Here is a 72,089-nt window from a genome sequence, read left to right on the forward strand (position 1 = left end):
ATAGAACAGAATGATGAAGTAAAAAAACTGTAGTTTGTAGCAAAATAATGCAGACAAAGATGAGGTTTGAGTTTGCCAATTCATATGTGAATTCATATTCAGGCCTGTACTGTGGTTATTATAATATCAGCTTCAAACAAATGTCACAATAGACCTATCCTGTGGTCCAGAAAATACTGAAAAGCAGTTGATGTTGGGTAAAGTTACAAGGTAATTTCCTATCTTGTATTTTATGAGTAAATATTATTCTATATCAACCCCTTTGTGACCAAGGATACTGTGTACTGTTATGAAAAAGGTAAAAGATAATTATCTTGATTAAAGATATATTAGATTTTGGGTTCATTGTTTATATAATTATTTCTCCTTTAGTTAACACACAAAATATGTATTGCTTTTATGTTATATGTTTCTAACTGTTACCATGTTTATATGTAGGACTATAAAAATAGAAAAAACACCCATGAAAAAAAATCACCAGTATTACTGACTAGCTGGAAAAAACACCAGTTTGTGTTCTGCTACATCCCCTCAGTACGACATTCCCATAGCGTAGGAGACACATGCAACCCTGTTGTGTATGTGGAACTCCAGGAGCACAAGTGGGCCTTTTGAATCGGGAATCTACAGCTTATGTTTTGTGTGGCTCCATAATATGATAACACAGTTTTGAGTATGGATTTTACACCTGTGCAAAGACAGATTCCCTATGGAATCTGCTGGTGATATATAAATAAATGTAATGTTACCATTTAGATTTCAAAAGAGGATATATATATACATGAAGAGGGGGCACTCAAAGAGGCTAGTAGAGTGGACACAGCATTTTGTGCCACTGGGAAAGTATGAAACTCTGATTTAATAATTAATATTTCATAATTCCACACTACACGAGTATATTCCGAATTGCTAAATTTACAGGGATGATAGCTATGCAAAAATAAACATTCTACAAATTTCTATGTGGTCTCATGTAGTATGTAGTATGCATGTAGTCCATCATATGCTTTTGCTTTTCTACTTATTCTCAGACCCTGCTCCCTGCATCCATGTGGTGTTCTCACCCCCAGTCCGCTCCAGTGCTGGCTCAGGGAGCGTTCAGGGGGGATTCTGACCCCCATGTGCAGAAAGCACTCCTATTAACTTCAAATGGGAACAAGTTAGAGGCATTGCACGGCGGCTTGATGGGCGCGTATTAAAATGCTTCAAAAGTTGGTGTGGCCGCATGGGACACTAGTGTCCTTTTAAACTTTTTTACATTTGAAGGCAAACTAACAAACCTTAACCTTTTGAACTTAAAAGGGGAAGTAAATGAATATGTGTGTTAGCTTTCTAAATATTAAATATTTTAATTGTCTCATCATAGTTCAACTTATAGTTTCAAAATTGCTCATTATTTTTAAATGTGTAAGTTGATAACTGTAAAGTAGCAAAGGTTTTCTTTTAAAAAATAAATGAGTGAAATGTAAATTGTTTTATGGGTCTCGATTTTTCTCATATTGTAGTGTATAGGGAAAGTGGCATTCTATAACTTATCTTCTTTTATTGTTAATGTAAACCAGAAGATACAAGTTACTATTAGGAGTAGGTTTATTGACTGTTAAAAGAGACATTTTACCATATTATTAATTTTTCAGTGCAGCTGGGACATCTCCTGCTGATATAGGGGTGCTCTGAGAGGACAAAGATGGTGTAACCGGGCATTTTCCTCCGGCAGTATTAATGCTGACATTGCATGAAGAAGCACTAACCAGTGTAACAGAGACCAGTAGAGCCCTGCAACTGATTACACAAGCTATGATGTGAAAAGCAGGTATTTCCAGACACTGTGCACTGATACACCAGTGCCAAAAAAAGTCCTACAAATTTGAGAAAAAGATATAAAATAGTAAAAAAGTGAAATTTAAACATAAAAAAAACTCAAACCCCTCTGTACCTGTTAGAAGAGACATGAAAAAACTTTAGAAACCCATTCACTGTCCACCAGCCCCACCTCCCAAAAAATGTATAGTGTAGCGTAAAAGGCAAAATAAAGCACTTGAACCACCACCAAAAAAACCCACCAAAACTATCTGAAGACAAAAGGTTACAAAACGAAACAAAAAAAAATGAAATGGTTTTTGGTCCATTTGCAGAAGTCTACTGTTGAAGCGATTGGTAGGGAAATTGCTTCAATGAAAAGAGGGAAAATTACCCTTGTGAATAGACCAGTTTGCATTTTAGAAACATATACTGTTGGATGATTTTAAAATCTGTGTGTGTTATTAAGATTGTAGCCCCAGTATTTAACAAAAAAGATAAGAGTTTGAAAGTTGAAATTCTGAATATGTTAAAAGTGCTTTTAACACAAATACAGGCACCATTGGCAGGAGCTTTATTTTTAAGCAAAGAAGTTGCTTATATAGTTCAAAAAACTATATATTTTTGGAGGCCATGGTCTGTAACTATGCTGTGGCCTTGACAGAGTTCTTTTCTAACTCCAGACAAACTTCTCTGGAATTCAACACTGTCATTCATGCTGTCATTGAACGGCGCAGCAAACCACACCAGGGGATTAATGTATACATTGTAGCGATGCACTACTACTATCGACATGGACATGGCCCAACACTAATTTCACCAAACTATTTAACAGTTCTGTTATACAAAAGAATGCAAGTATGTTTCTCTTATAAGTAAAGCCCTGCATTATTCCTATGACACTACCACTAACAGTCTCGGCGGTTTCGTTTTTCTACTTTTTTTAAATCTGCGACTGATTCTGTCTATAAATGTCTGAGCTAGACCTCAGTGTTTGCCATAGGATTCTAAATTCAGGATTCCTGCCAAGATCTTGTAGCACATGATTTTCTATAATATATGTACTAATATAAAGGTAAAAGATAATTATTTCAATAATATATAGATTTAGAGACACTCAGTAACATATTCTGGGCTAGGCTGGCTTGGCCTAGGATGGTAGGGGCAGGTTTACTTTTTTTTTGCAATAAGACCCTGTGATGTTGTGTATAGGTGGTTCCCTGAAGAAAGGGTTAACTGCTTACAAGAGTCTAAGCCCAGTACTCCAATCTAGTTACTGGGGCTTAAAACAAACACACCTTCACTTCCTCTCTTCCATTTGTGGATCTCATAGAGGCTGTGACAACAAGCCTGGGTTTATGTTGTTTGGAAGCCTTTTATTTTGCCCTTAAGTGGAGGTGAGGTTTTGTTATATGTGTGACCTGTATATTTTATGTCACTGTGAATGTAACGGTGTTGCATAATTTGTATGCTAAGAAGAGTTGGGAACTCCATACATAAAATATATATTTGGTTGGTGTTCCATCCAACAAGGTCCGCAGATCCCCCATTAGGAGCTGCTCAGTGGGCTAGTTACTTGGGAGATCTCTGATCTCCCCAACTTACCCATTCAGTCTATGGTGGGATGCGCCAGGATATGATGTCATATTTAGCATGAAGGCATTCTATATTTAGTAAATAGTATGTACTATTACATACATTTATAAAGGAATAAGCAGTGGTTACAAGTTGTTCCCAATTGGAAGGCCTCATCTTTCTGTGCTCTTCTTTTCTACTTCTAGTTATTCTTTTTGTTTAAAATTTTGTAGTTTACACAATGTTATACAATTGCATGATTATATAAAAGGACATTGCTAGAAAGGTTATTTTAAAATTTGCCATATAATTATGACACTAATTTGATGTGCTCCTAATGTTATTTTTTTTTAACCCCTATACTGGCCTTGTATGTTCATGAAAACGTGCATAGACGAAGCACACATGTAAGTGGTATCACATTTTTCAATATGATATTAAAATTAATTTTAAATATTGCATAGTCATATTTTGCATGACAAATCTATTGGTTTAGGGAACAATAAACTGTATTTTAAAACCCATAAATTCCCAGTGTGTACTGTACATTTTACATAATTTTGATTTATGCATTACCTTCACCCCACATATGTGAAAGCAAATTGTTATTTCATGTTTTCAAAAGCCAAGCAAAAACTTGTTTAAGGTGTTGTAATAAGTTAGCATATGAGTACAATGTGCTTTTCTAGCAGTGATCTTTCAGAATAATTTTTCTGTAATTTTTTTTAAATCATGAATTTAAATCCAAATGATAAATATTCACACAAAAATGAATAGAAAGGCATAATAATAAAAAATAATAGTGTTAAAATGATGAGACCAACTTGTATTGTAAATGTATCTCATAGGTAAGACACATTCATGGATAGCGACCTAAAACAGCTATTGATTGGTTTGTATGGCAGTGATTATATTGTGTAACAATCACAGTGATCATTGAAATCATAGAAATCCTTGCTTTAATTGTAAATACTTAGAGTTTTGGTGCACTGTTTATAACATTATCAACAAAATCTTTTTATTATTATTAATATATTATTATTATTATTATTATTATTATTATTATTCTGCAGCACTGGATGGTGGTGCAGAAATATGTAAATCAGATTAACATTGTCTGGACTGTCAAACATATGCTTGACAACTGAAGTTGTTAAAATGACATGAGATCATAGTCCCAAAAGGATATTTACTAAGCCATCACCTTTGCTGTTTCCCCCCATCTGTCTTTCTCCTTCTTTCCTTCTTTTTCCTCTCTCTCCCCTTCTGGGAGACGCATGCTGCTCTTAACTCCACCCTCCCCTCCTATGATGTAACTACTTTGTGTCTGTGAATGGTGCTGCCAACCGACCCCTGGATTCAATAAAACCATCCCTTCTCCAAAGGGTGAGCTCTCCATATATTTCTGGGTGGAAAGGAGAAAAAAAAAAGCACTTGAAGTCTACTTTCAATACCCATTCAAACCCTATGCTGCGTTTGACACACTCCCAGTAATGGAGTGAAAAAAAAGAAAGTTTCCTGACTGATTTCAACCAAATTTGGTGATTTTAAACCAAATTACAGAAAATTAAAAACCCTGTACGGGAAACTTTAATGAAAACAGATGTCAACAAAATGGTAAGTGTCAGATGCTGCTTTGTGATATTTTTTGCTTTGCATAAACCAATTGGTTTTGTTTATTATTCTTACAATTTCTGTCTTCACTTGGTTAACTCCTTGATGTTTTTTATGTGTAGATTCCAAGTGATTTGCCCCAGTTTAGCATAACTAATAACTCTGATGTAATAGTTTAATAAATCATCCCAAACTTTACAGCACAATGACTTAAGGATATCATGGGGTTGAAGAAAATCAACATTAATGCACTTAAATAGGAAAAAAATGTAATTTAAAGTAGCTCAGATTGTCAATTATGTACCTTGCATTTCCTAATGCTAATCCCGACATTAATAAATAATGTTTTATCAGTTTCTCAGGTGCAATTTCTCACTGGTATAGAATTCAGTATAGGTGAAGGGACTGATAAAGTTCTACTACTGTAATTCTGTGGCTTTTGTAGTTTTTCTGTGTACTTTGTTAAATGGCATTGAACATTTCATTTGTAGTTAATAATTAAAAAAAAAAAACATTTTAATGCAGCGTATAAAACTAAATTCAACAACAATAACTACAGTTTCATTTTAACTAGATATTTACTTTTAAGTGCAAATATTTCATAACTTTTTTTTAAATGGGCTTCATTTGAGCTGGTTTATTTATCCAAATAAAATCCAAACGTTACATTTTTTTGACCCAGGGTTATTGTCTAAGTAAACAAAGACCCTGTGAATAGTAACATTTATTTTTAAAAGTGCGGTGCAAATTTAATGTTGCAATTATATATATATATATATATATATATATATATATATATATATATTTAACACATATCAAATGATGGTAATATCAGATCTATGCTCATTCTATTTTTTATTGTTTTTCCTAATCTTTCTAACACTAGTATGTTGCTTAAATAAGTGATATTTATTTTATTTGTATTGCCACTTTGATATATATTATACAAACCAGAAGTTTTATACAGCTTTACTTAGCTAGTTAATATATTAACTCCATTATCATGGAATGGAGCTTCAAAGCGTAAATCAGACTTAATCAGTCACTTGGATGATGTTTGGATAGCTGGTTAATCAAACAATGATGATACCAATGGAGGTATTTCATTATCTACATACAATTGGCAATCGCCATTTAATGCAAATAGATCAATATATATATATATATATATATATATATAAATATATATATATATTTATATATATATATATATATATATATTTATATATATATATATATATATATATATATATATATATATATATATATATATATATATATATATATACTTAAACGCAAACTAATTGTGTTATTTAAAGGACCAGACATTTATAACTCTACGTTAGTGTATCAATCTGCAGCCATTAAAACAAATTTACAGGAATGCAGTTTACAGTAGCACATAACAAAAGTACTGACATATTAATTATGAGACTCCCCTGCTCTAAATGCACGGATGATACAGTCTTTAAACATAAACATCTTTATGCTTGTTACTGAAACCTCATTCTGTTAAATGTATAACACGTGACATTACAGTTAACCACAACAGAAGTGATTTACTCTATAGAATGAAGACCAAAAATAAAAACCTGTTATTAATTTTAAGAAAAATGTCATAGACAATCGCTGCTGTTGCCTAACACTATGTTATTTTACTTAAACATATTGTATATATATATACTAGTTTATAAAAATTCTTTTTTGTTTATGTTGTAAGAGCTCTGGGAAGTTCATTCTTCCCACTACCTACCTGTATTGGACTATTTGTATTTGTGAGTTCTTTTGGTTTTTTTTGACAATTAACAATTGATCCAGTGCTAAAAAACTGCATGGGCTGTTAAAGCATCTGTGTGTAGAATTTTGGTTATGCTGTGATTATGTTAAACATGCAGAGTTACAAGGTGATTTTAAAGAAGATCACTTGGTAAGATGTTGTGTTACTTGGTAAAGCTAAAGTGATCCCGGAAATGGCTGTGTTTTTCTGTATGTAAATGTCCCTCTTGCGTGTCTGAGAAAGTGTACAGTACTGGAAGACGCAGCGCAGAATTCAGACAGTTTCCATTCTCTTTAGAACTTGGCAACATTTCTTAAATCTTTAACATCCTATTTTCTAACCAAGGCATTGATCGTTTCAAATGGAAGCGGTGTGACAGTAATACAAGTGCATCATCGACCTCCCAAAAGGAAAAAAAAAACAAATCATCAAGCACATTGAGTCTAATTCTGTTGCGGGTTGCCTATTAACGAGGAGAAATGTAATACTTTTACACAGATCCTTTCTGCTTAATTAAAAGAATTAGGCACTACAAAAAAAATTCACTATTGTAAATTACACTTTGTTTTGCTATAGTTTAGTTTTTCTCGTAATCACATCCATTGTAATCATCATTTGAAAGTGTTGAAAATTTACTTTATGCTATAATTGGTGCACCTAGTTGTTACGCAGTAAAATTCCACCCAGGTCAAGAAAGAATAATCACATAAATATATGCATAGGAACGCAGTAGGTCAGAAGGGCCATGTTCTATTGAGCTTGCATTTGGTATTCATTTTACTGTAGATGAGCAGCTGTATCTTTATTTTAATTAAGAAAAGGGATTCAGAATATTATCTACATAACAGCTTCATTTCACAAATATACATGCATAAAACGCAGAAGATAATACTAGGGTTTGTTACGTTGCAAACGCATGGAAAAAATGCGCCATCGCATAAATTACAGAAGAGGAAGAATAAAAATAAAAGTTCTTAGAAAAAAAGAATATACTTTCACATGACCTTAAGGCCACTATTTAAAATTATTCTACCATCCTACTGTATACCATATATTGTTGAGAACTTCTATCTATCGTCAGTTTCTTGGGCCATGTCTTCCTTTGTTTATACAGGACTTATCTTCCAGGTGGTGAAGTTAGCAAGCTGAGCAGTTGTTATGTTTTTACTGCCAACTCATAGCAGTCTTCTTAACAAGAAATTTGTTTACAACATTCTGAAAAAAACCTTAATGACCTATGTATTCAATTGCCCATCTTTTCCCCTATCATTCTTCCTTATCCAAACTCCCTGGTTTATAATACTTAGAGTCTAGACAGTGTGAGTAAGCCAAACTGATTACTTAAGTGTAAATATCCATTATGCTTTAAAACAGGTTATATCCCCATAATGTTGACTATCTTTTGTTTTTTATCCATAAACAGCTAGTGAGACCGTTGACCGTCCGTGACCAATTATGTTGTAGGTTCTCATAAATTATGATAAAATAAAACATCAAATCATTATATATACGAAAAATAACAGTCCTGAACTTGAAAGGTTATTATTAGTTTCCTTTTTATTTCTAGAATGCCAGCAGATCGCATTGCGTTGAAATTTATATAACATTAACATTCGTAAGAAATATATATTGTTGCAACATACGTTAAATGAAATCAGGGCTATCCTGGATTTTAAGTAATGCTTAGATCATTAATGATAAACATGGTTTATCAGTTTGTGTAAGTTATACTTACATAATATTATACTTGAATATAAAAATAGAATGAGTCTTCAACCAAAATTAACCCCTTAATGACAAAGACTGTACATGGGCTCAAAATGCATTGTTTTCAATTGGTTTAGGGGCCGCCCATTGTCCTTAAGGGGTTAGTGGGTATGCGTTTTTTGTTGTTGATCAGGTGTATGTGTAGTCACATGCCCTATTTTCTACAAATATTTTGGTAGTAATATGTTTATTTTGCTAGCCAAAGAAATTGTACTTGCACCAGAAATAACTGACTGTTAACAATCTGTTTAATCCCAATTAGAAACTAAGATTAGTATCACCTGCAAGGTTAAAGAGTTAAGTAATTAAGTTCCAAGTGTAGTTTTTTCTACATCATGGACACCGGTATATCTGTTTCAGATAGCACTGACCCTTCTATATTTGCTCTAAGCATTGTTCAATGTAAAATGGTAAATAAAATGTCAACACAAGTGATTCCTACAAATTGGATGAGCAATATGTGCCTTGAGAACCTTCAAAGTGCTCTAATTTTATCTTAAGTGCCCTAGACAATCTTTCTAATCTTTGTATTGTTCCATTTATCTCAATGCACAAGCAGAGCAAGTAAGCAAATACTTGTAATATTATGCCCCTTGCACAAAATATAGTTATATAGAAAAGCAATAGTAATAGTAATCATTTAGTAAGCACAATTTACAGAATATCTTTCTTTAATTTTAGTTATCACGTGTTATATAAATTATAGAATTTAGTAGCCTGGTGGGGTGGGCAGCAATTCACTAGTAGATGAATATGAGAGAAGGAAAACGCCTGTGCTGTGAAATGCGACGTATTCATTTATCCGTAAGTAAACTATTCGGGATAACCAGAAATTCCCCAGTCTTTTGACATTTAATAACGATTTGATTGAGTACAACGGGGTTAATTCACTGTATTCCCAAAACATGAGCAGATCTATAGCTTCCTAAAATACCATACTAAATTCCATATTATGTAGGATAAAAATACTAAGGGATCTTAATATATATATTGGAGGAAAAAAGAGGTTAGATGTATGAGAAGCATTTAAATACTTAAGGAATATGTGATGGAGGTTTATTTCAGAGGAGGAATGTTCGACCAAAAGGCCAAAAACTAAAACTAGAGGGCCAGAGGCTTAGATGTAAAGCAAGGTAGTTTCCTTTTACTACTAGGGTGGAAGATAAAGGAACAGCCTCCCATCAGAAGTGGTAGAGGCTAATAGAGCGAGGGAATTTAAACATGCATGGACTATGGTATAACGCTTTCCTGAATCTAAGATGAGTCCAAGGATTGATTAAGTTCTGAGACTCTACATGAGGAAGAGTAAATGGGCTGGAATAAGACTGGAATAAGACTGGAATATTTCGAACCCTAATTATGTCCAATTAGATGCTATTCCTTTTAAAGACTGGACTAGCAGAACAAATTAAAATGCTTGTTTTATATATGTACCTAGTGTTATTTTTTTGTTTTCAGCATGTATAAAACTGCCTGGTTGGATTTTGTATATAAGACACAATTACAACTTCATTTCAACAGCACGGAGTAGCAATGGATTCTAGAACAACCAAGTAGTTTATATGACAGAGCATATTTACTTTTGAAAGTTCTTCGTTTTTTCTTGTGGCTATAAGTAATTGTTTTATCAGTGCAGGCACTAATTGTGACACATGTGACATCTGCACTGCGTTTTACAGATATGGATATGTACAAACTCCTTTAGATTTTGGATTAAATATACTGGAGACCGTATCCTGCTGCCGAACACATAATGGCCACAAGACCATTGCGAGGTCATTTTCTTTTTAACCCCTTTTTAACCCCATTGAAAACAATGCATTTTGAGCCCGTACATGTACGGGCTTTATCATTAAGGGGTTAAATGTTAGCGTAATTGATATTGTATATAAATAGCAACTGTGCTGGCATAAATGTATCATTTTGTAAATATGTACAAATGTAATTAAAATAATAACAATAGTAATAATAATAATAACAATAATAATAATAATATATGTAATTTTTGGTATTTGCACATAGAGTATAATAAATAAATGTTGTATTTAAGTCTGGGCAATCTATGAATGAAGTAGTTGCATTATCCACCATTTGGGTTAGTCAACATTTTAAATATGTAGAGCTCTGGAACTTATGTTTAAGATAGTGTCCTTTCCTCTGTGAAACCTTGCCCAGTTTTAACCCCTTAAGGACAATGGGCGGTCCCTAAACCCATTGAAAACAATGCATTTTGAGCCCGTACATGTACGGGCTTTGTCATTAAGGGGTTAATAAGATTTGGTGTGAATTGATCTTGGAAATAAGGGGCATTAAGGCACACTGGGAGAACTATGAGAGCTTCAAAGGCTTGTCGTATATGCAAAGTGAAAACAAGCAACATCAAATAGCATTCTAATGCCTAATATTAACCCCTTTAATGCATTATTAAGTAGATGTAAAGAAGCAGAAATATTTTTTTTAGATTTATTTTAGTTAAGTGATGTGTTACTCGTAATTTCATATATATATTTCAAATACTCAAATATTTTCAAAATTAAATTTCTACTTTTATATTCATCAAAGTGGTTGGAGTAAAAATAAAATGCACTGTAAAATGATGTGTTACAAACGGCACGTCTAACGTGTAGCATGTCAGTATGATGAATAGCTCATTTATACTGCAATTGTGTTTGACAGTGAACACATTTAAACATCCGCTTAACTAACTGCAGTGTAAAAATGACTATATACAAGGCTGTTTTTTTTTATCAAGTGAAGGCGCTCTGCTGTCCCAGGGGCCCTGCTATTCCCAGGGGCCCACAGCTGTCCTTCTCCTTCACTTGTGTCTTTTAATACTCAAGCACCAGCTACTGAAAAAGGATTGGAAGCCTATGAGACAAAATTTTAGGAAATAAAATAGATCTTCCTCTTTGGAATTCAAACTCGATTGAGCTCGAAAACTTATAGTTACATTTTCTTTCTGCTTTGAGATTGGAATGTAATAACATTAATGTCAATAGATTAGCAAGCTGCATTTTTAGAGAACATGTAAGGGTTAACGCTTCAATTCTATGGTCCTGCAAGATATCTCATTGTACAGCGCTGTGTAATATAACAACGCTATATAAAACAATTATAATAACAATATTGTTAATATCTACCATTAGATTTTGTTTTCAATATTGTATTGAGTCTGCTGTTTTTGCTATTGTTTGATATACTAAATGTTACTTATGCTCGCTAAATAATCGTACTAATACTCAAGACGCAAGCTAGTGGATATATTAAAGGTAAAAAAATTGTAACTATGTCTGTTAACCCTTTATTTATATTTTCTTCCAGCTAGACTGTAGACAATGATTTCTGTGAGTAGAAAGGCTTCCTAAATATTAAAATAATTTAAAATAATTTTAAGATTACATGTTTCTTAAATCTGTAAAGCTGAACGAAAACAACAAACAACGTTAATCTCCATACATAAATAATTGTATCTCTTAGGTTAAACGTTTCTATACAATAAGTTAGCATCAGTTTAGCTTACTGTGTCCTTAACTTTGCACTTATTTAGTATGGGTTTGAGTTGTGTATTTTAATGGCAAATTTTGCTTGTTTTTTTTTTTAACAATTGGAGACGTGTGGATCGATGACCAAAACATTTCAACTTACCTTTCGTTGTAAAAAAAATCATGCTGACTTTATGCCTTAGTGCTTTGAGAAATTAATCCCAATGTGCTGTCCTTTTCTTAATAGTCACAAATTATGCTAATATTAGATCTCTCTTGCTCTCTCTCTCTAATTTATATATATATATATATATATATATATATATATATATATATATATATTTATAATCAGAAATGTTTATTGTTATATTACTGAAAGCCCAGCTTATATCAAACATGCATTTATACCTGCTTATACCAGATTAAGAAACATTATTGGAAAACATTGGAAATTCCCTTTTTGGTAATGAACTGGTTAGGTTCCAGTTTCATACAGTTCTGGATCTTCTCTCTTATTTGTAGGATTAATGTGTGCGGTCAAAAAGATTAGTATGTTTTCCCAGTGAATAGGCATAACTTAGATGAGAATTATTTTGCAGAGACTACATTGACATATTGGTTCAAGCTGCTTAATTTTCGACAATCCAATAAAACAGTGGTTCACTATTATAATCGTTTCAGACTGCTTGACTTAGTATGAAACATTCAAATAATGTTTGCAGTCATCTTTAAATATATCCTTAATGTTTGATTTCTTTTTACAATCATCTTTTGCAGGAAATTGACTTTCCAAAGCCACATCTACAAGTAAAAATGCTCTTGGTTGATTTACATAGACCTGTTTCATTAACGTGTGCTGACACACAGATATTACACAAAATGTCAGTGTCATTTTAAAACAATATTATATACAGTTCATGTAGTTTATAAAATTCTAATCTAGATGGATTTTAAAATAAGATGGGTGGATAATAAAATAAGTAACCTTAACTATTGACTAACCTTAAAAGTTCTGTAGTGTTTGCACTATGACCTTATGATGTTAGTTTTTAACCCCTTAAGGACAATGGGTGGTCCCTAAACCCATTTAAAACAATGCATTTTGAGCCCGTACATGTATGGGCTTTGTCATTAAGGGGTTAAACTGGGATGAAACCATCTTGCAAAATGAATACATCTTACTACTGGGGGGGCTTAGAGATTGACATACCATAATTAGTTTTTTGTAATGTTTTTTGCACTGTCCTAGGTTGAAACCAGTATGTTTTTTTTCTGGCTAGTCTAATCTTGACAGTAAATTTGTTCAAACCCTGATGCCTTGACATATGTGGAAATATAACTGCATAGTGACCAAAGGACAGTGTAAAGATAACATGTATGGGACACAGCCTCTTAGATAACTCAATATATTTATTTATATATCTGTGTATCTATCTACCCCCCCCAAAAAAACAATCTTTTAAGTACAGGTAAATACAAAATGTATTTTGCTTTACTTGAACAATATTGAAATTTAGTTAATCCAACACTACTCTAAAATCATAATAATGCAAATAATTATATTTTGCTTTACTAATATTACAAGTACAATATTGCGCTAAAGAGGAAAAAATAATAATAAAAAACAACATTTTAAAAAGATGAATTTTAATTTCACTGATTTATTTTTTACTACGTGTTAACAGAACAGTGGTTTGAGAACCAACAGCATTCCATCACATGGGAAAAACCCTATAATGGATTTTATTAAAAAGGATCCTATATGACACATATGGAGCGGTAAATTCCAGAGAGAGAGCTAGTAAATGAAAAATAGAAATATGGTGCAAATCAAAAGACTATCATAGTGAAAAGGGTAACCTTTTTTAATACCTGAACTCATTTACTTTATAAACAAAATCAATGTCCTGTGTGTTAAAATTGTAAATTACCCTGTGGCTTTTTAGTTGATTTTTGAACTAATTTTCAGTTGCAGTTTATTTATAATAAACTGTAAAAGATAATGTAAATTATTCTGAAATAAAAACAATTCAGACAACAGTGAGATTTTAACTTAAGTTTTAGTTTATCAGTTACATATGGTTGTAGGGTATGTTGTAGGGTGAAGAGTAATTTAAAAAATACTGTTAAAAAGTTTTTTGGTGATGAATTATTAACTTTATTTATGTTATATTGTCTATTTGGTCTTGTTTCACTTAACGCACAAAGAGATCTAAAAGCACTCCATGAATTAATTCCTAGTCTTGCATTGTATGGGAGACTAGATATCTATTTACCTATATTATTATTATTATCTTTCCTTTATATAGCGCCAACAATTTATGCAGCGCTTAATACAATACATAAATTCAAAGGGTATGACAAGACAAGAATTGACAGACTAAGACAAACCGATACATTAGGTGGAGAGAGCCCTGCTCGCAAGCTTACAATCTTAAGATTGTATCTCTGATAAACAGTGGGTTCTAATGAACATATAGCGTGTATTTAAAGTGTATTTTTTAGTAAAAAAAACCTTTCATATGTTTTCTACATAATGCATACCTTATTAAATGTATCTTTATTTAGTTTTTGTACACATTATATAAGTTGTGAGTTGTGTTCTGTTTTTTTTTAATTGTGAATATTTGTATAGTGCTTCACTAGCCTCTTAATACTTTGTTTTGATATATTACAGCCAGTTTTATTATGAGCATTATTTAAAATGAGACAAATTATATCATTGAATACTGACTTGACCTTACAATGTTTACATTTCTTTTTCTCTTCAAATCATCTAGTTAATTGTGTAATATAAGACGTGTATGTGCCAGTTGTGTATTATTGCTGCAAAAATGAGCTGTCAAGGGAAATGTGAGACATCTTATCTACAGAGACACAGCAGGAAATAACTGTTTGATTGACAAGCCAATAGTCCACTTTTAATGTCTGATCTAAACTATTAGCGCTCTTCATTGCAATTTCCAGTTTGTGGGTGTGCAATGTTTTATTTCGTGTGATATAATTACACTTTATGAAATGAAACATTAGGTGGACACCTAGATTTCATCTTAAGTGATACTACAAGGGACAACCACTACAGACGATGGTCTCAAAAGAAGGATTAATGAGTCTAGAAAGTCAAAGTCTGTTTTTAAATTAATATATGATGAATTGTTTTATAGGTTGGTTTTCCATAAAGCTCTTGCATATCTTATGTATTTTATTAGACTTTAGTGTAATAAATCACTGAAAAGATCACGCATGCAAATATTTAATTAATTCTTATATGCTGGTAGGCAAGATAATTATTAGAGAAATAGTCAGTTTTTCTTTCATTTTTTTTAATTCCTCATTTGATTATCATTTCATTACCCTTCAAAATGTTGACTCATTTCTATAGAAGAATGTAAAGTACTCACATTGGTATAATATAAAGGGGTAAACATATAGAACTCTGCTATCTATAATATCCTTTAATCAATAGAACTGGCATTGCATTGAATTTACCTTGAAAGTTGTGATCACCAAAATGGCAGAAAAAAGGTTACATGACAGGCAACTGAGTTGTTATAAATCACTAGGAATAAACATTGCAAGCATGTAGGTGCTGGCAGAGATGTCTGTTATGGTGCGAGACGTTTTCAGAACAGTTAACAATGTCTGGTATCCAGTTAACTAAACATTTTTTTAGAGCAGCTATGAGAGATCACGGTAAGTACCAATTTACTTAAATAAACTGTCTCTATATGTACTTTATTTACTTGCTTGAAGTTTTCCAACATCTGTCCTAAACTGGTTTTTGGGACTTTGTTCATCTGGATTGTAAAATCCAGGCTTGAAGTTACGGTTTGTAATACTCGTGTAATGTGTATTAAAGAATTCTGGGGATTAAACAACATTTTCAAATGACACACAAAATACCGGGTGCAAGGATGTAAAAAAACCGAAGTCAAATGTTAAGATTCAACTGATTTGTACGTTAACTATCCTGAGAGCAGCATAAGTGAATATGACATTCAATTGTTTTAATCCAAAATAATGATTTAACCTAAATATTCCAATTTACATATATTTGACACAAACATTCTAAATTTTAAGCAACTCATAGAGCGATTGGCACTTTATGTGTTAACACGAAGCTACATCAGTAAACTTAACAGAATGTACATCTGCTTAAAACAGACATAGATTTTATTCCTTCATAAAATAGATAATATAGATTACTTTTATTCTTACATCCTACAACATCTGGCATACCACATAAATGTGTTGCATAAAAGCATGAAATTTAAGGGAATGAGAGTAAGATATGTAGATCTCTTTAACTGATAACTTTTTACATGCATGAGGATTTTTAAAATAAACACAGACAGCTTAATCACGCGGGGAGCAGAGAGATTTTCTGTGGTTGTCAATGAAATTCCTTGAACAAAAACATGGACTCCAGTTGGTTCCCGACACCAAATTCTGGGAATACATATAGAAATTAAACTAGACCAACACAAAATATATGTTAAAAACCACAAATTCTGTGCCAGCCACACGATACGTGGCCAAGCCAAGATACCAACTATGTATCTTATACATGGTGACATGCATGGTCGTTTCTTGTGCTGACCAGAAGCCATCTTCCCCCTCCCAGCGAATGTCTTGCATTTTTAACTGCACATGAGACTTCAGTTTAGGAGAGGAAAGCCTTGAGAAAAATATTAGAGTATGGCTTTCTTTGTATGGAACAGAATGCTGCAGATTAGGGTCAGCTTCTCGGAGACTAAAAAATCTGATCCCTACCTTTAGCCACAGATGTCGCTCGTATGGACCTTTAACTCCTGACGGCAAAACTCCGCCTGTGGAGACCATTGGTCTACCTGCTCCAGGAGTTAAAGGTCCGTACGAGCGACCAATAGAGTCACTCGTACAAGCCTTTAACTCATTGTCAACTGAATTTAGTTTTTATAGCATCATTCTTGCAAATTACTGCATTTGTTCTGCCAAAATATTTGTTATTTGAACATAATTTAGGAGCAGCATTCTACATGAAGCCATCCTTGTTATTTTATGTTATCAAATTTCTTTGGTGTTCACATTTATGTTGAGCTGCCATGTGCATTCAGATTGTTATCCATTCCTTTTGCATTTATTGACATAGTCACCTGGAACATTGAAATACATGTGTCTTATTTTAGCATCACCACGTAAGTCATGTCAAGAATGCAAAAAGCCTGCTCATTAAAAGAAATACCTACTGAGTATTTTGTTGTATGAGTAACTAGCAGATATCTGTGACAATTTTTTCTTACTTCATTCCTTACCAGCTCTTCCTCTAAGCCTAATTTAAGACTGCTTCTTAGATGGAGGTGTTACATGATACACCGTCTTTTATATCACTGGCAACGGTCATTTCCTACGGGCAGCAAGATGAAAATTTCTCAGAAGGATATAATAGTATCTTTAAAAACTTGAGATAAGTCATGATATTATTTGTCTCCACCATGTTTGTTTCAAGAATATGTAGGCTCCAGGGCCGGCCTTAGGGGTGTGTGACCTATGCGGCCGCACAGGCGCCATGGCAACAGGGGCGCCTGCCAGGGACTTAAATTAAAACATCGGGTTTTTTTTTGTTTGTTTTTTAAACTTTATTTAACATCCTCCATGTTAAATAAAGTTTTTTTTACTTTATTTAACATGGAGGATGTTAAATAAAGTTAAAACAACACAAAAAAACAATGTTTTAATTTAAGTCCCGGGCAGAATGATTCTATATTAAATGTGTCTATAGTTTGGCCGATGTGGAGGTACACAAGGTTATCTCTTAACAATGTATTTGGTGGATATTATTTTATGCATGCTCTGATTTTTTTTTGCCACTTGTCAAGTTCAGCATATTTAAGCCAATAACCATGAAATTTAAATTGATTTAGAAACATAGCATTTGGCTTTCAACATGATGTTGCCCTGGGCATAGTATATAGTAAGGAAACTGATCTATCTAGATCAGTTCCAAAAATATATATATCTTACAAAATCAGTACCTGTCTTAGCCTTAAGGTGTTCCATTTAGTCACAATTATGAAAGACGGTTTGTTTTTTTTCAAGAGAACAATGTGTTTAAAACATAAAAACAGTACAACCCAGCACAAAAATCACTGTATTTCTCGCCTGATCTCCGAGCAATAAAGTTAATTTGATCTTATTAAAGCGCTCAGTTGCTTTAGCGTTTTATAAATACTTACATAATATGCATTAATATTATGCTTGTTATTGAGAGCTTTTTAAGTTAAAAACTAATAAGTCATAATATATTATTTTCTAAATTTTACTACTTGAAATGTAAGAAAAAAACATTTCTGTCCAGAAGAATATACAGAGATATTCAGATCAGTGATTTGGCTTGGACAATACTGCTACAGAAACTTGGCAAGATATGAAACAAAGCTAAATAAAGGGGCTTTTGTATTTTAAATTTCATTTTTGAACTGATAGAAACAATATGGCTTGTAATCACTTCCAATAAGAAACACAGAACACTTGTAAGTGAATAAATGATTTACTGACCTGACGAGCTCTGAAAGATCTCATTTGCTAACTAAATATCAGTTATATATTGCTTAGCCATTCACCACAGCGTCTGCATTTTATGTTCCATAGGGAATATAAAAAAGAGGTATTGTGTTTTTGCCTGTTATGTGCCTCTCTCCCTCTCGCTGTCATTGATTATGGTTGCTCCTTCATGGCCATGTAGCACAGGTCTCGTGTTACTACCTTGTGCAACCATTCAGAGGGCTACTATAACCTGGTGCTCTGGGCAGTGCAATTGCATGAGGTTACATCAGGTATAGAAGCAAGAAGATCGGTGCTAAGGATATTTCATTCCTTCATTTCATTAAAGTTTAAAGTCTTAATTTGCACTTTTTTAATGCAAATATTTTTGTTTGTAATTTACAAAGGCCACTCGTTTATGTTAAGTCACAAACTGCTTAACGTTAACACCAGGTTGTTGAACTTGAGATTTGTGGCTCAAAACAGCTAAAGGAAATAAAGCTATCAAGTAGTCGGCAAACTGCTTGGCTTAGGTTTTGTTCGCTGTGAAACAGTCATAATGGCCCCCTGTCTAGAATCCTCGCTTACTCAGTTCTCAGGAGGTTTGCTTTCTTTATGTGTCAAAAATTTCTACCAGATTTAACATGTAGTCATGGTGCACCACCGGGAGAACACTCATGCGGACAGTCAGAAGTAGGAAGTAGGGGTAGCTTTAAGTCCTATAATGCATTCCAAAAGCATTCTCTTTATTGAATCCATTTAACTTTTTCTTTAAAAACACTATATTTGTATTAATATAAATTCATTGAGCTCTGTATTAGGACTTGGCAGCAGATAAGAAGCATTTGGCCCATCTAGACTTCAATGTTCAGTCCTTGGTCATGTCTTGGATTCACAATAGCTTTATGCCTTATACCATACAAGTTTACATTCCCTCACCACATTAGCATCTACCACTTTTTCACTTTGCCGAAGGTCTGTTCCATTTACCGCTTATCCTCTCAGTAAAGTAAAACTTCCTTACATTATAAATAAGCTTTTAGACCCTCTAGTTTTAGATTATGACTTCTTGTTATAAAATTTTCCCTCTTTGGGTTTCTAGAACTGTAAACAATAATTTGGTGAAGTCTGACCAGAGATCTGTAAAGTGGCAGAACCATCTTATCTTACTAATGGCTCTAGTCTACCCTGTTGGAAAAAGACATGCCTTACCATTAAAATCATTTTTAATACCTCTAATAAAGATATTAAAGTATGAGTCCCAATACAGATCCTCAAGTTACCTTATTAGTAATCAGACCTTCCTCTGAATGTAGAGCATTAATTACAACCTCCTGTTACTTGTCACTCAACCATTGCCTTAGCCATTCTGGTATTTTAACATCCAAACTCAAAGACTGCGATTTATTTAGGTCTTCTATGAGGGACAGTATGCATTATCTTACTGTTATCTAGATAGATAGATCCACTGCTCCACTGACAAGATCTCCCTGTAGTAAACCCATGTGTTTCTGATCTTGCAAACCATTTACATCAAGATATTTTATTTAGCAACCCTTCCTTTTAGGATGGGTTGCATCCATTTTCCCACTACTGACATAAGTCTTCCCTGCTACCTTCTTTGTAAAGTGGTACTATTGTTATAATTATTTATTGTTTTATATCGCGTCATCATATTCTGCAGCACTGCATAACTTCAAATCTTTTGGAACTATTCCTTTAAATGGTGACTGGAAAAATCTGCTAAAGGTTTTGCCAGGACACTTCGAAGCTCTCTTAAGTTTTTGGGTATATCTCATCAGATTCCATGGATTTGTCTGTTTTTACCTTGGATAGTTTAGTAGCTCTTCTTCCATTTGTAAACACATATGCTTTACATGTATCCCTATTTCTCTACTAACAGAGGTCCACCTAACTCTTTAAAAACTGAACAGAAATATTTATTTAAGCAGTCAGCTAGATACTTATTCTCATTTATATAACGCCCTTCATTTTTGTTTAACCGCTTTGTGTCCAGGGGTTTCATTTGCCTAAGTGATTGAAGCTTTTTTGCTACTTTTAGCATTTCATTGTTCAACCATGATTCCCCTTTTCCATGTTCAGAGTATCTGCATAAATACTCCATTACTTCAAATACTCCAGGGCTCCCTTGCCCTTAATTACTGATTGCAGCACCGATGATCAGACAGTAGGTCTCATAAGGACTGACACTGCTGAAAGAAAATGCCCAAACAGAAGAGTGCTGAGTTATTCCAGTGTACTATCTGCATCAGTGATGCCAGCTCCTGCTGACAGAGGAGACCCCAGGCCTGACCTCCATACCTGGGAACTCTAGGGGTTTGACCCGGAGATTGCCGGGTGAGCGCTGCTCCTCCGGTTCTCCGGGTCAAGTCCTGCTCCCCATCCATTTTTCCTATAAATGGGGGTGTTTCCCGCTGCTGTCAGATGTCAGCGGGACCGCCCACCATCGTCAGTGGGCGGTCCCGGCCGCGTCCCGCAAGGGAAGGCTCCGGGTAGCCGGAGCCGAGAAGTTCCCAGGTATAACTCTATTATATGCAAAGAAGGTATGGCACATATTTCTACAGAAATATGTATTAGTATATGTAATATGAAAAAAATCATGTCACAGTTAAATAAGCTAGGCAAAAACAGGGAAATCATGACTTAATCAACCATAGATTTAAATTGTATCCAGCCCAGTAATGACATAGCCAATAAATATACCATAAAAAGTAGAGCGCAGCCAGTATCAAGATCAGAACATAACAATGCAACAAAACAGCATCCTTCTAGAAGTTGTGTGGTATTATATCATTCATTTATTAAGCTTCCCTCTATCGCTACACATTAATATGTATATAAAAAAAGACACACAGGGCTTATATATGTATGTATACCATACCATTGTTCAGTATATTGTTTCCTATATGCTAATCTGTGGCTGTTGGTTTCCCGCTATGGTATAATGAATAGTAATAAGCTATCTCCAAAGGGATTTCAAAGCGATTTGAAGGAATAAATAATCCTACTCTTTGATCTAAAACAACTTTGAACTTGATAGTCATTTTTGCAAAGACTGGATCAAAGAAAAATTGCTGGTACAGTTGGGATGTAAACTGAAAAGGACAATTCAAAACAAAGAAATCAATTAGCAACACAATTAGGTTCCATAAATAACAAAGTAATTTGCAGCATGTCATCTTTTACTTTCAGAGTAATTCTATTAGCAGAACAATATGTTTTTGCTGCTTTCAGTACCAAAATAACACAGTGCAGACATTACCAGATTTCACATACTATTCAAAAGTAAATCCAAGTATTTTAATTCCCTATTTTTAACCAAATTGAAAATGCCTTTCAAGTAACAACTACACACTAACCTTCTTCCTTCAAATGTTACTTCTAAGAACAGAAACCACAGAAGGAGGCTTAACAGATGTAGTAGTTTATGGAGTTGTTTATAGATTCTCAAAACTTGCTATGACCAATGGTTGCCTTAACCCCTTAAGGACAATGTGCTGTCCCTAAACCCATTGAAAACAATGCATTTTGAGACCGTACATGTACGGGCTTTGTCATTAAGGGGTTAATGACTGCTTTAACTCTATCTGGCAAGTTTGCGAATAATTTCACAACCCACATTATTCCAGGACCCCTTTAGAACATCCCAGAGATTGTCTAGAGAGGTCAGTATGTTTCTCCATTTTACTTTTACATTTTCCCAGAGATGTACAATGGGCTTGTGGTCCAATGCAGTGGGAAAGCCATGTAAATTGACGCTCCTTACTCTTCCTTGGAATTCAGCTATGCCTTGCACAGTGTCAATGTGTGTTTAGGTGCGTTGCCCTTCAGGAAAATGAACCCTCTTCCCTACAACTTTAAGTCAAAAGTGATGGTATGCCTTTGCAAGATAGAGTATTTCTTCTCTCTGGTCAAAGTGCAGTTGGTCGGGTGCAAGTCACCATCTTCAGAATAGGCAAAGCAGCACTACGCCTCAATATTTTCTGCACCATATTTAATTGAGGTTTTACACATAGTCATGTTAGCCTCTTAAATGAACTGTGCGATTGCAACAATCAACAATTTTTTGAGTCTTCCGCTGGGAAAATTTATTGGTTGGCCCATGCTAAAAAAATTTGACTAATAAGTGGCTTAGAATTAGCCTCTCTCCCACAAAGTCCACCCTTTGCTAGTGATCTTTTTACTGTACTTTTGTTTACTGGGGTTGATGTTCTTGGTTCAGCTGTGCTTAAAAAAGCTGTGCTTTAATTGCAATTATGTTAACTTGATATACTGGTCTTCTGACCGTTTGGTCACATTAGGTCTGCCTGGCCTTGCTTTGGATGTAAATGGTTTGATTTTAGAAAATCTCTGCAAGGAAAATTGATGTCGTTCACAGGTGGTATGCGCACTTTATAGCTGAACTCATCTTCACAGTGTCATGCTTTCTTTGTACAGTATGTAATTTACATACTGTACCACCCAAGGACTGATGTATGTTGACTCATTTATTGACTTGTAGTACCTGTAAACAAAGAGAATCTCTACAGTGTGTGTTGTATTGCCTTCTTTTAAAGTATTCAACTTAGCTGCAATTTGGGAAAGGTTTTTCAGCACTCAGGAGAACAACTTTTCGTCAGATTACTTCACTAAGCTCCTTTGACATGATTACAAAAGGCATTTCAACTGATGTCCTTCTTCAAAGGCCCCAACAGGAGCGCTAGTAGAAAAACCAGCAGGAACATACTGACAGAATTAACATCATGTGTTAATAGTTGAAAGACAAAATGCAACTGACATGTGCGCTAGGATGTTACCCTTTAAATGAAAGGGTAACAGTTTTGAGAATTTATAAGCAAATGGTGTTTAAGGATAATAATAAAATGGCAATTTTCCCATAAACGTCCTCACCCTTTGTGCCATGGGGTTAATTAAATAAATCTGACGGGGTGTATTGCCCTTATATACTCCCCTCACCCATCCCCTGGGGGGGGGGTTAAACATTATACAGTTACTCTATTGGGTGCACAGATGTCAAGCCTTGCCTCCCCTGTACCCATACCATGTTCCTTGTGGCATGGGGGTTAAAGTATTTACCTGGTACATCATAGGTAAAAAATGTTGCCACGTCACCCCAATCATGGTGAGAACGGGGGCACTTCTGCTGCTGTCTGACAGAAAATCGGGGCAGACCAGCAACAGCAAGACATAGCCCCCCCCCCGAGCCTTTAATCACTCCTATGGGGGCAATAATGCAGGCATGATCGCCAGTTTATGGTGATCCAATCCTAGCTGCCATAGGCAGCTTCAGGGATATAGTTCAGTTTTCTAGCCTTTCTTGCTGCCTGATTACTGATTACAAATCATAGGTTGTTTTTTTACTTGCACCAACCGTGACAAAAAATGCAATGTGTTTTATAAAAATGGGAAAAAAATTATTGTACTGCAGTCTGGCACAGATTGGCACTAAAAATGGTTAAAAGAAAAAATGTAAATATCCCTAGTAAAATAGTTTAGACTGTAAGCTTTAAAAATGATATACCGTATTTGTCGGCGTATAACACACACTGGTGTATAACATGCACCCTCATTTTAACAAGGAAATTTGAGTAAAATTTTTTTTTTAAATAAATGACTTGGAAGCTCTGAACTTAATGTTGGAATAATATTTATTACATTATAACATTTATTATAACATTTATACCACGTATAAGGCAAATATGAAAGAAAAAGCACCTCTTTGAACAAAAAACTGAACAAAAAAACTTAATCAGAATCACTGCTATCTGGGAAACCACACACACACACATACTCAGACACACACACACACGAACACACTCAGACACACACACACACATTAATTTTATATAGTACTCCCTACCCTTTGGGAGATCTGGTAAGGGTCCTCTATATGTTCCAGCGTTTTACTTTTTGTGCTGATGCCGGGGCCGGAGTGACGTCATCACCCGGCTCCTGGCATCAGAGAGGGCGCAAGAGAGTTGTGCAGGGGAAGATTGTGCAGCTCTAGGATTTATCGGCGTATAACACGCACGTAGGGTTTTAGTTAAAAAAGTGCGTGTTATATGCCGATAAATACAGTACTTTTCTTTAGCACTTTTGCCTTTTCTAGCCACTTTTGGGGCCAAACTCCCAGAATATCATAAAAAAAAACAAACATAACTCTACTTTGGTGATACATGTCATTTATAGTTAAGCCTTGTAACTACCAATAAATGCAAATACCAGGAAATATGAGGTGTTTCCAATATCAGGACAAATACCTACATTTTGTATAGATATGTATTATTTTTATAAGTGTTCCGAGCTCTAGTTAGGGCCAAATGAAGGAGCTCCTCTATCCCCTGATTGGGGAGAGGACGTCACCGCAGGGGCCATCGTATTGCCCCAAGTTTAAATTAGGGTTTCTTTAACGTCTTCTTTCCTGATTAAAGAATCCGGGGGATGTCGTCACTGCGAGCGCTGCCATATTGCCCTGAGTTCAAGTTAGGGCAAAATGATTACGCCTTTGGTGAAGTCCTTTCCCCAGATTGGAGGATGGAGGAAAGGACGTCACCGCAAGCGCCACCATTTGGCAGAAGTACTTGCTGGGTTATGTCCTCTGAGATGCAGATGAAGATAGGAGATAGTAGATTGAAGATAGAAGAGAAGGGAGGAGATAGCAGATTGAAGATAGAAACAAGAGAGAAGGTTGAAGACGAAGAAGATGTGGAAGCAGTCTGCAGAAGTGGATGGAAGAGCAAGTAGAGAAACATTTAGAGAGCGTGAGCGAGAGTGAGAGTGTGCGTGAGTGTAGGCCCACAAATTTTAGACTGAAATTCAGAGCATTTTGCTTAGTATTCGTCCGATTCGTGGGGAGGTCTGGCCTCGTTTTTGGGGCTTTGTACGAATTGCTGAATTTACCAAAATGCGGTAAACAAATTTGTACGAATCTGAATATACAGTATACAATAAGCATACAATATATTATTTGTGGGGGTACACAAAATGAATTAGTGGCCCTTAAGGGGTTAAAACATGTTGATTGTATGTTTTTGCATGGGGGCACAAATCTTAATTGCAAATCGCAGGTTAATGAATTTGTGAGTTGCCTCTTTTTTTTTTCACATACACTCAACTCTTCTACAGTAAGGGTGTGGGAGTTGTGATCTGTTTGAATGCTAATTCAAGTTGGCTTTATTGTATTAGCAAGTTAGTTAATTGTTACTTGCAAATTAGAATTTTGGCCAACTTGTAAAAACACACATTTTAGTGAATACATCTAACAGACTGTCCAGGAAGATCTTCAAAACACAGCAAAAGACATTACCATAGCGAAGAAAAAACAGTGCTTATTCAGAAACAGCAGTAAGAAGCACCTGCGAGTAAAATCACAGATGTGCCTGCAATGTATCCAGGTTCTAACAAAAATGCTTATTTTGGAAACCATGAACATATAATTTTGTATGTATATAAACCTGTATTCACACTGCTGCGTTGCAGTGTAATCCAGTTCATCTTGTTTGACATAAGTATTGTTTTGCTCAAAAAGGTAGTTTCTTTATGCTATATCTGTGCTCCTTAAATACTTCTCAATTCCCCGCCTCTTAGAACGAGCAAACTTGTTTCATCTTGAAGTTTTCTAGTTAACAGACATGGGCAGGTGGAATAGATTTTACAATAGACAGAAAGCTTCTTGCTCCACGAAATGTTCTGCAGTAACAAAAAAAAGGGTTAAGTGGTATGTGTATGTAATTTATGTAACATTGCTTTGGTGGAGTTCATCGCCTGCACTGACGAAACAGTTTGTATGTAAACTTATATTTAAGTTTCTTAACCCCTTAATGACAAAGCCCGTACATGTACGGGCTCAAAATGCATTGTTTTCAATGGGTTTAGGGACCGCCCATTGTCCTTAAGGGGTTAAATAAAGTGTACAGTATTATCTAGTGAATTTTGTATGACATCAGTACTGTTTTGACTTTGCTCCATTAATATCAATCGGACCCTTTCAGATCAGAGCAAGCCAGAACATTGTCTCAACCCTGGTGTTTTCAACCTTGATGTTTTCTTGTTAGCAGACATCTGCAGGTGGAATAGATCTTACAATAGACAGAAAGCTCCTTGCTCAACATAATGCTTGGCAGCAAAAAAGTGGTTAAGTGTAAGTTGTGTTTAAAAAAGGAAAATGGTATGTGTATGTAGTTTATGCAACATTACATTGGACAGATCTGGCTGTGTTCATGCCTATTCAACATGTATGGGGTAAGAAACATTCCCTACAAAGAATAAAACATTTGAGTTTGAAGGCAAACATGAAAATGGGATAGAGAACAGATGGTGAAGCAGAGGGGAAGTTGGAAGTGTTTTGAGGGGGTGGGATAGAAGTCCCAGAGGATGAGAACTCCAGTACAATACAAAATCCAACTGTGCAGATTATTTTTCTTTTCTAAACAGGATGAAAATCTTGCAGACCAAAATGTGTGTGGAATACTATTTGATACATTTTTTCCACTGATTTTTTAAGTTTAATGTTCTCATATTTAACACCTAGCTACGCCATTTTATCATATTTTGTTATTATGAGTTCGTAGACTGTAGCAAACCTTAAACTCATAGATTACCTACCTAAAATATTTGTTCACAGAGCCTCACCGAATATTATTAGAGCGAAAATTTGGATTAGATGCAGAATACATTAGATCCCAACACCTTGTCCAGAACTGTGTTTTTCTAGCTATATTTTCATATAGCGTATGAAAAATGTTGACAATATATTAAACCTAATTCCCCTCTATGGTTAGATACAGCACAGCTATTATCCAGCTGTTGCTGTTACTCTGTTGTCAGTTAAAATCATTTTCTATTTTACTTTTTTGTTTTAATATAGGTCGAAATATTTTTTTATGTGAATTTTTTTATAACAAAAAAAGATTAACCTTTATGTAATAATAGCAAATACATGTTAAATATCAATAAAATTATTTTACTTCTTAAATCTTAAATTTGAACTGCTGCTTAAGTGAAGTTCCCTGGTATATGAAGAATGTTTACTGGGTTTGGCCGAACTAATAGATTAAAGCATTTTATGAGAAAAAAAAGGAATTACATTTATTGATGCAAAATTATGGCTTAACATTCAAGGGGAAGATTTAGGTCTATGGAATCTTTTAAAATAGTATATTAAATATTTTTTCATGCTTAAATCAAGTACCTAATCATAAAAGCATTTATTTATTTATTAGAATCAGTAAAAACTGAATAATTTATATTTACAGAAAGATGATTTATTTACCAATTGATGTAATAAAAGTTTAGGGCTGTCAATTGTTAATATTTTTGATATATTAAATTTATATAAACTCCAAATTTAAAAGTTATACTCTATTATACCGTTTGTGTCAATAATTGGTTGAATGTTTACATACAATACATTATTTTTATTTTCATGAAATAAAATTATAGTAAAGTATCCTTTGTGATCCGAAAGAGTGAATATACACACATATCAGTTATTACAAAGTAATTCAATACACGAATACAGAGGAATATATCAACAAATTTATCATTATTACTATTACTACTATTTTTATTAATTGATTGATTTATATAGTGCCATCATAGTCTGCAGTGCTGTACAAAGGGTAGACAAAACATAACAAGCAGTGTATTGCATAACAATGTGAACGTACAGAAACAAAAGGAGAGGAATAATATCTTTTATATCATTCATATACACTCTCTCTAAACATAATTATATCTCTTTTTCTTAGTAGCCCTTGTATTTTAGTTTTTAATTTTTGTAGAAACAGCTTGTGAATATTATGTTGCAAATATCAATAACAATCTAGTCTGTGTTTTAAAAAAAACATGTTTTAGATACACAAATTTCTTAATTCTAATACTATTGCTTATTAAGTATGGCTAATGGGCAACATCGGGTTAAAGACATCCAATTCACAAAAACAGCCTTTTGTAACCTATATTGCGTTGCAAGTTTTTGATTTTTTTATTGTGTATTTTCCTTATTTTAATTTTATGTTTGAATGAAGGACTATATACAAATCAGCATCTGTCATAAGAGTGCCGATTGCATATAACATAAATTATCGATTTGCATTCTGTATGCAATTTACTTTCCAGTGACGTTATTACTCAGGTTGCCAATTTCTCCAATCCAAATTATGAAAAATATAATGAAATATTTCAGTATTCATTTCCAAGATTGGATAGGGTGACATGTTAATGGAACATGGGGAAGTGTAATGTGCTCCTCACTTGGCCTAGAATGTTTATACAAATCTCTAATCCAGTCAACAAGAAAAGGTCACAAGGACATAAAGGGTCATCTCCTTTTAACATACTGTTGATCCCTCCTAAAATCTAATTCCTCCTTCAACACTTTTTTAACTGGAGCCCTTGTACTCCCTGCATATCGATCAAACACCCGGTTATACAGTCTCCTTGTGTTTTCTCTCCCCTATCCCTTTCTGCTTTATTTATGGACACTTAGGTCATCCTTTCCTACTCTATCATAAGTGGCACAAGCTAATCCTTACCACCTACATGGCTAACAAAGGTAAACAAAACACCGAAAGCAATGGGACATATGGTATTCAAGTCCTGTAAAACACATATACATGTGCGTTGCAGGTTTCTGCAGCTAGACATTTTTAGGACACCTGCATTCTAGCCCTACAAAAGTATGGTTATAATCATGATTTGTTAAATGTTTTTGTGTTTATTTTCACAGTCATAAATTCAAGGAGAAAGTAATCTGTATGCAACTTGGCACATCTGTTCTGAATGGATATCCAAGTATGTCCCAGCAGATTCAGAAAAGTTGGTTAAGTGGTTTTCAAAATTCTTGAACACTCCGAATATGCTAGATGTTTCTTTGTTAGGCTGCAGAAGAAGCCCAATGATAGAAAATAGCATGGACAGTGAAAATCGTTAATTACCTTTAGAAACAGGTATTGATATTTATATAATTGTTTTAAATGGTTAAACAAAGTTTTAGTGATAGATTCTATACAAACCGGCAGGCAACTTGCTATTTAGAATGCACATTTAATGTTTATTTCTCTTTGTTGATTTCTGCACCATTTTTAAATTATTTAAAAACTTAAATTCCAGTACCCATATTGGTATTTTAATTTCTGAGTTGTTGTCCATTTTGCATGGTCTCTAAAGCAGTTCGGTACATGCATTCTTTAGTTACTGGAATTAGAAATCGAGACCTTGTTTTGATAAAGGTCTGTCATGATATGTGAGCACAGCATATCACATTGTGATTGCAACTTGGCCCCCACAAGCCTGTAAAGACTGAAGACTCAAGCGTTAACCCCTTCAATGCTGCAACAGTGATCTCACCATTGATGCCGTTAATGCTGCAAATCACTCTCATGAAGCAACTATGCAGCATATGTAAACACACTTACCATGGTATTATATACACCCCTCTTTTCAGGACTCTTGAAAAAGGGGTGAATTGTGCATATTATACCCAATATTTTAATAGCAAGAGAAAGAAATATTGAGAGAGAGAGAGATAGAACATCATAGATTTTCATGGCAGAAGTGGAACTGGTCCATCTAGTCAGCCCTTTATAAAATCTTTTTGTAGCTTTCTTGAATTTCTTTACTGTACATTTACTACCTCCACATATCTACTACCCTTTCTATAAAGTCAAATATATTTTACCCCGTTTGTATTTTCAATATTATGTCACATTCTACAAGCATTTTAGTTGATGGCAGAAGGGGGCTATATCAATAGTCATATCTGTCAATTCTCCTGAATCTTTGAAAAGTAATCTGTTATTGGATGTTGGAAATGTAAATTGTAAACCCATGTGTTGTTCCACCTACTCTGCTGAATGTTAACTAAATACTATATTAGAAATGCAATCATTTCTATCCTTCCAGTAAAGAATTTGCTAATTATGTAAAATTGGTTAATTAATGCAAAATCATGTCTCATTAATTAATGAAAATTAATGAAAAATGAAAAAGGTTCATAATGTATTGTGGGTTTTATGTGATTTAACCTTTAGAGAAAATAATGAAATGACAGATCTGCTAAGGTTTATTTGCTTAGCACACCGGGGAAGTAGTTTATGTTTTGTCGTAATGGAACAACACTTTTAACGTGTTTTAAGTCTTTTTGAGTATTACTTGCATGCTGTGTTTTATGGTCACTCAAATACTTGTGAAAATATTTGTTTTAAGGCATATGTATGTGGAAAAACATTTAAAAATTAATGTCAAACTTGTATTTAGAAAAAAGGGAATCTCTGGTCCAGTATTTCAGAGATAGGATCAAAGTTAAAATTCCCTTTACAATGAATAAGCACTAAGAACACCCAAGGTGTCAGTAAGCTCCTTACAATGCCTTTACCTTCAGGCCTCGTGGGATTCAATGATTCACTGACCATGAAAGGAGATTCAAACTTTGGCTGCAAATCTATAAACAATAAAGCAACATTTTGAAACCAAATTCCTTTAGGAACAAAAAACCTTGTCTAACAAAATGTCTTATAGATGTTTCTTTCACGGGCAAAAAGCATTTGCCATCCATTGATGCTGGGAACTTTTTTAGCCAAGTGTCATGGTTGCACCATGCTTGCCAGGCTCCTGTATATATTATACCTGTTGTGGTGCTATTCTCATTTGCAGCCTCTAGTGGCCACTGTTCTGGGTTTGGGAACTCTGGCTACTCAAGAATTGCGTCAGCTGGGCCTAGTTATTTGTACAGCCCTACCTGCAAAAACATGCTGCTTTTTGCAAATGGAGCCTTTGCATTGTTTGAGATGCAGCCTTCTGTTATTTCATTGGCCCCTCATCTGTTGCTATTAGCAGAATCCTGTCCGTATTCAGCCATAGTTATGACTCTGGTACAATAGTTATGAGAATTATCCCACACTTAACATTAACAGAGCCGTTTAAAAATTACTAAATTTACCATTACCTTATAAACATCAATGTCCAAGTGGTTTTACCTATTCTTAAGTGAGTAAAACTGATGAAATTAATGTCAGACCCCAGTTGGCCTTAGACTCTTGCCTGAGGCCAACGCCTGTTAACCTACCTGATCAAGTGTGTAGGAGTATGAGCCTTTCTAGCCCAAGCTATAGAAAATCATATATTGAAGCAGGGAAGGCCTAGCACCTTCTTCCCCAGGGGACAGGTAAAGCCAAGTGGTCCTATCAGCTCCTTGACCCCCACCGTCAAAGCACATACGCACTGGCACACATATTCAGACATACTCTCACATTTACACACATACACACACATAGTCCCTCATACACACTTATACATACACTTTGGCAATGTTGAGTACCGTGTACCCAGTGGTCGCCCAAGGAAATAGTGCAGAAGTTGATAGACATATAATGCATACTTCCCTTTGCAATTGTAAGATGTCCAGCAGCGCCTTTAGCTCAGAATTGTCAGAAAACAGTGGGACTCTGGTATAACCATCTACTGTCCTGAGACATCTGGTCAGAAGTGGTCTTTTGTGTATTTGGTCAAAATTAATGGTCTCCTCAATGCTGGAAAAATACAGACAGATACTTATCCATCTTCCAATACCATCAGGGAGACATCTGATTGGTCCCATATGCATTCTGCTACATGACAACCACCCTGTGTATAGAAGAACAAGGAGTCCTGAAAGTGATGGAATGGCTCCCACAAAGCCCTAATCGCAACATAATCACGTTTCTCTGGGGTTACATTGAGAGAGAAGCAACTGAGGCTACCCAAATCCACCCAAGAACTCTCCAAGACATTTGGAACAACCTACCTGTCAAGTTCTTTTAAAAACTGTGTGCAAGTGTACCAGTTAATAACTGTGTTTCAACCTACATATTTAATTGTTTAATCATACATCTCTGTATGCCTACAGACTTTGTGTAAGGGTACCTACAATAATTGATGCTGTTTTGAAGGCAAAGGGTGGTCATACCAAATATTGATTTGATTTATATTTTTCTTCTGTTTACAGTGTGTTAAATGATAAAAATTATTTACACATTTCACACCTGCCTAGATCTTTTGCTAGTGTACATACACTGTCATTCTAACATACATTTATGCATACATATATATGTACCCTTTTACTCACCCCCTTAACTCACAGCTTTCTTTCTAGCTGTGCACTTTTGCTTTTAATATGGGACCCCTCTGTGTCCCTGCCTCCCTGGGCTTGTCCAAAAATCGTTCACAGTCTGACCTAGACCAGCCCATTCCAGGTCTGACCTGCTCTTTGTGAACAATTTTGGACTGGCTTGGGGGCAATTGCTCTTAGGCCTATTTTCCTGGTAATATCCTTTTTTAAGATACAACAGTTCCTCCAATCATAATAGGAAGCAATATCCTTAAACCAAAGCAACAATAGGGATAATGTTTGCTTAGGTATTGCCTAAAATTATTTATGACTTGCGACTATTATTGCAATAATTTATTTACTTGGACTGTCACTCCCTCCTGGTCCTCATGTTTTTTGCCTGTTAATAAACAAATTGTAAAAATGTTAATATCAATTTTCTATATCACACTTACTAATTCAGCAAATGATTCCGTGTTCATCTCCCTATATTAACATAAAATCTTAACCCCTTAATGACAAAGCCCGTACATATACAGGCTCAAAATGCATTGTTTTAAATGGGTTTAGGGACCGCCCATTGTCCTTAAGGGGTTAAATAAAAGACAAGTTACACAAAAAATCTATTATTTATTTATATAGTACCAACAGTTAATACAGTGAATTTACAAAGCTTGTGGGTGGCATATCAAGAAAGACAGACCCAGGTCAATACCTAATGTAAACAGATACCTATTTTTAAACTTAGACTGTTTCCCGCTCATTTTTTTTTATCTTCATAATTCCTACCAACCATAACTCTTCTACCATTGCACTGCCTCACCTCATTTTGTCAGTCTATCCACTGTTGCAAGATTTCATACAGTCATGCTTCTTTGGCTTAAATTTCATGTTGTTAGCGTGGTGTTTATATAAATTGTGGCAGTGACAAGATATTGGACCTTTATTATTTAGAGGATATCCGTGCACAATGAACTCAACTCTTTAATGTGTGACTATAGTGACTATATAGTTTACAGTGAACGTTATCTTTGTTAATGCGTATTTCAAAATATATATATAGAAGGCCAATGTTTTTAAGCAACATGTTTTTATTTTTGCTTTTGTATTTTCTCCAATAGTACTCCGCAGTACATTCATGTGGGTATTTCTTAGTTAAGGTATGTGGAGACATGTATCTTCATTTCCCTTTGCACTGAAAAAATTTCAGATCAGTAAGAAGGATTCAAACTTACAGGTGCACATTGTAAAAGTGAATGTCTCTTGGGACTACCAATAAATTTCTTCCTCACAGTGGAGTAGTGATGAAATTCATAGTATGCTCTGGAGTGAACTAGGATTAACGCAGTACCCGACACACATGTTGATGTTCTCTTTGAAGAGCAGAGGGGGTTTAGGTTATGTGAAACAAATTAGGCATCAGAGCAGGATGGGGGAATAAGAGAGGATAGGGAGCATGTGGTATTGTCCCAATTCGAAATATTTTGAATACCCTAAAGTAATGGTTGATTTATGCATTTTCCTCATGCCATCATCTATACTATCCCTGTGGGATGAAGAAAAGCTACAGCTGGACCTAGATAGAATGTAATGGATTCTATATAAAAGAATGTTGGTTGCCATAGATTCTATGTTCATTAGCTTGATTAAACTTATATAGCAAACAAGACATTTCAGGGTGAAATGTATTATTATGTCATCAAATATATTGCAAGCTAGGCAATGGAGTTGATGTTTTTTATATTTAAGAAACAATGGGAAAACAATATTCCTTTAGTTCATAATATGATATCTGCTGCTTAAAGTTTCAATGAATATATCAAGAAACCCAAGGCAAAAAAAATGGTTTCATGCTAATTTCCAACTAATATTGGATAATAAGGGTTTAACAGAATAACGTATTTTATACCAGGGGCTGACAAATTTGGTTTGTATATTGGAGCCTGCTAAAAAAATGTAGGAGCTGTTTTTTTAAGTCCCCATAATATAAAATATTATATGAATCTTAATTAAGAAATATGTCCCATTCTAAAGATAATAGATATATCTGACAAAATATATGTAATAAATAATAGAAAAAGTATTGATTAATACATTAATAAATAAAATATTTGTCAAATCTATATTAATAATAATCCACTTAATAAAGAATTTATATTCTTGACATTTAATAAGATGAAGCAAATCAAATGAATAATGAATTGATAAATATTCAATACTAAAATATACTAAATACATTTAACTAGCATACCCTCATACAGTAACACAGACAATAAAATCACATGTTTACACACACCGCAGTCACACATGCTAACACCATGTGCTCATGCACACACATGCTAACACCATGCAACAATATACACACCTTAACACTTTATGCTAACATACTCTCTAATACACACACACTAATACCATACAGTAACACACACCATGGACTCATACATGCTAACGCCACACTCTCGTACACATGCAATAGCTATCCAACCACATACACTAACACACACACTGACTCCGGCACTATACATACACACATACTGACTGAAACAATGCATACGCCCATACTGACTCTGACACCATACATACAAACTGACTCTCACACTACAGCAAACACAAACACGCTGATTTTAGCACTGTACATAAACAAACATACATACACATTGACTCTAACGCTATACTGTACATACACACTCAGGGTCACATAACATGGGCGCCAGGATGTTGTACACACGTACAGATTGTATCTATATAATGTATGTATATAATGTAAAGTGTTATTTGTATGAATCTATTGTAATGAAACCTTCATGTCACTCAAAACATGCCACATATATGTTTTTGTTTAAATACCCAATTCTATAAATGCAGTTTATAGAATTAAACATTCTTCCACTGCATTCATGGGTTAAGATTGGGAAATAGTGGACAATTGATATATGCACAGGAGATCAATAATGGCCTTAAAAGCATTCCCAAATGTAGCTCAGTGCCAATAAAAATATTGGAAAAAATATTTGCCAGACTAGACATTTGCCTATTGGTGGCGAGAAAAGCAAAGTAAATGGGTATAAATGGTGGCTACTCCTGTATATGTTCTAGCCACTCTCAACTAATCTTACCTATTTTAAGCCTATTCCACCATTTTATACCATATGTCTTGCTTACAAAGCAGTTTGGATATGGAGCAAGTAGGGTCACTAAACTTTACTCAAAGGGGCCCATGCGATGTAAACAATGTTTAAGCATATTACGTAATCAGTATGTAAACTTTATAGTCTTTGTCTATGTCTAGACTTTCAACATCAACAAGCAAAGTTAATATCACTGTTTTTGAAACATCAATTTTACCACAATGCAGTTATCTAAAAAAATGCACAGTTTTACCAATTGTCTGAAAGTTGAATTGATATTCCTTCCAGTGCTAGACTTAAATCCATGAAGAAAAATGTATTGCCAGCTCTGAAGCTACAAATGAGTTAAATAGCCCAAAAAGAAGTTATTGAGATAGTAATTGTTGCTTCCATACATCTATATCTGGGTTAATTCAGTCCGTGCCTGCTCCGTGAAGAACAACATTAAGTCTGTCATCACATGGCCATTAAACCAGTATGTATGTGTTGCTAAAAATGCACATTGCCAGATTAATTGCAGAGCCGGGGAAAGAGGAAAGATCTGTCACAGGAACTCTTCAGTTTTGTTTGTTGGTAAACCTTCTCAGGATGTGCCAAGTGTAATCAAGTCACACAAAATAGTTGTTCCTACAAGGTGTTCTTTCATCACGTCTTAATCACAGGAAGTGCATGGCTTTTTCACTCATGCATACACTCCAAGTGCCCTTATTTAGAAGGGACTGTCTCACTCTGTGACCTAACTCTTTCTCTCCATAAACACATACTATATATAAACAAGAGAACATGTACATAAAATGCATTATTACATGTATTTTGCCCAATTACATACTGTATATAGTTATTCATGGGACACAAAGCCTTGGAAAAACACTGACCTATACAACTGTAAAGCAAAGGTGTAATTTTTTGGTCGCTTGAAGTGCTGGTGTAGTTGAACACAATTGGGAACCGCTTCATGCTTTGGTTATATTATATATTGAATACATTGCATATTGAATATACGAAGATTTAAGTATATTTTTTGTAAAGATATACCGAAAATTCTTAATTTTTATTTATAAAATAAATATAAGTGAAAAAGTCTGTGGTACAACTGATATAAAGAGTCAAAATAAACAAAACTATAGATTTCTTGATCTAAGACAATAAAATAAGCATAGGTTTATACTCTTTCTTAACCCTGTGAGTTTACAAACAACTTAAAAATATGTTTTTAGCACATTTTTTGTTTATTTATTTCCGCAAGAAATACAGCATCTGCATATTTGATTAGGTATTTATCAAATGTTAGCTGGATGAAAAGAAATAAACTTATCTCCAATAAATATCTCCAAAGTCTCCTGAATAATACAATACCATATATATTATGGTATGTCCTCAAATAAAAGCCGTGTCAAGTCCAAAACGTTTCACGATTGAACCAAAGCATGTGCACCTTGTGTCACCACCCCTTAACATCACAATAACCCATAGAAACCATATTTTGCTTCAAAGCATGCCCCTTGTAGATTTAATATACACCCAACTAAACTTTCTAGATCGCCCACAGCAACCATGAATCATCCAAGAATGGGGGATTTTTGTATTTTCCGCCAATTTTTTTTTATGTTCCAGGCATATTTGAGAAGGAATGCTTTATCCTGGTCTACCTGGCAAGAAAGGAAATGCAAAACTAGTCCAAAACACCAAAGTAACCCTCACAGTGAATGAATATTATAGACACAAATATTTCAAGAAGACTTGGGATTGCTACACTATGTTTCAGAATACCCAAAAAACTGATAAAATTTGTTATTAGCCTCACAAAATATCTCTCCTATCTTAGGACATTTGGTAATATCCTGAGAAGCAAGTTGAAGCTTTTTTCTTAAATATGGTTGTTTACAATACTCTTCTGGGGTTCAGTTTATTATGTGAGGTACTCAGTTGCTGCATTTGATGGGACAATTGGACAAAATGTGCTCTGGAAGATATATCTGAAAGGTATAACGAATCAAGCCTATGGTAATGTTATAATTTGTTCCCCTTCCAAAAACCATAAAACAATTATGCAATCTGACCAATTTTTTTTTGGAGAAAAACATGAAAGCATTTGTACATCTTGGCAAAATGGCTGGATTACAAGTGCCTAAAAGCTCCTAGTGAAATACCTTTGTCTGCTTTCTAGAAGTATATACTTTTGTGGGTGTATTTTTAAGTGATGGTGATGCTATACTTTTTCAAATGCGTTATATAAGTCTAGCAACAAAAATAAATGTTAAAGTTTAGAAACTATAATGGGCATATTCTGATTTGTTTTCTAATCACTAGAGTGTGAAAAACTGTTATCACAAAGGAATTTAAGAATTTTTATTGCTTAAACATTCTTTAACTTAAAAAGGACGGAGGACGTAATATTAAGTCCCAGCAAAACTACTATTTAAGGGCGAGAACATAATATTATGTCCTCCAATACTGTTACTGATCGCTGCTAATTGCAAAAGCACAGACCTCAATCAATTTCACAGCTTGTGGGCAATCCAGGGAAGATCATGTCTGTTAAACAATGAGGCAGCACATTGGGGCGATGCCTGATAATTTGTACTGCCCCTTTTAAATGAGGACAGTTGGGAGGTAAGCATGGATACTTGCATAAATTAGGCACATTTAGAATTCTGATTTACAGTAAATTTGGAAGAGTTATAATTATAGGCCGCACATTTGTTTCAGTGACTGCCATAAATTTGGCAAACATTAAGGCTTATATTTACTCTAACACTTTGTTCTCAAAAACCATTTTATTGCCAAAATGTAAAGCACTTTATTGCACATGGCTCTGTGTTTGTAGTGTTAATTGGGTACTCTGAATTATTTATCGCAGTAAAATCAAGAGGTTTTGAGGACCCTTGTAAAAGAGTAGAGAATGAGTAAATGATACTCTTTGTCGACTAATAATGAGCTGTTTTTTTCAAACTGCCACTCAGGTTCTATGTTTTCTTGAAACTGTAATTAATTTATCCCATTTAATTGTAGTCACATTGCATTAAGGTTCACAAGGGTTCTGTATTTTCGTGAACAATAGAGACTTGAGGAGACTATACTAGATAAAATCTCATGATGACATGGATGTCGTCTGGTATTATTGCATTGACTGGGTTTGATGTGCTGGCCTTTAAGGTTTCTCACATTTATATTCTTTTAATTTTTGTCAAGTACATTTCACACGAAAATGCAAATATATGCATTGTATTGTGCTAGTTAGCATAATGAAAAGGAGGGAAAAAAAGTGTGAAGAAAATTAGCCCTTTTTAAAATTAATGCTGTATTAGTAGATAAAGCATCCAATTAGTATTCAAGCAGACAAAAATGGTAAACAGGAAGCTGTTGGTACTGCTCCAGCTTTCTCTGTCAGATGTAGTTAGTGATTTACCAGTACATAGACTACGTAAATTTATGGATATATACAAAGACTGTATATCTAACTATTTTATGTGAACTACTCAATTCAACCTATGACCTCTAAACGTCAGAAACATTAGATACAACTTTATTCTTTATTTGTTTATTTAAAGGTGCAGCCATGCCCAATATATTTGCTTCACTGTCCCTTGTCTTATATTTGCTTTCCTGGTAGCTGCTTCATGTTTTCTGTCAGGCAACAAAGGCTGTTTTTCTGAATTGAACCTAGAAGGTTCTGGGCTACTGACATGAGTACCTTCTGAACATGCGAACGTATCAGATCATAAAAGGAACTGGAGCTGAAGAAGCTATGTAGACTATATCACATAAAAACACCTTGCAAAGTGCAGGGGCTGTAAGGCCTAAATACAAAAGAAACCAAAACAAAAGAAAATATTGATGCAACCTGTATATACCTATAATTTATATATACATTACGATTTATATTACCTGATTTTTGTCTCTTCTTAGGTAATGTTCCTGACATCCTGATTGGTCTGACATGCCTCGAATTTTGTGGGGTTTAATTCCTTTTTATGTCATCTCCCTGCTGTGCCCAGTGCCAAAGGGACTAGAAGATAATTCTAATAACGCTTCAACCCACCGTGGATCTACAGATGGCCCCTGCTACGATGCCAAACAAAGGCCAAAGTACTGCATACCAGATTTTATCAATGTGGCTCTGGGGCAAGAGGTAAAAACATCCAATACTTGTGGGCGTTCCCCCCAGAAACTTTGCTATTTCCTAGACGCCACAAATGTGACATCGCGTAGGTGTCAACTGTGCGATCAAAAAAAATCAGAGACTTCCTATCCTCCTTCATACATGACTGACACAGATGCTGAAACATGTTGGCGGTCAGAAAGTGGAATTACATTTCCTCAGAATGTTACCTTGACTCTTCCTTTAGGCCGTAGATTTGAGTTAGTTTATGTGAGCTTACGATTTTGTTCTCCTCGTCCTGATTCCATGGCAATCTATAAATCTATGGACAATGGAAAGACATGGATTCCATTCCAGTACTATTCTACTCACTGTCGTCGGGTGTATAATCAACCAACCACAAGTGCCATTACAAAACCCATGCAGCATGAAGCTACGTGTACTGACTTCCAAACTGGAGTCAAACCTCTCACTAAAGGACTTGTAGCATTCATGCCATTGGCAGGCCGTCCTTCAGCCCGTAGATTTGAATACAGCCCTGTTTTGCAAGACTGGGTAACTGCTACAGATATTCGTGTGGTCTTTAATCGCCTTCATCATGGCAAAAAAATGGAGATTCGGAGGAAGACAGCTTTCTATGGTGTCTCTGAGCTACAGGTTGGTGGCAGGTGTAAATGTAATGGTCATGCATCCCGCTGCATTGATGGAAAAGAGGGACTTACTTGTGAGTGTCAGCACAACACAATTGGTCCAGAATGTGATGCCTGCAAACCATTCTACTATGACAGGCCCTGGCAGAGAGCAACACCAAGCAACGCACATGAGTGTGTGGGTAAGTTTTTTGTACATTTGTAGATCAAAGGGATGCCGATTTTCTTTTGATAATGCAGAAAAACATTATTTTTTTACGTAAGCAAGTCCAAGATACTGCATGAAAATAAATTAGTAAATTGCATTCTAGAAGTTTTCAGGATATGACATATAATTGATATTTCGCACATTTGAACAGATTTTCCTCTTTAAATCCATTGAAAGTACTTGTCAAAAATAGATATCAATACTGTATATTTAACCGTATATTGGACACCCTCCCTCTTAAGTTAACTTAAGCATATGACAACGTGGTTTACAAGCAATAAGTATTGCAGTATATTGTTCAAACCCTACAGCGGGCATAAATAAGAATAGTAATATTAACTGATTTAGACTGAATTATTTCATGCCTTCAAACAGAAAACACCTGCACCTGGGCAGTGATTTTCACTGTTTTATAATTAATTTAGGGAAGTATTATGAATTGTACATGTTATTCTAAATTCACATTTTAGAAAAGTCATCATCCTTAATTGGGTTTTAATTTTTAGATTACCATATTTACATTGGTGGATCAGTAAAAAGAGAGCCTTTGTATTGAAGAAGAAAAAAAATACATATCCATTCATAAAAAAGTAGACAGGAGCAATATACTAAAAAGTAGAGGGGCGCAAGTGTATTTATGGTATATTTATTGCGTCCCTCTACTTTTTCATTATTGTTCATTTAAGGATTTCCCCTTTTTTGGGAAGAGGCAGCGTTGAAGATATTAAGAATATAATTAGTCATTTTCATTGATGGTTTTTATTTGAGGAGAGTTTTATCTAGTATTTCATATATCATTCACCTTAGTTATAATTCATTTTAGAATGACTATTTCATATAATTTTATTTAAACTTGGTTTTGTTATTTTACCTCCCAATTTGTTTATTTTTAAGTGCTACATTATTTGTTTCTAGTATTAACAATATATACATGTGTTACAAGAATCTTTTTGATAAAAAATATGTGAAGAAAATGTGCTAACCTATAAAGATAAGCAACAAAAATTTGATGATTAGACAGATTGATTTGTGAATTTAAATCTTAGTGCTGGGGGCCAGGACACAGTTTTCTTGGTGGCAGCCTGGGCTGGTTTTCATAGGTTTGCTGCAGTTACATTTAGATAACAACCTAAAAAAAAGCTTTTAATAGATACTTAGTTAAATGCGAATGGTGCATACCCTCTCATAAAATAATGGCAGAATTATAGTAAAATTATAGTATAAATTATAGTAAAAAATGCTAAATGTCCTTAAAATCCTCTACTTCCCTTAAAATAGATATGGCTGAACATACAGGCACATATTATAAGCATGCACACTGGTTTAATCCTATAATTATGCTAAAGAAACAAAATATATGTAGAAAATACATATTCACACAAGTATGCAAACCGTTTTGCACCACTTGTGCACTATAACACCCTCATCATCAGTGTTATTGAGGATGATCGGAACTGAAGTCCACAAAAGTACATCAGCATTTTATTATATTTAAAAGACACAAACAAATAATCTCATGTATTTGTGTGTTGTATCTTTTTTCTTTTATATGACAGGAGGAAAGTTTTTACAGTGGGAGAAAGTGTCTGATTAAGATCAGATCAGCGATCAGATTTAATTTTGATTTTGTACTGTTGTAAAAGAAAATGTGATTTTTCAGAAATATTTAAACATGCAAAATTTGTGGTTGCAATCCTCGGTCATCTTTGCCAACCTCATATGTAGGTGGATGGCACTGAAAGGGTGAAACGCATGATGAATATATATAATTATTTGTTTACAAATAGCGAGGGCAGAATGATGTGCCACTTACAAAAGTATCTCGTTAAAGCAATTCAATATAATAGTATATCACATCAAAACAAATATCATATTAATCATTAAGATGCCTTTTTACTACTTTCTCATCACATCTCCAGCTTGTGAGTGCAACTTGCATTCCCATCGTTGTCGCTTTAACATGGAGCTGTACAAGCTTTCCGGGCGAAAAAGTGGAGGCATATGCTCAAATTGCCGGCACAACACTGCTGGGCGTCATTGTCACTACTGTAAGCAGGGATACAAGCGGGACATGAGTAAACCTATTAATAGTCGAAAGGCCTGTAAACGTAAGTATTATAACCTTTACTTTACCCGTATAATATCTCTATAGTCTCAAAAGCAACATAAAATGTATTCAGAAAACCATGTGTTTTTAACTGTGAAATAGCCATGTTTGAGTCCTTTTTGTTAATACATACTTAATTAACACGTAACTAAGCTGCTAAGAAATAGTTCCCCCCAGTTCCAAATTTTACTGTAGCCGTTTGCATTCCATTCATTGATACATCATTGTATGCTATAGTGTTATTTCAGACTCATTTCCCCCTCAATCAGAATGCCAGTGGTAAAATATAAAATGCAAATGATTAACAAAAATATTATGATGCTATAATTCCCAAAGGATGATCCCCACTATTTTAAATACCAAGTAAGTAACAATAATATACATATAGGTGTGATCAGCAAATAAGATTGGTAAACTGTCTGTCTTTGTAGCTAGATATTGCTTGGTACACAAACATAAACACACAAGGCTAGACTTACATCCTTACATTTTTACACATTTTCTATATAGATACACTCACTGAACACTTTATTGGTTACACCTTGCTAGTACCAGGTTGGACCCCCTTTTGGCTTCAGAACTGCCTTCATTTTTTGTGGAATACATTCCTTAGATATTTTCGCCCATATGGACATGATGGCATCATGAAGTTTCATGAGCAAGCAATGAAAATCGTTGCTCGAAAACGAATGGGCCAAAAACGAACACTAATATTTTTTGGCCCATTTGCATATATACATATATATATACATATAATGTCACTGTACACAGATGGCTGCAAACAGTTGAGGCTTAGATGACATGTTCACACTTAATGTCTTATTTCCAGTTGCTTGTTATGAAAGCCGTATGTGGAGCCAAGAGAGGATTATGGAAAATTATGAGGCTACTTGACGATTCCTCCATGAAATGAGCAATGCTTTTCTTGTCGCCTACTTTGTTCTGCCTGATTAGAAAGCCAACACTCTTGTTTTAGTTGAAGTAACTTGAATTGAAAGTACTTTACACTATTAATAGTAAGAACACTCAAAGTGCTGCTTTGCTTGTGTGGCAATAAAATGAACTCACACTGGATACTAAAAATGAATGTCTTTCCTGGTTACATCTATTCTGGTTATATTCACAATAATGTACACAGAAGTCCAAGTTCAGTTACATTATGTAAACACTGGGCTGCCCATGTGTTATAAGTACTGTGAATTATTTGTTCATTATACTGGCAATACTATATGTTTGTACTTAAATGTATAGAATTAGAAGGAGAAGGGCTTAACACTTGAACAGTCCAAGCTATATATTAGAAAAAAAATATTGAAATTAATAGAAGTTATTTTATAATGTTATCATTAGTATAACATAGACTCATAGCCTAGATTTCAGTTACAAACTGGGAATTTACAATACAGACATTAATACCAGGGTGCTGGAATAATTTGTTCGCATTCACTTAGTTCAGTGATTTAGTGACCCAAAACACTTTTGAAAAAATACCCATTAAACACTGTTTAGTCTGGAAAAACCCAGTGGACATTTATCCCGCCCAACTCCAATAGCCCTTAACTGATCACCCCTGCATGACTTCAATGTGAGTTATTACTGTCATAAATCAAGTAATCAAATCATGTTTTCCCAGCCTGCCAGTGCCATCCAATTGGGGCAATAAATGCAATATGCAACCAGACAACAGGCCATTGTCAGTGCAAAAGTGGTGTCACTGGAATGACCTGCAATCGCTGTGCTCAAGGATTCCAACAAAGCCGATCTGCACACATGCCTTGCATCCGTAAGTACTAAAAGTGTATGTCGCTAGTATCTCTCTAGAAACAAGTGGGCCGTAAGCACACCTCCCAAGTGTCCCTCCAAAACCCTCTGCGTCTGTTTCATCTCCTGATGTCCATCTTTTCTAGGAGCTCAGAATGTTTGCAGGGTATGAGTGTATCACACTTCTCTACATAATTAAAAGCCATAATAATAATAATAATAATAAAAAGTTTTTAGAAATTAAATTGTGTTAATAAAAAAACATTATTTTTCATCTATAATCCATACTCAGTAACGTAAATAGTTAGTTATAGATCATAACTTAAGGACAACCTTAAGGACAATGGGCGGTCCCAAAACCCATTGAAAACAATGCATTTTGAGCCCGTACATATAGGGGCTTTGTCATTAAGGGGTTAACATAGAAAGTCTTCATAAGGCTTCACCCCCTAGCCTCTCCTCTAACGAAACTGTTCCTTTTTGGTGATTTTAAATTATTGGTACGTGTGCTTATTTTAAAGGCTGTTAGCACAGATTTCAGGGAGTATATCATGATGGGTGAATTTATATAGCAATCAAAATTATAGAATTTTGGTAATAATGATGTGTTTCTCAACTGGAGCCAAAGATATTTCAGGGGGCCACAGGAAAAACAGGTAATAGGTAGCCACAGCATATGGTCGGTCCACCCGACCATAGAGAAACAACGTGTATTGTACTTAAAATGCTTGGTAATGCCAGAAAACATACCAATTACTTGTGAAAAGCAACTGCAGGAAAGAAACTGTGACCTCTTATCATGCAAAGATATTGTTAAGGGGGTTTTTAGAAAACTGGAGATGTAAGCTAACAATATTGAATGTCAGAAATTTGCCCAGTTTTTTTCTTTTGGCATTAATCCGTTTTAATTTAAAAGATGATGGCATACTCAAGGATGTGGATCATTTGAAGAAGCTGCATAATTATTTGAAAGTTTGTTTCCATTACCTGCTGAATTTGGCTATTCCAGCCTGGATAATGGTCCCCGGTCCTGCCATTCTAGTCCAAGTTAACCTAGGCCAGAATCCTTTGCTTAGCGCTATTGCAGGGGTTGGTTTGCAGCTAGGAGCCAGTTAAAAAAATGTAGGAGCCAATTCCTCCCCAATAATGTATTTACTTTCATTTATTATCCCCTGGTCTGCAGTTTAAGGATGTTTATTGAGGCAATAAGACATAAAACACACTTTCTTTAGTGCTGCCTCAATTTGTACTGCAGATGGTAAGGGACATTTTACACCAAGACTCAAGCTTGTATGTTTAACCATTAGTCTTACACACACACACACTAACACCTTACAGTAACACACTCACACACTAACATTCTACACTCATGTACATACACACTAAAACCATACACTAATCCACACACACTATATGCTGACATTCACACTCATACTGATGCCTTACTGTAACACACACAACACTGTGCATGCCAACACCACATTCATATACACATACACACACAACCCAACACAATGCACATACTATTTCTAACACTAAACATATATAAAAACACACTAACACTATGCACATATAAACACTAAATCTGGCACTACAATATAGTAGACATGCTGACTCTGACACTACACCCTGACACTATAGTATACACATATACACACTGACTATAGCAGTATACGTTTAGATACTGACACTCTGACACTACAGTATACACTTACATAAACTATTCACCTCCCTCTGACCTCGTTCTTCCATTGTGAATCTGGTACCCTTCACTCTCCTGCAGGGGCACGGGTGCCGTGAGGTGCCTATTGGGGTGACATAAGGTGGATTACGGCACCGCTTCGCCACATTTCCACAGGAAATCGTAGGGTGCCACATTCACAATGGCAGCCCTGGTCAATGTTTACCCCCTTGTCCCACAAACTCTTGAATAGTGGTTTCTAGTCACCCTGGCGACCTAGTGCACAGGGTTTGTCAAGCCCTGCCATATTGGCATACCTGGGAACTTCCCAGGTACCAGGATTCTTGCTCTTGTGGGTGAACAGCTAAGTAAAGAGTTGGGGCTAGCCATGTGTAGGGGCATTGCTATTCCTTGACGGTCTTGAGTGGAGAGTGGAAGGGAAATGGGGACAGGACCCAATGACACTCACCTGCCTGGAGAAAGAAGAAACTGACCAGAGGAAGCAGGGCTTTTCTTCAAGACCCTGTGTAGAGTCCCCAGGCAGGGGAAAATTGTTTGGGTTGATAATGCATAGTGTGTATAGACAAGCCATTTGGGCATAAAAGTGTTGCAAACAAGCCTTTAAGGGGCACTGACAAGGCTTGGGTAACCACATTTTATTTATTTATATATTTATATTTCTCATATACACACTGTTTCACATATGCACATACAGTCACATACACATAAAATACATGTTATACTATAAAAAAAATTTAGGAAGCCTTGGGAACCATGTTGATTGCAGAATTAATTTTATAATAAGCATACATTAATTACCAGACACAAGCAGTCTTAGACAAATAACCCCCTCCATTAGCAGACATGAGCAGTCTCAGACAATTAACCCCCTCTATTACCAGGCATGAGCAGACAAACAAACACAAACAGACAGACACAGTCACATACACTCACATATCACACAGCGGGTTTGTTACCTGGTGCTGGCTGCAGCTTACACCGAGCTCCATATGGAGGGGGGCTTCTGAACTCTCAGCCAATCAGGAGAGTTGAGAAATCTCTCTTAATTGGCTGATACCTCCTTCACCATAGTGAGGGCTCATCCTCCAGCCCCCTCTAATTAGTGGTCCAGTTTAGAACTTTTTTGGTTCCCCAATTGGGCTCCCCAGGACATGGCGGCCCTGGTTACATGTACTGTATTCTGGCTATTTCTTTAACAGAAATTCCTTATTTAACGGTCAAATGACATTAACTGCCAAAATGCAAAACTCCTAATGTTGATTTATTTGGTCATATTTAGAAATATGAGTAACAAAAATGTGCATTGTGGTCCAAGCATACAGTTAGGGCACTTTAGAAAATATGATTATCTCATGCATAGCTTCCTTCTAGCTGCTTGAAAAACATTTTCTAGGAAATATTCTTATGTATCTTGGCTGCAGTTAGGCATAAATCAGTTTAGCAAGACATAAATGTTTTGCAAGTCTATCAGTAAGTGTTTTGTGGCAATAAGTAAGTGAAATGAACTACATTTGTCCTTCCCCCCATTTATGTCCCACTGGATGATGAAATGAAGAAAAAAAAGGGATCTCTTTTTTTAAAATGCAATGTATAGAATGACAAAAAATGACAAACACATGTGCATACATCCTTTAAATATTACAATTACTACCAATGGGGATGCAAAATCTCTAATTACAACAGAGAAGATACATTTGCTTTTTCAATGTAGATACCATATTAAATGCTATATTAGACTTAAATAATAAATGTGTAAAAGGGCAAAGTTATATCTGAAGCAGAACATGACTTACTGTCACCTAGGGCACATATTCAACAGGCAACCCATGTATTGTGAAACATGTGGGTTTATCCTCCTTAACGCATACAGCCTATAAATAGATGAATATGATCCACATAATGTCCTTCCCTCCTTACATGCATAGCTCTCAAAAACACTATTCCCTTTGATAACTAAAATGTCATGTTTACAATGAATATTAAAGTATTTTTTTCTTGTGTCTTTCTAGGCATACAGGAGGAGATGACAACCACAACAGCTTATCCTCTGGAATGGAAAGCAGGTATGATACCCTTTACTGGCCTTGTTCTGTTAAAGTAAGAATCATGGCTCCATGCAGGTTGATAAATCATATTTTACTATTCAAAGGTACAGAATGCCAGTCCTACTGCAAACCATCCCATAGTCGTGTGCACATGAGCCTACGTAAATATTGCAAAAAGGACTATGGTAAGTAGAAAAAAAAATATATAAAAAATATTGCTTTTCTCACAAGTGTATATTCTGTTTGGAAATGACTGTATTTTATCATATCACAAGGGAAACATTAGGCTCTCAGGACCCTTCCTAATATACATTTAAGAGGCCTTGTCATCCTTAAATTGAACCTGTGAATTAAGGTGTACGCTACAGATACTGTATACATTTTTATCAATACATTGTGCAGGCATAATCTTTGGCATGTATATACATAAAATGTTATATATGCACTTTGTTCTGTCTATATAGTCTTGCGTTGTATTCTGAGACCACAGGAAGTGTTGTGGGGCTAACATGTAACACACTCTACAGACATTTTTGTAGCTTTTAGCTGGATGTTGAAAGTACAGTATTTGCTCAATTATAATTTTGAATATTAATTTTGGAAAAAAAGAAAAAGCCTGAACATAAGACTACCCTATGGTAATAAAGCTTTACTAGTAACTATTAATTCACATGTAAACTATTTTTTTATATTTAATAAAAACTATGATTGAGAAAAATGCATTTCTTGTTTTAATTCCATTTTATTTGCCAACCTGTCCCCCAGTTATGCACATCTGCCCCCAGATTTGCCACTCTGCCTCCCTGATATGCCTTATACCCCACTATATCCATTGTAGAAGCCCCAGCGGAAGTTCCGGGACGCAGCAGAGGTTGTCTGAGCGCATCGCAGACATTTACAAGTTGCCAGAGAGAAGGATGCAGGTCCCCTGCAGTGCTGCGGGGGGATCCTCCTCTCTGGCAGCCGGTGAACGTCTGCACGATGCTCGCAGACAACCTCCACAGCTACCCGGAAGTTTGGCAAGAGCTTCTATGGCAGAGCACCGGAAGGTCATGTCACGCCTGCGTTCCATCATAGAAGGCTCTGCAGAAGTGCTGGGCTGCAGCGGAGGATGTGCAGATGTTCACCGGCTCCCAGAGAGATGGATCCAGGTCCCCTGCAGAGCTGCGGGGGATCTGGATCTTAGTCTTGTATTTGAGGTCTGATTATAAGACGACCTTGAATTTATATTTCAGTAAATATATATTCGAGTAAATACAGGATATAGGTTATAGCAATGCCCTATTAGGAGTAATTTTTATACTGTATATTCTGTACATTGCATGATGTTTAGTAAAAAGGGGGTTGTCCCACACGGTGTCACCTTGACATTCTATAATGTGTACTTTAAAATGGTGTAATGATTGTGCTGTAGACAGTTTAACAACCACCACTAGCATGTTTTCATTTGGATCCAGAGTCAGTATGTCTTAAAATCTGTGATTTAGGGAACTGCTTCTCTAACCTAAAGGCCTTGAGGTACAGTTCCAGACTGCTAAATGGCTTTGCTAGTTTATAATATCCCAGACCAAAGCAATATTAATTTTTAATTCTATAAAGCATCAAAATAAAGCAGCAAATTGTATGATGCAAAAATAAATGTACCGTTTTGTTAGTTAAAATAAATACAATTCATTCACAGAACGGTCCATTTAACAGTATATATTATTACAATAATGGCCTGTGACAAATATGCGTTAAATGTATGCGCTGGATAAGAGTTAATTACTTTGGCAGTAATTCTAAAATGTAAACAGTTATGAAGACTAGTGATAATACTTAGTATGAAAGGCTGACATTTTTCATTAAGCCTAAAGTATTTAAATGAGATCTAATAGCCCTTTTGCTTACGCGTTTTAAGTTTTTAGATGCAAATAAATATGTTGGAACAACTGCATTCCTGACCTTTTCTTCCTCACCCTACTCTGTTTGAATCAATGTTCTCCCAGCAGGACTTTTTCTTGATCCCACAAGCACGGCTAGGATAAGATGACTGAAGGATCATCATTTCATAGGATTATTTAAATCCATGGCTTTGGGAAATGAGGATGTTAGGGTGGGAAGCAAAGTGTGCACTGAAAAGCAGAGCGTGCTTGGGAGATGACCAAGAAGTTTTAGTCCAAGCCCTGCTGAGTTTGAAGAATGATTTTTAACAGCACAAAGGGATTTATCAAGTTAAGCTGATTTTCTCTTGATGGTGAGAACAGGAGGGCAAATATATTGAGGTGAGGGCAAAGACTAGGTTTAGCCTGATCAGCAAATTTGTCAGAAACATTATTTTTATATAATAACATCATGATTATTTGTACGATTTTAAATGTTTGAGTTTTTTTTTTCTCAAATCTTGTTTTTTTTTTTTATCACACATCTTTGTGGCTTTATGGTCCAGACATTTAACATAACAGTTATGTTGTACCTTACTGGCAGAAAAGGAGTTAATTTTTTTCAGTTAAAGAGTGGCCTGTGATGCATTAAATAGCAATGAGTTCCAGGCCAAGTTCTCTGTAATGAAAGGCATAAGAGGCCCTCCAGCATTTCTCTAAAAGAAGGGGAACATAAGGAGAAGAGGAATTTCTTGTGATTGATTGTCTTTGTGTCAAGACTAATAAAACTAAACAGTCTTTACACAAGTGACGACCAACTGATGAAACTAAAGGCGTGAAGCCACAAGTTAAGTGTGTGCAGCCACCCAAGGTGTGTGTATATGTTAACATGCCAACTATAAATCTTCAGAAATGCTGCCTATTTTCTAAAACTGTAAGACAATTCTAAATACTGTAAATACTGTGTACCTCTAAAATGTTCTATTAATAAATAGGCATACTGTGCTCAAGGGACATAAAGACTGTTATATTGGTTTGGTTTCTTAGATTATAACTATAAAAACCCTCCACCATTACTTAATTGTGTGAGGGTGATGCAGGTAATAATCAAGCAACATCTTCCAATTTTTAAACCCTAGAATATTTTCTGTGAAGATCAGATTCCCCTTCCATTTATAAGTACATCTGCATTCAAATATTAAAGGTTCTAGGGTCAACTTTAGGGTAAGCAGTCACAACTGGACTCCTCCACTGTTTCTTAAGTATAGCCTAATTTCAACCCACAATCGCATGATTTGGCAGAGGGTCAGTAATCTGCATCAACGACTTCACTCCACCCTCCCCTACACGGAGTCCAGGCTGGTAACCAGCCACATTCATATGTCATCCCGTGGCCAGGGCTAGTCAGAAACATCGTGGAGTAAGTGATGTAAGCACCGCAAAGACAACACCCTGCAGCTACTACGGGTGAAACAACAGCATTCTGCATTGAATTCTGGCTGCAACATCACTTTAAAAAGCTGAGTTCCCTTCTGTTGCCTACAAGTGAAACTCCCACCTGGAGTTTAAACACCAGTATCGAAATCAAGGTCCTCCTATCGATATATACAATGATAAGGATTACAGATTTACATTTGGACCATCTCCCTGGAGCAGTATTGATTGTCCATTTGCTTCTTCGGGTCTCCCTGACTAAATTCTTCAAACAAAGAGTCTTTGTGGCACCTAAAGGACAAATATAAAAAAATGATAAACCTTGATAAGGACACAGCGTTTTAACACTTATCAAACAAAATTAAAATAATTGCTGTTTATAAAGTTAAATATATGCTCCCCATAAGTTAATTAGTTAATTGCAATGAAGAATGACACAATTGCTTTTTGCTGCCACTGAAAATAATTTAATAAAAGTGGAGCAGGGGTACATAATGCAGCCACACGTATAGATTCCTGTTTAATTTCTTTTTAAATGGGAAAAACCCAAGCTCATGAGAAACTTGTAATGACCTATATATGTTTTTTTATAATGAGCTAGAATTCAATAACTACTGTTCATAAAGTGAAAAACATACCCTCCATAAGCGGGGGGGGGGGTGAATTACACTAATCATTATTAAACTCGGATACATTATTTAATCCAACGTGGTGCAATATTATTAATTGATAAGAAAAAAAGAGACAATATTCAATACCAGTACAAATTACAGCGAAGGACATTCTGAGCATCCCTCTGTTTGGTTAACTACCAGAAGTGTGTTTTACTTGCCAAGGACTTGAGGCAGGATTTACAGAATGGATAAATGCTTGTTGTGCCCCAGATTTGGGATTTCTATGCAATCGCTTTGCTGAATGGAAGTGAGACGGGACTAGCTAAGGCATACTGAAGGACTTTTCTGCCAAATGTTTACTGGCTTACTTTATAAATGTACCAAAATTAATATCAGTGTAGTGGAGACCCCAATATATCATAAATAAGAATACATTAAGTTAAAAATAATAATACATTCCCAGAGTATAGCAGCACCCAGAATGACACAGGAGAAAGAAAAAAGAGACAATATATAGTAATAAATAAAAAATTAAAAGAGGAATGTGTGTCTATGCTCTCACAAAACTTCAGAGATGATTAGGCTCTTGATAAAACCACATCTTTACTTCCATGATCATTGGGGCATGCACATGAATACAATGTCCAAAAAATAGCATATACAAGTCCTTAAGATGTTCCTCTTGGGTTCTAAACGTTCCTATAAAGTGCTTTGTGTTTCTTAAAGTGCTAGATAGATCTCTTAGATAGTATATGTAGATGATGGAAAACTCCTTTAAAGTGAGTTGTGTTTCTTTTAGGTGCTTTTGCTCCTTTAAAGTGCTATGTGCATCCTCAAGGCACTGTATAGAAGCCCCTTACTTTAATTAAAGTGCTGGATGCCTTTATTCAAAAGCATATGGCCATCCAAAATAAACAGATAAATATTTAACTTTTTACAAATTTTTTTTTAAACATGCCACCAAAAAAACTCTTAGAAATCATGTAAAGATGTGAGATTTCGGAGTCATAAGCTGACCTACCTCTTTCCTCAAACGTAACACCTTCGAGTTTGGCTAGTTTTCCAACTGCCATAAAAACCACCACATAAGTGTCAGAATTGGCTATTAAGCATTATGGCCTTTTTGGCCTCTTGTGTACAAAGAGCAGCACCCAACACCAGTTAGCAGTTCCCAGTTCTATAGAGAAAGACCAATGTAAGTGTAGTTAATTGGTGAGAGCACTAACACACATAATTGTGAACAGTTACAGATAAAAGCAATCAATATTTAGCAATGATAAAAATGGATATTACACAAGAATTTAAAATTCATATACATTTTTTTTAAAAAAACATCCATTTCACCAAATAGGCTCTCTCAGATCTTGTGGTAGAATAGGTGTAAATAAAATTGAATACATAACTATATGAATGGTGGCTGGGGTGAAAAAGTAATAAAAATAAAAGAATGTAAATTATATAAAAATAAATGGGAAAAAAAAGTGAAAAAAATATTAATAAATTAATCTATATTTGGAGAATGAAGTTGTAAATATGGAGGTGTAGATTGACTAAAGTGAACATTTTAAAATGAAAAAACTACGCATAGTGGAAAGTTAGTGCAGTATAAAAAATTTAAAATTTTTACACAATAAATAATTACCTTTATCAAAAGGCATAAAGCTATATATTATAGAATGTGTGTAGAGTATAGATCAGGTATGTTGAGGCAGACAAGAGATAAAGATGAACTACCCTAGACTCCCTTTAAAAAGATATGATGTGGAAACATAGTATTAATTGGTATAACAGCTTGAAGAAGTGGAAGGAAAGGCTGTGACTTTTTAGTCCTCTTTTGATTTCCAGTAGTTCTGGCTATATATTTTAAACCTCTCGGACAGCGCCGCAGATAGATTATGTTGCTGCTTGTGCAGGATCAAGAATCTTTGATGTTATACTGTTGACCAGTTTTACTGGAGCTTTAGGATGTGATGATCTTATTTTTAAGTGTTTTGGTCTCTCTGTAGGGGACACATGAGTTGCATTTAAAGAAGCCTCTGCACAGCCCAAAATGATCCTGTTGTCATGGGTTACTCTTTGTATTTAAGTAGCTGTGATCTATAAATATTGTGAATGGTGTCTATGTCCTTATCCAAGAGCAAGAATCTTTCCAAGATCTTTTATCTTGGAAACGGGATTTAAGATGTTGAACTTGTAAGTCAACAACCTCTAGACAATTCCATCTGAATCTTTGAAATTGGTCTTTAGGCATAATGGATAATCCACATATAGTTGTTTTCCCAGTTGGCCATAAATAAGTTGTGGTAACTGGGTAACAATTTTGTTTGCAGGAAGAAACCTCTGTTGAACCAGCTATTATTGTAGGATGAAGTTGATGCTCTCTAAGATGAATTGTGCCTGGTCAGCTGGCATTGAGGTATCGTTATTGAGCAGTTCTTTTATTGCTCAAATTCTAATTTGTGTTGAATGTTTGTATATATAGTGATTCCTAAGTCAGAGAGACAAAGCATGTTAGGTTATCATGGTGTTCTGAAATATAATGCACTGTGCGATATAATCCTGCTGCTGACCTTTTAATGGAAACAAATAAATCTTTGATTTTACTACTCTATAGCAGAGTGCTATTGGATTGATTTAAGACAGCTGTTCATGGGTAAGCACTGGCCACTGAGTGGAGGAGTTGATTTGTACATTGATATTTAGTGATTGAAGATGTCCATAGTGGCTTTCAATTAGGACTTAAATTTCATTCTCTTGGTATAGGAAAACATTAATATATTATTTTATTTTTTAATATAATTTAAATTTTTATTTCTTTTTTCCAGTCACCATTCATAAATGTGTGTATTCATTTTTATTTACACCCATTCTACCACCATATACTGCTTTTGTTTTATATTTACAATAGTACTATAATTCTCCTGGCTTCTTCCCTATTTCATGTACACCACCATAGTTTGTGTAATACCCTTACCATTTTTAACATCTACTCTTCCTTAAATTCCCTATACACATTTGTTTGAACATAACAGCAGTAGATCACATATAGCATTATGTTGTGATCTTATAACATCTAATTCCAGTGTTGCCATGACATGACAACTAGGATGGCTAGCCCCTCCTTCAACACACCTCTACCCTTGCCATTTAACTCCTTGAAAAAAGGCTGACGATGGCGTTTGCGCTGCCAGTGTAAGCCGGTGCTGCCAGTGTATTGCATAAAGATTTTGTTTGCCACCCATTATTTATTCACGTATTAGAAACAATCAGAGAATTGCAAGACTGCCTGTCTTAATTTTTTCCATGAAAACACGCAATCCTTTCTCGATTCACATTAGACGGATGCACCAGATGATGTCCAGATGTAAAAATTCCAAATTGAAAAATGTGCAACCCCAAATGTGGCCTTTTAGGCCCCAAACCACCCAACAAACCTATGCCTGGGTGGTATCGCTGTACTCAAGAGATGTTGCTGAATATGTATTTGGGTGTTTGACAGTGACACATACCAGGAAATGTAAATTCATACTTGAATTATAAAAAATACTACCACAAAATCTGGTAGTAGGATTAGTGCATGAAAAGAATAAAAATACTAGCATTAAAATACCCTGGGGCTCTAGTTTTCAAACATATATGCTTTGATGGGGGTAACTTGAACTAACCAGCTTCAAAGATGTCCCAAAATAGGACATGGGGGCAAATTAACTACATGTCAAAATTCTACGTTGAAAAACTCAATTACACATGTGCCAAATGTTGCCTTTTACCACCCAAACAACCCAACAAACCCATGCATGAGGGATATTACTCAGGAAGTGTTGCTGAACACATATTGGGGTGTTGTATGACAGTGACATATATCAAGAGCTGTGAATTCATACCTGACGCACAATATGTATTGGGGGGCACAAACGAAACTGCTACCACAAACTTTGACAAAGGCTGGTAGAATTGGGGCACTTAAAATACTAGAGTTTTAAATACCCTGGAGTGTCTAGTTTTCAAAAATATGTGGTTTGATGGTGGTGGTGGTGGGGTAAATTGAACTGACCGGCTTCAAAGATGCCCCAAAATAGGGTACAGTAAATGACAGAGAAGAAAATGACAGGACATGAGCACTGCAGAAATGTTAAATTAGCCATTGTCACGAAGGGTACAAAAATGTTTTTAATGGATAAGCTCAATGAAATGATAAAAAGATGTCTAAAACACAGAGATAAATAATGGTTAATGACAAATCCTAATAAATTTCTTTCTATGGTGGGAACACAGATTGGATTGCTCTACTTTACATTACCGGATGAAACATGTCAGGTTTGCTTTAATCCAAAAATAAACTGCCATTAAAAAAGGTCACTAGTGCCTGGTTTGTAAACTGAATACTAATTAAAGTTGGTTGACAAACCCAATGGAACAGCTCCAGTTTCTCAGATAAATTGTGCTCCAGAAATATTGATAGACCAGGAATAGTGCTTTATGAATAATAGGAATATGAAAAGGTCAGCTGTCAGATTGCTTAGTGAAAGTTGTGATCCTTATTGATTGGTATATGCCACGTTTGAGATAACATTACAACAAACACAAATAAAGGAACAATATAACATGTGTATAACTTATTTTGTATAGTCTAGCTTATACTTTTACATTTGCATACAACAGGAGCTGTACTTCTGTTCTACTGGGACCACTATATCCAAATATAGCTTTTGTTTAGGGACTTGGAATTTCTACATATTTGGTAAAAAAGATATGGATCTAAGGTGCTTTGGTTTAAACATGTTTGGGTATAATATAAACTCTAAAAGACCAGATGTACTTGTAGACTTTTTTTCACGTAAAAGTGATGTCCTGTCTGCAGGAATATCCCCACAAGACCAATAATTAAAAATGTAGCTATGCTGATAATGTAAAGAGATTTTACACAAAGAAATAATGGAAATCACATAATATTAATTGGAAAAATACATCCCAGCTTTGCATGTATAGATAAATTGAAATTCACATGTGTACTAAGCACTGAAGGTATAGAGCAAATAAACAGAATCAGACATACAAATGCCGTATTTGCAGGTATACAATAATAATTCATGAAAACATAGCATAGCAGATATAGATCAACAGAATAACACTAAGCTTTGTAGGTATAGATCAACTGGAATTCACATAAAAACTCATCATTAAGGTATAGATAAAACCCCCTAAATTACAGGCATAGTTTACAGGTTGCACACCCCATAGGCCAGCCCTGACGTCCACACTGCCCACATATAACCTGACCAGCACCCAAATTACACACATATGACTTGCCATATTTGTCCCCAAACAGCCCAGCATGAGTCAACTTTGTCTACAAATTGCCTGCCCTGTGCCATCTTTGCCCAATAAATACACTGCCTGTGCCATCTTTGTCCCATAAACACCCTGCTTGTGCCATCTTTGCCTTTCCACAAATCAATTACACATCTATGATCAGGGCTGGTGTAAGGATTTTTTCCACCCTAGGCAAAACATAATTTTGCTGCCCCCTGGCTCCACACCCACTTATTCCCCACCTCTTTTAATGCTTGTTACCTTGTTTAATGCTTGTTTTTGTCACAAATTTGCCTATAGGTGGCACCGGCCCTGCTCGCTCCCACTCCTCCCCATAGTGACCACGACCCGCTTCCACGGTTACTGAATGACCGCGGCCGGCGCCTTACGGCTGCTGCCTGCGCAGCTGCCTGCCTCCCATCCAGTGACCGCAAGCCGTGGCCGTGCTTCTAATGAATGACCGCGACCGGCGGTTCGCAGCTGCAGGCTGCGCGGCTGCCAGGGCCGGACTGGGACTGAAAGGCAGCCCTGGAAACATTTGGAGACCAGCCCCATATCGTTTATCTTGCGGTCAAGCTCTTGTACCCACACGCACCCCTTATACATACCCGAGTCACACTATTTGCCATACAAATAACTATAAAACATTCTTTTTATCACATTATTTGTATTAAAATGACAGAAAGCAAAAGTGTTAAAAGGCCCTAATAAATTAAAAAATTAAATACATTAGACATAATGGAATCAAAATATTTGAACTGCAAACATTTTTAGATGAAAGAGTTCCATTTTATTAAGTGGAACAAATCAGTGATCACATTATTCTTCACAATATTCTTGTAAGAGACTTATTTCTTTATTAATTCATGTAAACTATTTTTATTTAATAAAAGCTATGATTTTTGTTTTTATTTCCTTTTATTTGCCAACCTGCCCCCCCCTGTAATGCACATCTGCCCCCAGTCTTGCCACTCTGTCCCCAGAAATGCCTTATACCCTGATTTGAATGTTGGTCTGCTGGCCGTGCGGCCCACGGACCAAAGGGCCCACCGGGAAATTTCCTGGTATCCCGTTGGGCCAGTCCGGGCGCCTACTTTGGCTATAGGTTGCGCCGGCCCTGTCTATGATACACACTAACACTTTTACAGTCACTCAATATTTCACACTTTCATTCACACAATCATTTATTCTCACTCATTCATACAAATCATTTACAGATATTCATTAATGCATTCTCACACAATTCATCCACGCATTAATTCATACTCTTACTAATTCACACAATTCATACACACATTAATTCATTAATTCTCTCACTCATTCACACAATTCATCAACCCTATCCCCCCTTCTCACAATCTACACTATCCCCCATTCTCACTATCTACCCCCCTTCTTACAATCTACCGTCTTCCCACATTCCTCACTACCTACCCGCCTTCCCACTATCTACCCTCTGTCTTTTTCTCATTGTCTACCCTCTCTCCCCTTTGTAGTTCACTTACCTTGCAGAAGTCCTGCAGTGGGAGCCCTCTGTCTCTCTGCTCTGCTGCGGTGTCCACTGCTGAGCGCCGGTATATGACGTCATATTCCGGCGCTCAGCATGAAATGCCAGCTACTGCATGTAGAACAAACTAGGTAACTACTTAACAATAATATGTGCTAAGAATATTTTTGTTAATTTAAGCAAAATAGCAGGAAAACTTACATATTTGCATGGGTGATCCTTACACAAATATATCACAAAAGTTAAAAAAAAAAAACATGAGAGTTCACTTTTAAGCTTTGACTATGACACATATGTGGAAAACATGTAAGTCTAATTGATGCAGGTGATTCTTCCCCCTCATGTGTGATTCATGTTTGTTTTGAGCATTTAATAACATTCATATGTATATTTAATATTGCGAGAGTGTCCTCCTACAGTAAAGTTGCACTGGCATAGTTTTTAATTATTATTATTATTTTTTTCTTTCTAGTAACATTGTTTTTTCTTGGCTCTGCAAGACACTGTGAGACAAATAATTAATTTGTTACATGCACTCTTCCCTGAGGGCATAGTTTAGTAGGCAATATATATGAGTATAATGTGTAATATTAAATATACATTTATTTAATGGTGTTTGTGTTTTTGCTTACAGTTCTTCGTGCGCAGCTCTTAACTATGGAGAAGTCTGGAGAGTGGTGGCAATTCACAGCCACAGTGCTAACAGTATATAGGCAGAGGAGGGTGCCCATTCGCCGTGGTGACCAACCTATATGGGTACCTGATCAGGACTTATCATGTGACTGTCTCCGTGTGCAGGTGGGCAAGTCGTACCTAATTATTGGCAATGATGAGGAATCTCCAGACCCAGCCCGACTGATTTTGGATAAGAATAGCCTTGCACTTCCATGGCGTGATGTTTGGGCCCACAAACTGAGACGATTTCAGCAGCAAAACCGTCGTGGAAAATGCAGATTGTCATGATTAGTCTGTTGCTAAAAAAAAAGGAAGCTGCTTAGTAATGCAAGTGTTTTAAGTGTCAGTTGTTGTCTCAAAGCAGAACCATGTAGATTGGAATAATTACCTTGACCTGTTATCCGAACCTTCACATAATTTTATGTGGCTCACTACCTCTATATTACAGAATATATCAACTGTAAATTCTGGCTGAGATATGGAAATATTTGAGTCCAATAAAATATTTAGCCATTATATGTAGATTAAAATGATTATTGCAAAATTAATTGCAAACATTAAGAAATGTATTACATTGGGTCATGTACTCAGGTGCTCGAGAGTAAAATCGTGTCTGTTGTCTTTATACAGAATATACATTTTGTGTGTAGTAATTAATGTATCAATTTTTAATTGATTTAATATAGGAGATAAGTGCCCTGCTCTTTGTACAAGGGGCATAAAACTAGTGTTTTTTAGCAACCCACTTATTGATTTGTGATCTCCCCAATACCTGGCAAACCATCAAAAGTGAATTTATTTCTGATTACTCAGGAATTCAGTACATGAGTTGGTCAAAATAACATCCATCTTGGGGGGGGGGGGCGGGCTATGCCACCAGTTTTTAAGCAGTTGGCTAACCATACCTTCCAGTACAATACAATACAATGTTTTAAGGGGTGTAGTTAGCCACTCTCTTCCATAAAGAATGATGCTTGGGTTAATACGTAGAGAGTCTTAGGGTCAGCTCATTTAGAAAATTCCCAGATATGGTAACTGGCAACTCCTACCCATTTGTGTCTGTTCATTAGTCCTAGGAGTCCACCCTATTTCATGTGCTTTCTGCCTGCTCTCCATCATAGCCCTGTCTTTGAAAAGTCCAGCATGCACCCATCAGCGTTAGAAAATTAAAGTTTTAGAAATTAAAGCCGCCTATCACAAGTTTTTAATATGTGCTGCTTGAATTGTAAAACATGTTAAGCCCCTTAACGCCCCTATTAGATGTACCGGTACGTCCATAAAAAGGTGCCCCTTAGGATGTACCTGTATACCATGGAACTTCTCTTGTCAGCAGAAGCCAACTTTATTAACTTTCTGCCGACAGATGGGTGTAACGGCGCACGACACAAGTACACCACTACAATAGGAATACCCAAATCCGCCTTCAGGCCTTCCCTCTGGAAGACCTAGGAAGATCTACCCAAAAATTAAATAAATATGAATAAATATAAATAAACTTTATAAGGAGACCTGTGATGTCACTGTAACATAAGATGCAAGAGAGATCCCCAATCCTCTATCCACATTGCACAATGTTTGTTTTAGAGAGTGCCTCGATATCCCTGAGCCTTACTACTACAAGTAAAAAAATAAAAGTTTAAAAAAACACCACCCTATAGGGTAAAGAATGGATAAGGCTTCAGAACATAAAACAAGCTATGTGGGTATTACCATAATCAGGGAATGTTGCTGAACATAAATTGATTTGTTGTTCAGCAGTGGTGCCTACTAGGAGAATTTTTTTTTCTATTTTAGTATAAATATCGGTTTACATGTAAGCACTAATAATTATTATGCTTTATTATGCATTACTGTGATTTTAAAAGAAGGCCCTATTTGTCTTGAACAAAATTAAGTATAATTTGGTGAGTACATGGTTTAAGAAACATATGGTAAAAATGATTTTTAAAAAAGTAACTCCTGAAAGGGTTAAACATAGTGTTCCCTGTTTGCAAAGGAAATATTATGGGTCTACTATGAAGAAGAATTGTTAGATCTTATGTTATCATGCCTCTCTCGCCTCTTTTCACTGAGCTGCGGAAACCCAGTAAAGCTTTTCGGATGGTCACAGCAGATCTCTTTAGTGGCTGCGGTGGCCGTCAGAAAGCTTTACTGAGATACTGAAATTTCTTCTTTCTCCTGACCAGGGCTTCAGGAGTGTTTCATCAAAGGGGCGCACACACCTTCTTCCGTCCCTTTGAGGAAGTGCTCCGTGAAGCCTTGGTCAGCAGAGATGGTACCTGTGAGAAGAAGCCAGAAGAAAGAAGACAGAAAAAGAGGCAAGAGAAGAAGTGGAGCTGCAGGAGAGAAGACTGTGGCATGAAAGCGCTCAGCAGAGAAGGTATGGAGGCATTCAGAGAGAAACTGAGAACGTGTGAGAGTGTAAGACAACATGAGTGAGTGTGAGAGCATGAGAGTGTGGGAAAGCATGAATAAGAGTGAGAGAGAGCGCGAGTATGAGAAAGTGAATAAGAGTGAGAGAGAGCATGAGAGAGCATGAGAATAAGTGACAATGTGAGATAGTTTGGGAGCACGAGTGAGATTGTGAAAACATGTTAGAGAGCATGTGTTAGAGAATGTGACAGTGAGTGAGAGTAAGAATGTGATGGAGTGTGAGAGAGGGTAAGTGAGAGTGCAAGTGAAAATGTGAGTGAAAGCTTGAGAAAGAGAGAATACAAGAGAATGATTGTGCATCAATAAGAGTGAGTAAGAGTGTGCGATAGGGACTGAGAGTGAAAAAAATATAAATAAGAGAGAATCTGAGAGAGCATGAGTGAAAAAGTGAGAGGGCATGTGAGAGTGAGGGACACTGTAAGATAGGGAGAGCCTGAGAGGATGAGTAAAATCATGAGATTGCGTGAGAGAGCATTAAAAAGAGTGACAGGGCGTGAGAGACTCTGAAAGTCTTAGTGAGAGTGAAACGGCAATGAAATGCAAGCGGAAATGATGATCGGAGACTTGAGTTATGCTGTACCACTGTTAATGTCTGGCTCAATATATAGATTGGCGTTGTGGTGTGCCACCGTCGTTGTCTGGATAACTGTATAATAAAAGGAGTCATGCTGTACCACCGGTGGTGCAGCATGATTCCTATCATTATTTAGTGATCCATACACTGACGCATTTCATCTGTGTCTGGGTATATAAAAAAGAGTCATTCGTGGTTGAGGTAACAGGCAAAGGATCACCTGGAATAGATGGAGGCAGGTAATCCAAAGCAATGGGTTACACTGACTGACAGCTTTCAACTAATGAAGTAGAGAAAAAGAGGCAGACAGAACCTGCAATCTGTATTAATCTCAACCATCTCCCTCTCTTACAGGTCTGATTATCTCAGTGCATCTGATCTACCTCTGAACCCATCATCTCCTGCTGTAATCCCTTGTTTTCACCTGGCATGTCTCTATCCTGCCTGTCTCCATGCCCTGTTGGTTTCAAAGGGTTAACCTCTTGTCTAACTTAATTGCAATCACCTTATCTGACCACTTGTGAAGTAGCCCTATAAATTTCTAGGCCTCACTTGTAAACAAGCTGGCTTTAAACGTTAGCTGCTGTAGCCTCAGCCCCAGTGGACTCTATAAGTGGACAGATACTAGTTACACTGGAGTTAAACAGGAGGAAAACTGCAAAACCATCGCCCTGTGAAATCAGCAGGTAACCCACCCACTCTCTTGTCCCAGTTGCCTTAATCCTCACTATGAAGAACCTCTGCATGTTTTTACCCTTCTCTGTAAAAATATTTCCTCTACTTTCTCCTACTGGCTCCTCATTTAATTGCACCTCCCCCAAGACATCAGTAAGGTTTTGGTAGCAGTATAAACTGCTTTGTGTGCCCACTACGTAGGAGGTGAGAGTAGGTTCTCACCCTATTGAGAGCGTGCTTTGACGTGGTGGGTGAGCTTAATTATGCTTTGGCCAATTCATATAACCAAAACCTCTCATTTATATTATGTTTATATATTTATTGCCAAATTTATTAGAGTGAGAAGTTTTTGTATACACTGTAACAGACAGTTTTTGTTGTTTGTATACACTGTACAGCCAATACACTGTATTTAGTTACATAGTTACATAGTTCATAAGGTTGAAAAAAGACCTAAGTCCATCAAGTTCAACCCTTCTACCTAACCTTCCTATTCTTTGTAGCATGCTCACACCTGTTTAGCAGGCCTAATTTTACACATTTGTATTATTTGAGCCTGGGACTCACCCACCACTAACCACTCTCAGGTGAAGGCATCCCATCCCTACAAATCGCAATCCCATTTGTTATCTATCTGCTGTCTGAAATCCCACCATTTTCGAGAAGTGTACAACCTTTCCTTCTAACACTCATCATCCTAATTAAGCCATTTGAATGATCAATAAACTCCACAGATCATGTAGACCCTATCAACTCATCACCATCCAAGTAGTTCTCTTCTACTGTTTCACTTCCCCTCAACCAATGACTAGATTTTAAGCTCACAAGAGCAGGACCCTCTTCTCCTTCTAATGTTTATAATGTTGAGATTGTCACTACCTGAGTCCCAAGGACACTTTAAGTATTTGATGGGTAGGCATGATTTATGGCTCATTCAGCCAATCTTGGGTCTAGCATGGGCCAGCTTGGATTATGACGTATCATGGCTGTTTCTCTAGACTTTATTAACTCTACAACTTTTGCTGGAAGGTTATTTCATTCACCTACCAGTGATTATTTATGACCTGAAAATATTATAATTTTCTTTTATTCGATTTTATTACAATAGATATCAGCACATATTCATGCCAGGCCCCATAAAGAAACGCAAAGAAAGTACATTTCACAGAAGGAATGTATATTCTACTATACTAATTAGAGTAAAACCACATAATTAGAACATTGACATTTGATCCACTTTTTTCACCATGGGAATAATTATTTAATTCAAAATATAGTACATGTTTTGTCTTGTTCATTTTCTAGAATGCCTCCTACATATAAGGTTATCCTGTCAACAGTAGGCTAAAGGAGAACAGAGGGACCCAAGCTTAAATAACATGTGTCCAAGGTGATCCCTGCCTTGTTTTCACAGACCAAGACTAATTTTATTTCAGCATGAGCTGCTGGGGCTCTTGGACCGTGAAATCAACATCTGTTCACAGGGGTCCTTATCAGTGTGCCAAATGACTTTCTAAACAGTGTCAAGTTACTGTATTATGGATCACATGCAATAATGTGACTGAAAGCTTGTCATGTCCCTCTGCATGCCTAGATTGGTTTTGTGACAATATAGCGTTCCTCTTTAAAAACAATATTCTGGAAGTTACAAATGAGTATCCCACTATTTTAGCTGTGGCATAATGTGTTATGTGCAGCCAAGCTAAAAGTGTCTGTCAGCTTTCTTTTTTTTAAATGCATTAAATTGTGATATATAGTACAGGGTTTCTTTAAAGAATGATTTTTCCAAGCTTGTAGCAATATAATCATGAAGTTGTTTAGGTGTTTATTCAACCCATCAACCACTATGAAGAGAGCAAAACTCACTAGGTACATAAGATGTGATAAACAAATATAGACATTTTGAAGATATCTGTTACCATAAAAAATTATGGTTTCATGCTGCTCATAAGTGTTAGAATTACCGTATTTGCTCGATTATAAGACGACCCTATAGGAAAAAAGTTTTACCAGTAAATGTTAATTCATCTAAACTATTTTTTTTTTAATAAAAGCTATGATTGAGAAAAATATTTTGGTTTTATTTCCTTCTATTTTCCAACCTGCCCCCCAGTTATGCACATCTGCCCCAGAAATGCCTTATACCCCCTATATGCCACTGTGCCTCATGATATGCCTTTTAACCCTCTAAATGCCACTGTGCCCCATGATATGCCTTTTAACCCTATATGCCACTGTGCCCCATGATATGCCTTTTGACCCCCTATGTGCCACTCTGCCTCCAGAAATGCCTTATACCCCTATATGCCACTCTGGCATTTAGAGGGTTAAAAGGCATATTATGGGGCAGAGTGGCATATAGGGAGGTTTAATGCATTCAGGAGGCAGAGTGGCGTATAGAGGGTTAAAAAGGCATTTCCGGAGGCAGAGTGGCATTAAGGGGGTTAAAAGGCATTTCACAGACCACTCTGCCTCCAGAAATGCCTTATGCCACCCATTTAAAACTCTTCCGACCCCCCAACTTACCGGTGCTTCTGACTTCCCTGTCATGTAGCCGGGGCAGCGTGTAGATCCCACGCGCTTACGCTGCAGCCGGAAGGAGGCGTGGCTAGCAGCGGGGGTTGTCTGCGTCCATCGCGCAGACCTTCCCCGACTGTCAGAGATCAGGGTTCCCCGCAGGGACACATAGTAACATAGTTCATAAGGTTGAAAAAAGACCAAAGTCCATCAAGTTCAACCTATATACATATTGTGTCCCTACCGTGTTGATCCAGAGGAAGGCAAAAAACCCTTATGAAGCAGATGCCAATTGCCCCATACCAGGGGGAAAATTCCTTCCCGACTCCAAATATGGCAATCAGAATAAATCCCAGGATCAACGTTCTGTCCCTATTAATCTAATATCCATAACTTGTAATATTATTGCTTTCAAGAAACACGTCCAGGCTCCTTTTAAACTCTTTTATTGAGTTTACCATTACCACTTCCTCTGGCAGAGAGTTCCATAGTCTCACCGCTCTTACTGTAAAGAACCCCCGTCTGTGCTGGTGTAGAAACCTTCTTTCCTCCAGCCGTAGAGGATGTCCCCTTGTTATAGATACAGTCCTGAGTATAAATAGGTCCTGGGAGTGATCTCTGTACTGCCCCCTTATATATTTATACATAGTTATTAAGTCCCCCCTAAGCCATCTTTTTTCCAAACTAAATAACCCTATTTCTGATAATCTTTCTGGGTACTGTAGTCCTTCCATTCCCTTTATTACTCTGGTTGCCCGTCTTTGAACCCTCTCCAGCTCCACTATATCTTTCTTGTACACTGGTGCCCAGTACTGTACACAGTATTCCATGTGTGGTCTGACTAGTGACTTGTACAATGGTAGAATTATTTCCTTGTCATGGGCATCCATGCCCCTTTTGATGCACCCCATGATTTTATTTGCCTTAGCAGCAGCTGCCCGACACTGGTCGCTACAGGTAAATTTACTGTTAACCAAGACTCCTAAGTCCTTTTCCATGTCAGTCGTCCCCAGTGTTTTCCCATTTAATACATATTCCCAGCCTGGATTTTTCTTCCCCATGTGCATAACCTTACATTTATCTGTGTTGAACCTCATCTGCCACATCTCAGCCCAAGCCTCCAACCTATGCAGATCCATTTGTAATCGTGCACTGTCCTCTATTGTGTTAACCACGTTACAGAGCTTAGTGTCGTCTGCAAAGATTGATAATTTACTATACAATCCCTCTACAAGGTCATTAATAAATATATTAAAAAGAATAGGACCCAAAACTGACCCCTGTGGTACCCCACTAGTAACAGTCACCCACTCAGAGTATGTACCATTAATAACCACCCTCTGTTTCCTATCACTGAGCCAATTACTTACCCACATACACACATTCTCCCCCAGTCCAAGCATTCTCATTTTATGTACCAGCCTTTTATGTGGCACCGTATCAAATGCTTTGGAAAAATCAAGATATACGACGTCCAGCGATTCACCCCAATCCAGTCTTGAGCTCACCTCCTCATAAAAGCTGATCAGGTTAGTTTGACAGGACCGATCCCTTGTAAACCCATGCTGATATGGAGTCATACATTTATTTTCATTGAGATTCTCCAAAATAGCATCTCTTAGGAAACCCTCGAACAGTTTACATACAACAGAAGTTAAACTAACAGGCCTATAATTCCCCGGGTCACTTTTTGTCCCCTTTTTGAATATTGGCACAACATTTGCTATGCGCTAGTCCTGGGGAACAGACCCGGTCACTATAGAGTCCTTGAATATTAGAAATAGGGGTCTGTCTATTACATTACTTAACTCCCTTAGAACGCGGGGGTGAATGCCATCTGGACCTGGTGATTTGTCTATTTTGATTTTTTTTAGGCGGCACTGCACTTCTTCCTGGGTTAGACAGGCGACATGTACTGGGGCATTTATCTAATCCTGCTGTATATTACCTGGCATTTCATTTTCCTCTGTGAATACAGCAGAGAAGAATATATTTAATAGATTCGCTTTTTCCTGATCCCCGTCTATAACGTCTCCCTCATTACTTTTTAAGGGGCCGACGCTTTCATTTTTACCCTTTTTACTATTTATATAGTTAAAGAACATTTTGGGGTTTGTTTTACTCTCTTTGGCAATGAGTCTTTCTGTCGCCACTTTTGCTGCTTTTATCTGATTTTTACATATTTTATTTTTTTCCCGATAGCTTCTTAGTGCTTCCTCACTGCCTTCCTGTTTTAGTTGCTTAAATGCCTTTTTTTTGCCATTTATTGCCACCTTTACATTTTTATTTATCCACATTGGTTTTCTCTTGCTCCTGACACTTTTATTCCCATACGGTATGTACTTTTCACAGTGAGAATTTAAGATATTTTTAAAAATCTCCCATTTAGTATCTGTGCTTTTGTTTTTGAGGACATTTTCCCAATTTACAGTGTTAAGGGCTTCTCTTAGTTGATCAAACTTTGCCTTCCTAAAGTTCATAGTTCTTGTGGCTCCTCTAAGAGTTCCCTTATTGAAGGACAAGTTATAATGTATTATATTGTGATCACTATTTCCTAGGTGCCCTCTGACCTGCACATTAGTTACTCTGTCAGGTCTGTTGGTTAATACCACTTATCACTTTTGACCAGCTTGAAAATTAACCATTTATAACAACTCTCTGTTCTCTACCTCTAAGCCAATGTTCTACCCAAGAACAAGAATTTGCATCTAGACCAATTTCCTTCAGTTTGAATACTAACCTATTGTGTGGAACCGTGTCAAACGCCTTGGCAAAGTCCAAGTAGATTACATCCACTGCAACACCCTGATCTACACTTCCACTTACTTCTTCTTAGAATGCAATTAAATTAGTTTGACAGGACCTATGTTTCATAAACCATTCTTATTTTTGCTAATAATATTGTTCTTCCCAATGAATTCTTGAATATTATCCCTAAACAGCCCTTCAAATACTTTCCCAACCACAGAAGTTAAGCTCACAGGTCTATAATTTCCGGGCACACATCTGCCTTCCTCCAATCCTCTGGTAAAATTCTGGAAAAAAAAGAATCCCGAAAGATTAGAAACAGAGGGTCACTTATTTCCTGATGTAGCTGCTTAAGTACTCGTGGGTGAATACCGTCAGGCCCCGGAGCTTTGTTAACATTAACTTTCTTTAGTTGCTGCAACACCTTGTCCTGAGCCATCCAATCAAAGTTTGACAGAATTTTTTTTTCAGTGGTCCTATGTATATCCATTGCCATAGGTTCCTCCTTAACATATACTGAGGAAAAATAGTAATTTAAAGTTTCTGCTTTTTCCTGGACCTCCTTAACCAACACTCCCCTCTCTGTTTTTAATGAACCTACGTTTTGTTTTGGGTTTTTTTTATAGAATTTATGTACTTAAAGATTTTTTGGGGGTTAGTTTTGCTCTCTTTGGCAATCACTCGCTTCCTTATATCTTATATAGGATGCCTCTGATTCGTCTGATTTAAATGCTGTAAAAGCCATTTTCTTATTTTTAATTTTCTGCTTAACGTCCCCACTAAGCCACATCGGTTTCAATTTGTTTCTTTTATATTTGTTTCCTAGTGGTACATACTGAGAAGTGTACCCTGCTAATATTTGTTTGAAAATACTAAATTTTTCCTCAGTGTTTTTATCCCTGAAGAGTTTATGCCAGTCAATAAGTTGTAAAGCTGCCCTTATCTTATTGAATTTGGCCTTCTTAAAATTATACGTTTTAGTATTCCCCATGGGCAATTTCTTTTTTGAGTTTATTTCAAAAGAGATCATATTGTGATCACTATTACCCAAGTGCTCCCCCACTTGAATGTTAGACAAAAGATCAACATTGTTTATCACCAGATCCAGACAAGAATCATTTCTAGTTGGTGCTTGTACCAGTTGTCACATGAAGGTGTCATTTAACAGGTTCACAAACCTGAATCCCCTTGCAGAACTACTAGTCCCTCTATCCCAATTTATGTCTGGGTAATTAAAATCTCCAATAATTAACGTGTTACCCAGATGTGCAGCTTTCTCAGTTTGCTCTAACAGCTGCTCTTCCTCATCATTATTAACATTAGGTGGTTTATAACATATCCCAACCAGTAGTTCATTTCCTTTTTTTGCCCCAAATTGATATCTTCCGATAAAGCTTCCACATTTCCCTTGTCGCCTTCAAGATGCTTAATATTTGACTTTAGCTCGTTGCTAACATACAAGCATACTCCTCCTCCCTTCCTGCTTTTTCTGTCCTTCCTATATAACATATTACCTTTTAAGTTAACTGCCCGGTCATGGGTCTCATCCCACCATGTTTCTGTTATGCCTATTATATCATATTGGTTAGTGTATGCTATTGCCTCTAGTTCCCCCATTTTGTTATTTAGGCTCCTTGCATTAGCAAGCATACATTCAATATTATCCTGAGTCTCTTGTATTTTATGTGATTTTTTATCATTACATACCTCCTCTGTTCTGATCTTGCCCCTCCCCCATCTCCACCCCCCTTGTTCTGATCTGAAGCTCCTCTCCTTTCTGTGCTATCTCCATTTTCAAGATCTCTGTGCCCCCCCACACCACCACTAGTTTAAAACCCCTTCCAGCCTTCTAGCCATCCTGTCCCCCAGCACAGCAGACCCTCCTCTGTTTAGGTGCAATCCATCACCGCTATAAAGATTGTACCCAAGCGCAAAATCAGCCCAGTGCTCTAGAAAGACAAAACCCTCCTTCCTACACCATGAAAGCCACACACCTCCCTGATCTCCCGCTGCTTTTCTACTTTTGCGTGTGGCACAGGTAATATTTCTAAAAATACTACCTTGGAGGTCCTTTTCTTCAGTTTATCTCCTAATTCCCTGAAATCGTTCTTTATGACCTTCCATTTTCCACTGACTTTGTCATTGGTACCAATATGGACCATGACAGCCGGGTCTTCCCCAGCCCCTCCCAATAATCCCAAGAGCATATGTTGGATTAAATTGCCTTTTACTCTGGATTGTGTTTTGCTACACCTGGATTGGCCTATAGTCTCAAATTGATAAAATGTTGATAATCCATATTCTGTTGGCCATGAAATTATTGATAGCTAAAATTTGGAGAAGCACAAAAATGATCCAGTGGGAAGAGAAATTTTATGTAATAATATTTGATAAACTGAATAAAAAATTATTAAAAAAAGAAAGAAAGAAAGAGGAGATTTAGGACAGCCCAGTTAATTGAACATGTTTTTTATTGAATGCTAGTTTATTATTTCTATTAACATGCCTGCTTTTAATTCAGTGTTGTATTTTCAAAATGTTATAAATAAATAACAGCCAGTTGAACGTTAACCATGTAAGGGCACAGTGAAAATGTCTGTTAGGGTATATCATTTGTATTTATGTACCCAGTTTTATATAGTTTTATACATTTTAATTTATTTATTACCTTTGCATTTCTTTACTGGCCAAAGATCCATTGTATAAGTAATACGTAATTACTATGTTAGATAGCAATGTACATGACATTGATTGTTTTAATTCATATAACGATACACCTAAGATATTAACTCATAATGCTATGATATGTTGAGCCAAGAAAAACTTCCTCTGTTCTAAGCCCAACCAAGGAAAGAACTAAAAAATGTGAAATTTCAGGGATTGTAAAGGCAATTTAAAAACTTGCTAAGAACACCAACAAAACAATGCATGCAATAGATGTTATTAAAACACATCAAAGGCTTAATACAATAGAACTACTACTATGAATTCCACAACTTCATAAATAACCGTAATTAAACAGCAATCAGAGGAAAATGTTTTTCCCTTAATCGCAGGAGGGAAATGTTATGCTAAATGAGTACATATACCAAAATGTGTTATACGTGTAATCATCCGTCCAAATTATAATCAAAAGAGTTTTTTTGCGCAAAATGGTTTGGACATGACATTTTCCAGTTGCAATTGTTTAAATGTTCTGCCTCAAAGGAATGAAATAATCATGTACAATACACTGCTTTCTGCTTAGCTTGTTGCCAGCAGCAAACAAGGGTGATTAAACAGTTCTTACTCATCCCTTTAAAATAAAACCAGCCAAGCAGTACATTGCCAAAGTATTGGCTGCTATTGATGTTACTCATTCACCTACCAAAGGAAACATATTTATAAACA

At 36.0% G+C, this 72,089-nt stretch overlaps 1 protein-coding gene across 1 annotated transcript; it reads left to right on the forward strand.

The window, feature by feature from the left end:
- The first annotated feature begins 4,724 nt into the window (after positions 1-4,724).
- On the forward strand, positions 4,725-60,268 carry LOC128470478 (netrin-1-like). The gene is made up of 7 exons (XM_053452373.1): positions 4,725-4,992; positions 39,682-40,706; positions 42,652-42,840; positions 44,473-44,622; positions 48,312-48,365; positions 48,452-48,532; positions 59,712-60,268. Exons 2-7 carry the CDS (start codon positions 39,713-39,715, stop codon positions 60,038-60,040), a joined length of 1,797 nt encoding a protein of 598 aa, XP_053308348.1. The 5' UTR covers positions 4,725-4,992; positions 39,682-39,712; the 3' UTR covers positions 60,041-60,268.
- Positions 60,269-72,089: the final 11,821 nt, after the last annotated feature.

This window comes from Spea bombifrons, chromosome 12 (genome assembly GCF_027358695.1).
Source record: "Spea bombifrons isolate aSpeBom1 chromosome 12, aSpeBom1.2.pri, whole genome shotgun sequence".
NCBI classification, from domain to species: Eukaryota; Metazoa; Chordata; class Amphibia; order Anura; family Pelobatidae; genus Spea; species Spea bombifrons.

What these genes read in the sequence shown, in the direction of transcription:
- LOC128470478 (XM_053452373.1), top strand. Translation starts at nt 39,713, where the DNA reads ATGCCTCGAATTTTGTGGGGTTTAATTCCTTTTTATGTCATCTCCCTG. An exon ending in CAACGCACATGAGTGTGTGG is followed by an intron (nt 40,707 to 42,651) that starts GTAAGTTTTTTG and finishes TCACATCTCCAG; the next exon opens with CTTGTGAGTGCAACTTGCAT. An exon ending in TGCACACATGCCTTGCATCC is followed by an intron (nt 44,623 to 48,311) that starts GTAAGTACTAAA and finishes GTGTCTTTCTAG; the next exon opens with GCATACAGGAGGAGATGACA.